The 70,680-nt window shown below is 41.9% G+C and overlaps 4 protein-coding genes across 9 annotated transcripts in view; all 4 read left to right on the top strand.

Moving 5' to 3' along the window:
• Positions 1-684: 684 nt before the first annotated feature.
• On the top strand, positions 685-1,905 carry foxg1c (forkhead box G1c; the record flags this gene model as incomplete). The annotated part of the gene is made up of 1 exon (XM_083984315.1): positions 685-1,905. One exon carries the CDS (start codon positions 685-687, stop codon positions 1,903-1,905), a length of 1,221 nt encoding a protein of 406 aa, XP_083840441.1.
• A 4,193-nt stretch (positions 1,906-6,098) lies between these two features.
• Positions 6,099-8,507, top strand: snrpd2 (small nuclear ribonucleoprotein D2 polypeptide). Its single transcript, XM_083984778.1, has 3 exons — positions 6,099-6,214; positions 7,333-7,512; positions 8,068-8,507. Coding segments are annotated over exons 1-3 (357 nt in total). The 5' UTR covers positions 6,099-6,212; the 3' UTR covers positions 8,243-8,507.
• Positions 8,508-13,058: 4,551 nt separating this feature from the next.
• vaspb (vasodilator stimulated phosphoprotein b) lies at positions 13,059-43,268 on the top strand. Of its 5 annotated transcripts, none has more exons than XM_083985382.1 (14): positions 13,059-13,161; positions 32,905-33,076; positions 35,581-35,761; positions 36,379-36,445; positions 37,799-37,911; positions 38,218-38,489; positions 39,058-39,191; positions 39,431-39,482; positions 39,633-39,660; positions 39,778-39,817; positions 40,039-40,095; positions 40,764-40,836; positions 41,418-41,475; positions 41,572-43,268. In XM_083985382.1, the coding sequence occupies exons 2-14, from the start codon at positions 32,939-32,941 to the stop codon at positions 41,604-41,606; spliced, it is 1,248 nt and encodes a 415-aa protein (XP_083841508.1). In that variant the 5' UTR covers positions 13,059-13,161; positions 32,905-32,938; the 3' UTR covers positions 41,607-43,268. The 5 variants fall into 5 exon arrangements, with proteins under 5 accessions (XP_083841508.1, XP_083841507.1, XP_083841511.1 ...); XM_083985381.1 differs by lacking the exon at positions 13,059-13,161 and adding an exon at positions 15,232-15,783; XM_083985383.1 differs by lacking the exon at positions 13,059-13,161 and adding an exon at positions 32,743-32,781.
• A 626-nt stretch (positions 43,269-43,894) lies between these two features.
• Positions 43,895-70,680, top strand: part of LOC310996015 (clathrin heavy chain 1-like) — a 29,001-nt gene continuing 2,215 nt past the window's right edge. The window contains exons 1-31 of one of the 2 annotated variants that reach the window (XM_083985269.1): positions 43,895-44,228; positions 46,446-46,653; positions 50,274-50,542; positions 50,809-50,970; positions 51,147-51,260; positions 51,615-51,788; positions 53,310-53,507; positions 53,918-54,118; positions 54,768-54,920; positions 55,124-55,246; positions 55,575-55,712; positions 59,121-59,285; positions 59,403-59,583; positions 59,679-59,842; positions 59,970-60,095; positions 60,348-60,490; positions 60,576-60,810; positions 60,958-61,080; positions 62,243-62,388; positions 63,118-63,301; positions 63,492-63,684; positions 63,771-63,928; positions 64,032-64,196; positions 64,292-64,399; positions 64,689-64,856; positions 64,954-65,103; positions 65,193-65,324; positions 65,566-65,676; positions 65,885-66,055; positions 66,227-66,448; positions 67,663-67,683. In XM_083985269.1, coding sequence (XP_083841395.1) covers positions 44,187-44,228; positions 46,446-46,653; positions 50,274-50,542; positions 50,809-50,970; positions 51,147-51,260; positions 51,615-51,788; positions 53,310-53,507; positions 53,918-54,118; positions 54,768-54,920; positions 55,124-55,246; positions 55,575-55,712; positions 59,121-59,285; positions 59,403-59,583; positions 59,679-59,842; positions 59,970-60,095; positions 60,348-60,490; positions 60,576-60,810; positions 60,958-61,080; positions 62,243-62,388; positions 63,118-63,301; positions 63,492-63,684; positions 63,771-63,928; positions 64,032-64,196; positions 64,292-64,399; positions 64,689-64,856; positions 64,954-65,103; positions 65,193-65,324; positions 65,566-65,676; positions 65,885-66,055; positions 66,227-66,448; positions 67,663-67,683 — 4,848 coding nt within the window. In that variant the 5' untranslated portion in view covers positions 43,895-44,186. The remainder of the gene's footprint in view (positions 44,229-46,445; positions 46,654-50,273; positions 50,543-50,808; positions 50,971-51,146; positions 51,261-51,614; positions 51,789-53,309; positions 53,508-53,917; positions 54,119-54,767; positions 54,921-55,123; positions 55,247-55,574; positions 55,713-59,120; positions 59,286-59,402; positions 59,584-59,678; positions 59,843-59,969; positions 60,096-60,347; positions 60,491-60,575; positions 60,811-60,957; positions 61,081-62,242; positions 62,389-63,117; positions 63,302-63,491; positions 63,685-63,770; positions 63,929-64,031; positions 64,197-64,291; positions 64,400-64,688; positions 64,857-64,953; positions 65,104-65,192; positions 65,325-65,565; positions 65,677-65,884; positions 66,056-66,226; positions 66,449-67,662; positions 67,684-70,680) is intronic. The other variant, XM_083985270.1, reaches the window with a different exon arrangement.

Consider the following 70,680-nt stretch of genomic DNA (forward strand, 5'->3'; position numbering starts at 1 on the left):
CCTGTTACCGACAGGATCACTGAGGCTCCACCTATTTCTTTCGTTTGATCGGACGCCTACTTTGACAGATTATAGTGTCAGCAAAGCAGCGCAGAGAGAAACAGAGATGAGGCCAGCCCAGAGGGCAAGGCGCGTGCGAGAGGGTAGAGTTTCATGAGTCACGGAAGTGTTATAATTGAACCTGAGAGTTCACAGATCAGTCACACAGATTGACAGCGCACTCAGGCTTTGAGCGTCTCCTGCAGATTATTGAGTTTACTTGGCTTTTTTTTTTTAATTATTATTATTATAACCTTTTTTTAATTAAATACTCTAGCAATACCATGTGCTTATTGTTTTGATTTTGTCATGAAAGAAATCTCAAATATATATATTGAGGTAAATTAGTTATTATTTCAGCCAATAAATAGAACAAATACAAATTACTCTGCATAGTATTTCATTTTTAGATCATTTTAGATCGCATTACGAAGTAATCCACTACTTTTTGCAGGCCAAGTAATGAGCCCTTGGCTGCTGTGATCATGCGCATTTGTTGTCACGCTGTCTCGCCGGCGTGCGTCTTTGGCTCCTCACCACTTTGAATCAGCGCATCTTTGCTGTGGGTTCAGTGAGCGGCTCTGCTCTGAACACAGAACAACTTTGAGGATCTTAGGGATTTCAGGAGCGGCTTTGACTTCTGAGATGGATGATATGAAAAGTTCGGAGCGATTTTTCCACAAGTCCTCGTTCAGCATCAGCAGCCTGTTGTGGAGACGAGAGGGGGTGGTGAGTGACCAGGAGTCTCCCTCTCCGTCCATGAAACTGTGCTCTGCGCATCCGGAGAAATCCAACGACGAGGAAAAGTTTGACAACGAGAAGAAGTGCGAGAAACCAAAACAGCGCGCTAAGGTGGAGAGTAAATCAGTCAATGGCAGTGGCAAACGAGAAGGAAATAAAGGAGATTCCAAGGAAAGCGGGGGAGCAGAGGAAAGCGTTAAACCTGAAAAGCCTCCTTTCAGTTACAACGCGCTCATTATGATGGCGATCCGCCAGAGCCCGGAGCGACGGCTCACACTCAACGGCATCTACGAGTTCATCATGGACAACTTCCCATACTACCGACAGAACAGACAGGGATGGCAAAATTCAATCAGGCACAACCTGAGTCTGAACAAGTGTTTCGTTAAAGTGCCGCGCCACTATGATGACCCGGGCAAAGGCAACTACTGGATGCTGGACCCCTGCAGTGAGGACGTCTTCATAGGTGGCACATCTGGGAAACTCCGGCGCAGGGCCGTGTCTGGCTCCAGGGCCAAACTCGCACTGAAAAGAGGAGGAGGTCGGCTGATGCCCACCGGCGCTGCAGCCAGTGTGACCTTGGCCGCAGCGGGTTCCTTCTACTGGCCGGTGCCGCCGTTTCTGCCCCTGCAGACGCCAGTGCGCACCCACCTCGGCGCGGGGACTTACCTGGGAGCTCATCCGCGCTTCTCCAACCACACCACATCGGTTGTTTCCCAGCGGTCCCGGCTGGGTGCAGCAAGCGGCGCAGATGCCGACCGGTTCGTTCAGACGCACCAGGAGATGTCTTACATCGGAGTCAGCTGCGCGCAATCCCGCCGCCATCAGATTGGCACTGCCTGCACCGCTTTCTCCACAGCCATCCCTGCCTGCACGCTGCCGCTGTCGGATCCCTGCTCCTTTAACATGATCTCTGGACAAGCCAGCTACTTTTACTCGCACCAAATACCATGTGCCGCAACTTTTAGTCCATGCCAAGAGGAGCGCGCAATGACCGACGCGTCTCCGGGACCATTTCTATCCAAGAGCGGCCACTCAGACATCGGGGGATGCTGTAATGACTTTCCAAATTATTGTCCTCAAATTAGTTCAAGCCCTTCTTCGTCTTGGAATATAGAAAAATAGATCAAATAGGCTACCCAGTGTCTTCTGAGATGTAAAGTATAACTGTAGACTGTAGAAAGATGGAAAATAAAGGACCAGAGCATCACAAAAACAATTTGCAGATTCTGCTTATGAAAAACTTGGTTAGTGGGAAAGAAAATTATAATATTTGACCAATAAATTCTGTTAATATAACTAAATTGGAAAGAGCGATTTTTTTTCACGTGACCTGTAGTCCAAGCGTATTTTTTAATCAGAAGGTGTTGCGCAATTTGTGTTAAATAAACAAACGTGAGATCTCAAAAAAAATTGTGCTCAAAGCTCCTAATGCGCGTATTTCTGTGCAGAAACGTGGATTTGCTGTTTTGGATGTTTGTTTTTTAACCTGGCTCAAATTATAGACTAATATAATTAATGACCACTTGTAGCTCATAAAAACAAACAAACAAACAAACAATGCTATATCAACGTTCTCATTCATTTTTTCCAAATATTTGCATTCACTTCTCAGTATAAAAACGGAAGGTCTGCGCGCAAGTCACTGTTTCAGGCCTAACCCTCAAATGAAATGATCTTCTGCAAATTGCCGAATATGGGATTGAAAATGTTAAATTAAATAACAAAGAAGAAACAAAAAGACATGGTCACTCAGTCTGAGGCGATTCATTTGAGCCAGCATGTAATAACCAAAAACATTAGGTCTAGGAGATAAAAACATGTTGATGTCTGAGCGCAATTCCATGCGTCTAGTATTCAAATGAGTGAATGAAATTATTTTACTGATACATTTTTTTTACACAATTTAAAACGTTTTAGAAAGGGCTGCAGTCTGAGGAGAAATACAAAGTTGAACAACAGTCAAACTTCTCATTTGCTGCACTTGTCTTTGAATTGAATTCGTTGTTGTTGCGACAAAAACTCCAGTCCTATATTAATTGGCCTACATGTAATTAAACGATAAATAATGCATTTTTAATTGTGTTTTCTTTTCACCTCATTAAAACTATAGCTGTTGTTGATTGTTCTTATTTGGCTGTGTTATTATATTATCAAATGTTTCACTCTGTGTATGAGCCCACACACGAACAGACTAAGTTGATTAGCAAAAAATAAAACAGTGGAGTAGAGGCCTGTTTATGGACCTACTTTTTTTCTCCTCCAAAAACAGTTCAAAAGTGCAGCTGAAAGCCTGTTGAGGAAACATCATGTTGAAACAGAGCGCAGATCGTGATGTAACCTCCACAGGTAGACATGATATTTCCAGCCACGCTGATCTTATTGATCTGTCTTGTGTTTCACCCGCCGCTGACATGCCTGTTAAACTCTCCCTCACCTCACCTCTCCCCGTCCCTCCCTCCCTCCCCTAGACATAGAAATTAATAAAAGGAAAATAGATGTGCTGTTTGAGGATACAGATTAGAGGAAGATCTCTGGACGGCTGCCTCCGTTAAACAAAAGACTCTTTATATCACAAAGACCCCAGCCCGTCACCTCTCCAAGCCCAGTCACATCCATAGCCGTCTGTGGTTAAAGCAGACGACGGCTGGATCAAGTAACTTCACTGTTGGCAAACTGACGCTCCAGATAGATGCTATGATAATAATATTTTCATTACTGGCAAGAGTAGCCTACTCCTGAACGCAGCACGGAGAGCAGGGAGGGTGGAGTTTTGATCCAACAGGTCTGGGTTTTATTCCCTGAGGCAGGAGGAGAAAGAAGATATGGGTTTTTAATTAATAAGCCCCATGCAGTGCTATAAATCAGCCCTGTTAACTTACATATGGTTTCACCATGCAAGCTTTGGTGCTGGTATTGTTGCAGACCATGTCCTGAAAGTTGTGAAAGTAATAGTAGCCTTTGATAATAATAAGAGGGTTTCCTCATATGGCCACCAAAACCAATAGTGAAATAATTAACCAAGAAACTAAAGCATGGAGGACAGAAAAGTGAAAGATTTTTTTCAGAGATGCAGGGTTTTTTTTCTAATTGTTTTTCTTCTTACACTTAAGCTGTTTTTAAAGAGTATTCTTTAAAGTCAACAGGAGACTTGTAAGAAAGTGTTAATATTGCTACAGGAAGAGCTTGGCTCTTTCAGCCCTGATCCCCACCTAAATTATTATTTTTTTTACAGTCAATAAAGACCACCATTCTTTAAGCCCTAATTGTAAAAAAAAATAATAATAATAATAATAATTGCATGTGAGATGTAATTTTCCTCATTATCAATTATTTCACACTGAGCATATTGGCCTTCTGATTTAACAGGATTCATGTCTGCTTAATTCGGCTGCTGCAAATCTAAACATCGCTGTTTCCAGTCCACTGCAGCTCCACTACATGTACATTAAAGCCTCGCTGGGTTCATTTTACATCCCCACTGCTCCACAGTTTAAGATGCTAGTCTTTTGGCTGAGGTAGGTGTGCTTCATAAAGATATAGAACTGCTCTGGAAATCAATCCCCCCCACACTCACCCCTCTCAACAGCACACAGGCTGCCATTATCTGCAGCAAGTGGCTTCCACAGGTAGATCTGCCACCCCTTTGAATTAAGGTGGGTGGGTTGTACACCCCTAGGCGTCTGTCTGTCTCTTGCTAGAAAGCCAATCTCTCAATGTCTCGTTGCTGCTGTGCAGATAATGTAGCCTACATCGCCTTCGCTCTCCCTCTCACACACTCTTGTGGTGTTTAAGAGCAAAACAAAGACTCACCTGTTTTGGGGTTTGTGGTATCCGTTTGGCTGCTCCCCCTGCCATCGCTTTCCCTGTGACAATTTCTGCAACAGATATGTGGTTAATGCACGATCACTGGGCTCTTTTGGAATACCTGCTGCTCATTCATGAAATGATCCAATCAACAATGATGTGGCACTAGAATTATGCATAAAATAATGCAGATACAGGTCAGGAGGCAGGGATTTCTGCTGAGATACACAGCAGGTAAAGTCAGAAACTGAACCACACCTGCCTTGTGTCAATATAACTCAGGTGGCTGCTGTTGGTGTAACAATGTTATTTTGGCACATCATGAGCTTCTACCAGCTAATCATTTGACTACCTCCGCATATTTTAGTGTTGCTACAATGTGCTTTTTTATGGCCACAGTTTAGCATCCACTAATTAATACATTTACTAAAATTGGACACCATGTAGCAAAGCAAACATTGTCTCAAACCGGTTTTGTGAATGTGACAATGAGTTCATTGTTTTGATATGGGATGCTGAGTCACTACATCCGAATCAGGTAGAACGACTTTAGGGATGTAGGACAAATGACAGGCAGCATGAATGTGCAGTTGACATAAGGTGATGATATTACAGTATGTCAACATGGACCAGAATCTGGGTGCACGCTCACCCTGGTATCCCACCTGTTATAGTGTACATTAAAAACAAGGCTGAGACATTACTCAATCCAGCCAGGGCTTTTCTGCATGTCATCCCCTCTCTCTGCCCTGCAGGTCTGTCGTTCTCTGTCTAATAAACAATATGAGAGAATATTTTATTTTTGCTCAGTGAAGAAAAGAAGAAGACTTACAACAGCATAACAACACTCTCACAAGTAAGATTCCTGCATTCAAACTTGAGTCAATTAAATTTGATACTTTTTTAAAAATTATTTTTCAACTGAGTCTGTTGGTGCCATGGTTGGTGCCTTTACAATGTGCTGGATTAAGTTAGTTTTGAGATCTTACTACTGTGAACTATCTGATACATGTTCTAGGTAAATATCCTAAAAGATGCATGAGTGAAATGAATGTTGTTGTTGTTTTTGTTTTGTCTTTACTGAAACATATTACAAACATATTCTGCTGTAATCTGCATAATCACCAACATTTGATTTAGGCTACTGTATTTTTATTTATTTTTTTACACTGACCATAACATATTAGTTAGCCTACATTTATTTTGTGATTTAATTACATCACATGTAGCCTAACTAATTACTCTCCAATACTGATCGTATCTGATAGCCTATATTAACTTGTTATCATATTTGAAAGTGAGCAATTTATCCACTGCCAGCATTTAGCACCAGAAGCCTGTAATATAACATGTATCTTCAATATACGTTACCTGAATGGATACAAAGAGGCGCATGTGATTGATTGTAAAAGTAGCCCATTACAGTGCCTCTGTGTTTTGATCACTGGTTTTGCTGAAGTTTGAGGAGACCCGTGATGACCCGGATGTTATTCCGTCACACAGAAGCGCGTAGTAGTTGACCCGGAAGTAGCTTGGCTCACGCGTGAATCGTTGAAGAAACGGAGACAGTCGGTGGAGACGAGCGGGACACGGTCTGAAAAAACAGTTTTTATCCATCAGCAGCCATGTAAGTATCAACGATGATCACCCAGACTTAGAGGGAATGGACATTTCTATTATTAGAGCCTGAACGCAAAGTCGCAGCAGCATGTAGCCACAGTGCTAACCTGGTTAGCATGCTGCAGAGTCACAAATGCTAGTGAGGCCGGTTAGCCGTCAATAAACCCATTGTGTGTTGTTTCAATCATTGTGTGTATTTTCAAACTAAAGTATAACGTGGGTGCACTTGAAACAATATATATGAAGCCTAAAATGTGCTTGCGAATTTAGTGAGATGCAAAGGTAAATAGTAAGGAGACAGAAGTCATTCATTGCTACATGCTAGTTCGTCATATGCTAACATCAAGTTTAGAAGTGGCTCCTTTTCTTTCTCCGCTTGTGATTAGTTTTGTTTTAATTAGACTATAACAGTGAAAAAGTAGATATAATGATGAGGTCTCCGTTCATAGTGCCTAAGTTTAAGCTTACGAGTACACTGAAAGAGTAATGCACTTTAATTTACTCCAATAAACGTGCTCTTTGTGTGTTTTGGCTAAGGGTTTGAATCATGTGTTGATAAATTACATGTGTTTTCTCTTTTTCATTTCCTGTCGAACCGTTTTTCTTTCTGATAAACACAGATCGAATCGCTTATTGCTGTGTTTTATACCCACAATAAACCAATACACTAACACGATAGTTATTTGATGTGTCTGTGGTAAGCCCTCAAGTTATTTTGCTCCATATGTGAAAAAGAAAACAGAAAAACTAGGTAGATAATGACTTTAAATATACTGTCGCCCTGGAATATTAATATAACTTATTATATTATATTATAATATAAGTAATTGCCAGCTATTTTCATAAGTAACTTTTTATGCAAAAATAAAAGGTATGTGCAGTCTGTCACATAATAAGATGTTCTGCTTTTCTCTGTGTTGTCACATGTAATTTAATTCTTTGGGATGTTGAATTGTTATTTGAACTATAGGTTGAATACTTGAAGATATCATTTTAGACCCTGATTTCTGACATAGATGATTAATGAAAGAGCATTAAAAATCTAACAAATAATTGGAAGGTCAAAGTTTTTATTCTTATTATGTATAGTCGCCACTTAAATTGTTACTGTGTGTCGTTCATCAGGAGTTTGTTAACAAAGCCCAAGTCTGAGATGACTCCCGAGGAGCTGCAGAAGCGGGAGGAGGAGGAGTTCAACACTGGGCCCCTGTCTGTGCTCACCCAGTCGGTCAAAAACAATACACAGGTCCTCATAAACTGTCGCAACAACAAGAAGCTGCTTGGCAGAGTCAAGGCTTTTGACAGGTACGAAGCCCAGTCACTGATTTATACATACAACAGGATTGATTGCACAGTATCAATTTAATGTTTTTGTGTAAACTTAGTGCAAATACTGCCTTTAAACACCTGTCATTATTAATTCTTCAACATTAAAGCGCTGCATATGTAATAAGTATGACTATTTCAGGTGGCCCTGCTCCATCTGTCTTTCTTTTTTGTGTCATTGTCGTGTGAGCTACTGGACTAATTTGAATTTCCCTCCTAGGGATGAATAAAGTATTCTCTACTCTACTTCTCTACTCTATTTGAGTAGATTATTGTTATATTACTTGTTTTTCATGACATTTTCAGACATGTGCTTCATGAACAAAGTAGTGCTTCTCCCTCAAGTGAAAATGTGATCATTCTTTAAGATATCAAAAGAGGGAAATTTGATCCCTTAATGGCCTCAAAAGGGTATTAAGAGTATTAAATTAATCCTCTTACAAATTGAATAATGACGGGGAAAAGATCCAAAGAATCCTGTTATATGTCCGTTTACCAAGCCTGACCTTTTCCTTCTGTCATTGCCGTTTGCAGGCACTGCAACATGGTCCTGGAGAATGTGAAGGAGATGTGGACAGAAGTTCCCAAGAGCGGTAAGGGGAAAAAGAAGTCTAAGCCCGTGAATAAGGACCGCTACATTTCTAAGATGTTCCTGAGGGGCGACTCTGTCATCGTCGTGCTGAGAAATCCTCTGATCACTGGAAAATGAACTGTTCGCGATGCGCCGAGCTGAAGCAGTCACTCAGGCTTTTTTTTTTCACCTGAAAGATTTGAAGGCAGTGGACTGTGTGAGCTTTGTTTTTGAGTTTTGTTGTTGGATAACTGTACTCCCAGTTGAAACTGAAATCTAGTGTCAACAAAATGGATGTTTCGTCTATTTTGAGAATCGGTAAGGCACAACAGTGCCTGGTTTTGTTTTGTCTACAAAAGTCTTCTGTCTTTTTTCAATTTGATAATAAAAATGATGAATAGTTTCAATAGCTGTGCAGGTATTTACTTGCTTTTAGCATCTACATTTCTTCATCCACATAACAGTTATCTCTTGCCAAACTCATTCGGTATCCATCACATGTATCGTAGAAAGCTTTGACACAAAATGTCTCTTTTCCTGGGTACTCTTGTCAGCCCCCCCCTCTCCTCCCACTGTCACCCTTTCACTCTCCCCTGACGGCATCTAAGGTGTCGGGCTTGATTTCAGCCAGCAGCGCTCAATATGCGACAAACTGCCGTTTAAAGGCCCACTGCATTATTGATGAGACCAGATGCGCTGACTGTCACTTCACACCCTCCTCTCGCGCTCCATTTCAGGCTGTTCCTCTGCCGCTCGGCCCCTCCTGACCACTTTGTTAATTGTCTTAATAGCTCAACAGCTCATCTCGCCTTTCGTCTCTCTAACAGTTGGCACCTAACCTCCGCTCTTTGGTGCTCAGATTTAGTGTACGGGCTTTGGATTGTGTGAGTAAATAAAAAGCTTGTTTGTGAATTGAACAATTTTTGGAAAGCTGGACAGCATCGATTTCTGATAAAGTGTCTACATCTTCTCCAGGCCTTTATGTTCAAAATACAACTCCCTGAAGTGAGGAAGGGCATTTTACATTCACTCTAAATCTAATTTATCATTATGAAATAGATCAAAATGTCCTTCCTTTCCCTTCTACCATCTTGACATCTCACATTTCATACCTGTCATTACACAACACGTTCGTACTCTCACTGTTAATCCAAGTTCGCCTGAGGCTGGCACCTGTGGAGTGTCTGTGTGGGCAACAAGGCCTCACTGATTTACCACTCTCAGGTGAAGCCTGCTGGGTCAGAGGGAGGAGAATTAGTCTGAGCACTGAATTTGAAATGCAGTGAACTTTTATTACCTCTCTGACTCATGTAATATTACCCTTTGCACTCCTGCTTTAGGCAAATCATGACTTTTACTAAAAGTTTGAGCAAGATCATGTTGCAGGGGCCGGAAGTTTTTGCATCGGCAGCTGAAGACAGAAGACAGAAAACGGGGCTAGTGAGTCATCTCCTCACTTCTTTCATAGTTTAAATACTGAAATAATTAAATTCTTATTGTAGATATTCTGTTTTAAAGGAAGAGAAAACTGTATAGTGTAGAAAACTATACGTTACAGTTTACAAGGTAATTTATTGCATCATCATTTATATTTGGCACATACATAATCTGGTGTTGCCATCTACTCTCCTCAAGTTGAATATCTTCAGGTGATATGTAATTACATAAAACATACTTGGTAATAGTAATGACATCCTATCAAGGAGGATTCTAAGGATTTTGATGTAATTGAAACCCAAAAGAATTGAAGCAGAATGAAACAGATTTCCAGCCATAATCAGATAAAATACTGATACAAATGGTGCAGAATGAAATGTCCATGACAAATCAAAATCTCCAACTTTTTTTTGTTTTGTTTTGATGCAACAAGGAAATACAGTATGTGTCTTTAGAGGTGTGTCTGTTTTGGGACTACCACAAGACTTCAGATTGAAAGATCGATAGAGTCTCTCACGGAAATTGGAAATTCACGGGAGCGGTAAGCACCCTTGTGCCAAAAAAATGTGGTTGTTGTTTTGATGATGATGGCGGAAAGTAAAATTCCCCAAAGGTCATCAAGTGGGTTGCAATCTGGGTGACTGTGAAGGCCATACTTCATTTTCATGCAGTTAAACCATTCATCGACCCCTTCATGTGGAAATACTGTAGGTGTATCTTACATGTTATCTGTCTGTATGTTATGCCTGCACGTTTTTGATGACTTTGCAACCTCATTATGCTAAATTACAAAGAAAAATCGAAAATCAGCATTATAGCTCATGGCTGGCAGTGCAGCAACAGAATCTTAGCTCAGTTTCTGTTATCCCATCAGGCCAAGTGAGGAGCTGTTTGTACCTGCTGGCCTCCTCTGGACCCACAAATAGATGTGCTTGTTTTATTGGAATAGCTTTGATTTATGTCAGCAACACTAAGCATTAGTAGCCTATTGACATGATCAGTGCAGCATCCTTCAGGACGAAGTGCTGTCAAATAGCAGATGGGTCTGTTTGAAGATATCTGCGATAGGTACAAACAACTATGGGGAGTTCGTTTGTTGGGTATCATTGTGCACTTTTCTCATGTTACTTCACTCATCTGAAGACGCTTCAAGAATCCCTCTCCCTCCAGATTTTAGGTGGAGGGAGGGGCGGGTGAGTGATCCATGAGCAGGAAGGCAGATGTTTTATTCAGTAGGTAAGCGATAAGAGGGGGGAAGTGTGATTATGATAGCGATCGGTCATGCATCGATACCCAACCGTCCAGGCAACGCGACACCCTGCAGCGCATCGATCGGGGCCAGGTAACCGGAGCCGCCGCCGCAGTTTGTTTTCAAGCAGAGCCGCGGTCCGGGTGTCAGAGCCGGGCCAAGGCCAGGTGGAGGAGGGAGAGGGGATCGGCTCCATAAACATACAAACACCGCCTTCATTCATCTCCATGACTTTAAGTGTGAATGGCAGCAACTGCGATGAGATGTTCAGTGGCAGCCAAAACAACAGGGATCGGGTGTATCGAGCTGCTGCGTTTGACCCGGGCTTATTTACAAACAATCACTGCTGTAGTGGGAAAGAAAGTGGGTTAAACTACTTCTGGCTCTGCTGATATTTAAAATGAAACTTTATCTTACATTTTAATGGGCTACTAACCGTGGAGATAGTGACATCAAACAGTATGGCTATGTAGCTTAATTTGGTAGCCTATATTTTTCATGAGTGCAGCAAACCCCATCAAATTCAGAAATTGGTGACTGGTCATTTAAAACCATTGCAGCTTTTGATTAAAAAAAACAACAACCAAAAAGTAACATTAGGCCTATATTTCAAAAATTGTCACCATTAAAGATATAGCCTATTGGCCTATTTCATTATCATTACACTTCAAATGTTGAGTTTGACAGTTCACTGTTACCATGCACAGGAAATACAATCTCAATCATCTCAAATCAACGTCCTCAAATTCCTGTGAAACATATTACACTTTTTTAATCAGCAAGAGTTTGTTGTCATGGCTCCTCCGTGTGAATGTAGCCTAATGTTCATTTATTCTCATGCATACTGAATACTTTTCATCCATGTTGTCAGTGGAGGGTAAGGAGTATGTTACTCCATCCCTTTATGTGATTTTGTTTTATGTTAGATGTTTAAAGAAATTACAAGAATAAGGCTTCACAATCTGTAACATGCATGCGTGTGTGCCACAGAAGAATGTAAAATACCTGTGAGGTTATGTAAGCAACCAAATTTTCTAATTGTCTTTAACTGCATGAGGCCCAGGCCTATATGTATAGCCTATAGTTTGATTTTCAGTTATAATATGTACATTGTGGATAACAAATTTTCTTCCTGACGAAAGGTGGCAAAATAACCTTCTGTTTTCTGACCCTATTTTGCAAAAGAAAAAAATACACACCATAAGAAGATATAAGCACATCGCAGCCTGTCCTTAGAGAAAGTTCTCCCATGTACAGCAGAGTGAAGGGATTGGTGAGAAACCTGCTTGTAATAAGTTAAGGTTATATTGCCATCTAGTGGTTGATAAAAGTAATAGTTCCCAATAGAAATTATGTTAAAGCCGGGCTGAGCTGTGAAGACAGCATGTCTTGAGAAGGTCTTGAAAGTGATATTTGCTATAATATGCAAGTCATTAGTTGGACTTCATTTTGATCTCCGTCATGGATATCTGACAAGTGCAAGCTTGACCTCTCGCATCATAGGTAGCACAATGCTCTGTTACAGAGAGGAAATCACAAGTTTGAAGTGCTTAATTCAGAAAAGTGCACTATTTTGTTCTGTATTGTCCACTGTGAGGAGAGAAACCTGGTGTCTTTGTCAGCGTCTCCCAGTTTGCCTTGTGAGGAGGAGCTCAAGGCCCACGTACACTCAGGACATGTCACTTGGACTCTCTATAAAATCCTACTGCTGCCCTTTGCCTAGCTGGCCTCCAGCCCAGACCTCTTGGTGAACAGTTGTGTCTCGCTCCCATTTGCAAATTTTACCCTCCTCCACAAACATTCCTTCACTGTAAAAAAAAGAATAGATAGATGGAGTGAGAGTTTAAATACATTACACAATGCATTTTATGTCCCAATTCTACCTGGAGCTGCATACAAACTAAATCACAGTTTCAGGATCCATACTAACATTTTTCTTCCTAGGTTAAGCTTGGTTGTATTATTCTCTGTCTCCATCTGCTATTCAAACAACAATGCAGGCCAAGGCTTTCAGACACTGCCTCAGGACTGTGTACTTCCACAAGTCCTGGGCTCTCTGATATAAGATGTAGTAGATGTGCAGTCTGTTTACATAATAGCCTCTTTCTACACACACACACACAGACATGGAGAGATGAGTAGAAGTGTAATTCAGCCTGGCTGACCAAGCACATCCACTATATCAATCTTGCCGCTCTGTGCTCCTTCAGCTGCTTGTCCCCCCCTCTGCCATTTTTCAGAACACTTGCCACAGCCACACTCCTCCAAGTCTCACGAGGCCTCCTCCATGCTGTCCAGCAGGTCTTCTGTCAGCCTGCCAGCTGTGGACGGTGTCGACCAACTGACGTCAAGCTGTGGAAATAAAGCTGTGGTAGGAGGAGCGCAGGAGAAACCTAAAATTACTGCATGACTCTATCCAGTGTGTTTATGGGCTACTTTCTGGGAACAGGGCCTTTTTGAGAAGCGGCCAACACAAATCACACCAACGCCTCAGGAGCTGGTGTTAATAATGTGAAAAACTGCAGCGGCAGGGAAGAAATTGGGGTTTACTTGACAGTTTAAGTGGACAGTAGAGTTAACAGGGGGACACGTGGCTATAAAAAAAAATACCAGACCAACAGTTGCTCAGAGCAGTCAGCTTGTATATCTTGAGAGTGTGTGTGGTGAGACTAAAGGCATATTGGCTTTCTGGATGTTTACACATGCCATGCAGACGTAATGCATTCCTTTCTCATCCTCTCTTCCACTTCTGTCCCCATTAGGAAGAGCGAGTGCTTTTAGTGTGTACACTGCCTCATTGTTGAAAAGTGGGCCATGTGAGGCATCTAACTCCTTTTTCCATTCACTGTTAACAGAATTAGAAACTATTATCTCAGCATTTCACACAACTTATTTAAAGGATTCCTACAGTTCAGCGCCGTTGAGTCCTGTCCTATTATCTATCTTCTGAATAAAAGCTCTGCTTGTTTATTTCTCTATTTAGCTTTTTTATTCCAGGAACGGTGCTCATTTACTGCTACAGAAAGTCTATCCATAGAGTGACCACAAAAGCCACAGTAGCTAATAGAAGCCTGAAGTTTTGAACCCCAGCAGCAGCCAGCAGGGCGAGGTGGAGGGCTTGGCTAGGCCTCTGGTTGGATGAGATGCTACCTTCAGGTGCTATTGGAATATGGGATATTTCTGTGATACCCCAATTTGTCCAAATGTGTGTGGGGATTGTGCACATGGCAGTCATGTTATTGATATCAAGTGTGTGTGTGTGTGTGTGTGTGTGTGTGTGTGTGTGTGTGTGTGTGTGTGTGTGTGTGTGTTAGCCCTGTGGTTACAGAACTTGGGTCCAAGCTAGCTATTCTGATGCCTTGATGTATTAAACATATGGGCGAGGTAGGCAACCAGAGCATGTTTAGCTGTTCCTAGTATCGTGAGCAAAACTGGGCACTGGTTCAGATGGTTCAGCTGACCATTTTGGCACATGTAGAGTAACACATTAACAAATGTATTTGCATACATCCCAGTCAAGGAAGAGGTCTGAGGTTGTGGCTCATGAAATTGAGTTGGGTTTAAAAGAGTTTAAGCAGATAAAGTTCCCAAAATCCTCATAACCACATTACCAAGCATTGAAATCCCCCAAATTACAACAAGAGGAGGAGCTTATTCATGAGTGAGTGAGTGAGTGAGTAATTAATTTATGATTTAGTAAGCTATGCTTAGGCTACTGTTATTATTATTATTATTATTATTATTATTATTATTATTATTAAGAGGTCATAGGCTACAACTCCAGATCAGCAATAATCTAAGAGTGACACTCACCCCTTTGAGTAGGCTATAGGCTATTTTGTTGTCAACAGTGGCAAAAGAAGTAAAAATACAACAAAAAGTTTTTCTAGTCTTGCATTTATAACTCTACTTCAGCAGAAGTACAGAAGCATTATGAATATATACTGAATGTAGCAAAAATAAAAACAAAGCATCAGACAGCAGTGATTTGATTGTTGTTGGTGATACATTAATGTACGAGAGAGGAGTTGTGTTGCAGATGGTGGAGGTAAAACTTGTTTCTACAATTTTATATACATTTGGATTATTTATTATAAATCAATGCAATACATATCATAATCCATATTCAGTAATGAGTGGCTACAGATAATGTTTCATTAAAAAAGTAGGTATTGAAGTGCAGTCGCCTATATTCAAGTAGGCCTACTTATAAACATAGTGCTATAGTTAATCTTACAATTAAACATAATGTTTGCTACTTTCAGTTCCTCTAAAAATAAATCACAACAAAAGTCACTGAAAATCAAAAATGCTCGCATCGTTGAGTTGGAGGGTTTCCCTTTTTCCGAGGCGGACCTTAACGCATCGCAGGATTGTAGCCTACTTGGAAGCTGGCGGGTTGGGCCAGACTCCAATGAATTTGCACAAACCTACCGACAGACCGACCGACCAACCGAGGGAGGGAGCGGAGGAAAAAAAAAAAAAGTCCGACGCAGGCATACGGGGGGGTTTAATCTCCAGAAAGAGAGCGATAAACCGGCTGAAAGTGTGACAAGAGAAGAAGTGCTGTTATTTCGCCTGTTTTTTCCCCCGCTGGAGCTCCGCTTCTCCTCGGCTTCTCTTTTTTCGCTCGTAGATACAAATGTGGGATAGTGATTGGAGTTGACAAGCCCGCTCCACTACTGTATCTACTCTCTGCCCCCTCCTCCTCCTCCTCCTTTCCTCCTCCTCCTCCTCTCCCGCTCCACACAACCAGGAAATCGTCGAGGTGTGCTTCTTTATCCCGCTGGTGGTGGCTACCCCGTTTGCGGGTGTAGATGCGCTTTCTTTTGTAGCCGATATTCCTCGTTATTTTTTTTATTTTTATTTTTATCCTTAAATTAAACTTCACCGGTTTGACTTTTTTTTTTTTTTTTATAAAGCCGGGCTTCAGCTCTGAAGTCAGCCAAACTTGCCTACGAGGAGAGGATCTCCACTCTGGCCGAACAATGAGGTGGGTAAAGCGGCACAAATCCCTTCACCTTCATTGTGTTTTCCAGACTACATTTTGGTGTTTTCGGCTACTAGTTTCACAAAGGCGACTGGTAAATGCTGACCCTGAAACACCTCTCTGGGGCCTGCCGTGTACTTTATTTGCCCCCCCTAACTCACATGTTCCCAACACATAAAAACGCGTTTCTCGTCCAGAAACAACTCGTCTGTGGCTTTTGTGGTGGTGGTTTGAACCACAGGGACGCGCATGATGGGATTTTGTGGCATGTTTTTGTTATTATTAGCTATTTTTTGTTGTAATTAGTGACCTTTGCAAGTGATTAACTTCATGGTCGTGTGTGTTTTATAAAAATGTACTGGTGTGTGACGAGAGAGCCTAGTCCTACCTGTTCAAGTGTGGCTGGCTTCAGGAAAACATTCACAAGTAGGCTAGGGGTAGTTCAGCAGGTCAGATGACAACAACATACTTTTGTATCTGTTTCAAACACTCCATGTTGAATCCTTTGTTTTGCTCCACTTCACTGTTGTTGTGCATGGATCCAAACTGCCACCACCATTGTGCAAAAAAAAAAAAAAATTAACCATGATATCTAAACTACTGTGTTTATAACTAAGGTTTGAAGTGAGGGTATCGTGCATGGTGTCCCACTCAAATGCACTCATCCACTTTGCTGCGCCCCAAAATGCATGTGCTGTTTATATCATGTCATGCACACCAGAAACAACACGTTCAGCTCATCCCCTCGACTACTATTTTTCTCCCTCTGGGAGTGTAGAGGTTTTTTACACACAGAGAACAAAAATTGTTGCGTGGAAATTTCATGTCCACGAATTCCACATCCTGTCACAGCCTGTGCAGTTGGCAATTACATGCTTTGAAGCCACCGCTGCTGGCTGGGCTTTCTCCAGGCTGATTCTTTCCCCCCTCCCGCCTCACTCCTTCACATTTAAACAGAGCAGCAAAGCACTTGTGTCAAGGATCAACTTTGTAATTCTTAAAGCTGGGCAAGTGTGAGTTTCATTGTGGACCATGAGGTGCAGTGAAGTGCGGTGGTGCAGGGCCGATAACCTGTGTGACTAGTTCTTTATCTCTTGCTCACTGCGCTGCTCCTAAAGGTAATAATATATCTCGACTCAGTCTCAGGCACATGGGTTGGTCCGAGCTTTGTATTTGTTTTGCACATTCTTCTGCACTGTATCTTTGATTGGAGGAGGAAGCAGAGGCACTTGAAGCACCTGAAATCCTGCCACAGTCACAGCTGTGCATGAAACATACCCTGATAATGAGGCCATTAGTTAGGCTAATGCAGAAATTAGCAAAGACTATTGTGTTAATAGACTTTACACAATAGACAGGCAATGATAAAAAGTAAACAGCATTTGTTTTTCTTGTTGTTATAGGCCTACTCCATGGTATACCTGAGGTGTTGTCAGACACATACACGCAGATCACAGACAGACAGCATACTGTTCTGCTTTTATGGTGCATAATAAAATTATTACACATCATAGAAATAGATAAGCAGACTGCTTTATTGTCAAATTGCTCAGCTACACTCAAAAAACATTTCCCCTTCCATAAATAAACCACAGCCGCAATTGGACAGCACCAAAAACAAACATTGAAGTTGAGAGCATTTATGTCTCCATTTAGATTTCACCTGGCCTCTGTTTCCTATAGCAGTGGCTGGGTAGCATCTGGCTCGGCCATTGGAGTCCTTAACTCTAAATGGATATTGCTCCTGCTGGGCCCTCCATTGTGGCCCAAACAGTTCATGTCACCTTGTATAATAGGTGAAGACTGGAATGCAGCACCAACTCATGTTCATTGTCATTTCTCTCTGTGGAATGTAAATGTTGACACAGAAGTGCAGTCAGTTGGTCAAAAGTTCAGCAGTTTGACCCAGTTGAGAAAATGGTTCAGTAATGCACAGCAGCTTTAGTCGGTAGAAAGTAGAAACCATAGTGCTGGAATCTCCACTGACCACTCTGCTGCGTGGCGTGCTGCTCATCTGTTGGTTGGTATCCTCAAAGTGAATCCATCTGCATGATGATTCACTGCTGTTGTGAGAGAGAGAGGTGACTCCCATCTCCCGATGTGACTCACTGACTGGGTCTCTGTGATTAAAGGACCTGTCATATCTGACACCAGCAGTATGGCTGCCCTGGAGGGGATTGGGGGTGGGGGGGTCAAGTATTAAAGCACATGATGGGAGCATACACATGCAGACAGGTGTAATGCATCTGCTTAACACGCTGTTTGCAGTCTAAGGAGTTCCCTGTGCTCAGTTTAGAAGCTCTACATGCCTGGAGGCGACGCCAAACTTGGCTCCTCCACTGTTCTCCTCACACTCCTCCTGCATGAAGCTTATTATTGATCAGCCTTAAAAGCAAGGAAATAGCCTCCCCCTCAGTCTCCTTTGTGTCTCGGCTCCAGCTTTTTTTCTTTTTTTTTCTGCCTCGGCAGTAACTGGAGAGGAATGCAGCTCGAACAGTGATCTTTAGCAGTTTTGCTGTCATATCTTCCTCTAATGTTCTACTTCTTGACCTCATGTCCCAACAGGCCAGTAGCCGTCATTTAAGGAATTTAGCAATATTATATTGCGTCTGTCCATGTAAGGATAACAGGATGAATCTCACTGGTGTTGCGTTAGCTACATATTCATGCCGTGTTGTTGTGTAATGTTAAAAACACTTTGCGCCTGGTGCGTTGATGCTGATTTTACATGTCTCCACTTGTTCTTTTAATCTCTTGCACAATTATTTTGTTTCCCTTTAAAGTCTGATGTCAGTGGCAGTAGTTTTTAAGCTTGTGTGCAATCTCTACTCCTCCCTAAAATCAATTTGAAAATTGAAATTGTTTATCAAAAGTAATGCTTACGTCCTTTAGAATCGGTACCATTCATTCAGCTTGAGCTCTGTAAAACTGCATTGTTCTTAGCCAGACTGACATACTGTTGTTGTTGTACCAAAATAATCTGTAGACATCCTGCGCACATTTTATGGTGAACATTAGCAGCCATTTCTAATTTATTTTTCAACCAAACTCCTGGTAATATCCACAATTAAGCCTGCGTCCCAGAAGCAATAACAATTTGGGGCGTTTGCAGGGGGGGCGCTGTGCTTGTGGGAACTCTTATCTATAATGGATTAAGAGTAATGGCTTTATTTCATGCATCATAAAGAGTTGCATGTTGATGTGCCCTTCAGGAGACTCCTCAGCGCGTCGTCCTGCAGTTGGTGTGACGGTGTATCCAAATGATCACAAAGCCTGTGTGCTCCCATCACTTTGCACACTCCATTATTAAAATGGTTCTGCCTTGTGAGTTTGTCCCTCACAACACCCAATCACTGCTACCCCCTCCCCTGAAACAATTATACCCCTCTTGGTCCTCCCACTTCTCATACTCATAAATAGGCCATTATGCCAGCCTGCCTCTTGGATTAGACGCTTTGCTACAGGAGTTGCTCAACATACAAAACCTTCCATTGTCTACTTGGTGACAAATTCAGTTTCCTTGGTGGTGGCCGATGTTTTTTTTTTTCATAAATTGTGCCTTTAGGCTGTTATGTTCTCTCTGTATGGTATTGTTTGTTTCTGTGATCACTTATTTTTAACGTAACCTTTGCCCTAACAAGCACAGTAGACCCGTATCGCCAATACTAAGCAGCTGTTCGCTCCGTGATCTTGGTGTTTTGAAACTCGTGTTTAAACTTTTGTCACAGCAAGTGAAGTGGGAAAAACTGTGTAAATTGCTTGCACTGAATAATGTGGATACAGTTCTCTGTCATGCAATCTCATCAATATGTACAGTGTGATATAGAGCAAATAAACAAGTCATCCATTAAGCTTATGTCAACTCTCAATCTCTCACCATCCGGTTGCCTACATGAGAGGATTTCAGTTTTATATCTTTGTAAATGGAACATATTCCATTTGACTTGTTTAGGCAAAAGAAGCAAACTAGGAAAAGATCGTGGGCGTTTTTTACTTTCAGTACCTCACAAAATAAACAACAATGGTTTATTTTAAATAAGTAGTTTGAAAATAAAAACAATCCCGAGCTATTGTGTTATAAATTTTCCAGACACAGAAATTCCAGCCTTCCCACAGATGAAATTAACAGATGGTGCGCCGAGCTTGCATATGGTTAATTCAGTAAATGGTGCATTGGCAAACCATTATTCTACATCGGTTGTGAGTACATTTTCAATATTGCTCTAAGCAGTTAGGATTAGGATAAGCAGTGCTCACTGACTGGTCTAATGCAACCAGAGATATCAAACAAATCATCTTGTTGGGTAGATTTTGTCTTTCCACGTAACCTTGCTGTTAAGTAATGATGTAAGTTGTGGCTGGAAAAGCTGGAAAACAGGAAGTAAATATTTCTGTTGTCCACATAAACATAGAAATTGCCTGTTGTTTGGCTGTCTCTCATCCTCCATGGCACTGAGATTACAATTCATAGAGCTTAGTTACAGGCAGAATATATTGATCTGACACTCCGACTCAATTGTTTCACTTCATTCATTCAAGCAGACAGTGTCCTCATTTTTACTCATTTTCATGCTGGGGTTGGGGCGGTTTAGTCTAAAGCTGCAACACTGATAAATTCTGATTCTCTCATTATTATTATTATTTCGATGAATAGATCCTTTTTTTCACAGTTGGCGTTTGAAAAATACAAGTAATATGAATGCATGTACTTGGGCTGAGAGAGGATACAAATGACATTTTTCATGTCTTTGTGACATTTTGTAGACCAAACAATTAATTGAATTGAAGAAAATAATCTGAACAATGAGAAGCAAGTGGCGTATCTGTCCAGCTGACAGCAGGAAGAGGCTGTAGTGGTTGTAGGACGAGTTACAGTTAACATTTTTAGATTTAAGAGTAGGCTATTTTATCTGTTGGTAGACGTAGACCGATATCTTGACCTCTCCAAACTTGTTGCCAATTTTCTGATGCTATTTTCGATGGATGCAACAAGGTACATAGGAAAAAAGATCATGGACGATGATATTGCTGATCACCATTCTTCATCCCATCTATAATATAAACCTGCCTGATTGGATAATTGTTTTCTCTAACCAGTGGAAATAAACTCAGTGGAGTCAACTAGACATGTAAATTTGCTGAAAAATAAATGTATGTCCCTTTTTTAAGTTTCTGTAGTCAACGTTTTGACTTCTCTTCCGGGAAAGATCAAACCACCATCAGTGTGAAATCAAGCAGAGCTTTAGAGTGGATGAAACAAAGTTAAAAGCACATCTGCAAACCCTGTGGTCTTTTCAGCAGTAGCCAGACAAGAGTGACATCATCCCCGGATGATGGAGAGCCGGGGTCTAACATCGTAGTGAAACCAAAGCTCGCTGCATGGAGAAATGCAATAGTGATATATTGTATGGTCAGCACTACTAATGGCTACAAAGATACATTGGGTTCATAAAGGGGTCCACAGCTTAATGGAGTGTAATGGATGCCAGTTAGTATAAAAACTGCTTTATGCTGTCAGCCATCTTAACGATTCCTTGTACTCAGGTCCACGGATCTTAACTCCACTTATGGTGATGATACACAAAAGCTGCATGAGATAAAACAGTATTGATAACCAGTAACTGCTGTACTGGTCTGTTGTACAACAGTGTCCTTACACTATCATTAGGCACCACTTACACTGTGGGCAGTAATGAAGGGTATTAGTGTTTGACCAGATGTGAGCTAAAGGTTTATTATTATACAGAAAGATGAAGGCTTGATAGAAGAACCTGCTTCTGTTGAAGACCAAGCCATTTTCTGCATAACTTTTTTTTTCTGTATTAATAGCAATACACACAGTTTTGTTACAGAAACCGTTTTTGCTTTCCTGGAACCTCTATGAACCTCACATCATTTCCAGCAGTTTGCTTTGTCTGAATGCTATAAGTTCAGTTTAGGAGCTTGATTTAGAAGCCCACTGAGTTGTCTGTAGAGGACTTTCTTCTTGTTCTTCAGTCAGAGGTGAATACTGACCTTGTGCAGGTCTTTATAATAACACTGGTGCTTCATTAGTGTAGCCGTGAGATACCCAGGTCGGCTTCTAAGCTTTCAAACACCTTTTGGAGTCTGTAGTTGCCATTGTTCAACATGAGAACAAGAGCTGTACCAATGAAAGTCAAAGGCGCTATTGAGAAAGAAAAGCACAAATAAAACCAATGGATCAGGAAAACTTTAACATTACCAAACTGAACTGTGTGGAAGAAAGAGTTTAATGTTATGCTGATTAATGAGAAAGGGAGTGGTAGGCCAAGGAAGACCTCCACTGCTGAGGGCACTTTACCCTTCAAAGAAAAATCCTTCAATGTCTGTCCAACAGATCGCTGCAAGTTGTGAACTGTTAAACAGGACGGCAGATTGTGAAAAAGTACCTGAAGGAGCCAGCAGAGTTCTGGAAATCTGTCGTACTAATGGCAAAAGCAAAATATAGAAACAAAAAGGAACCACACACTATTGAAGCTTATCACTTCATCTGTGAAAAAGGTGTTAAGGCTTGAGCATGAATGGCCTGAAAAAGTACAGGCACATTAATTTTCATTGAGCACAATTAATTCTTTCAACATAACGATCCCAAACAAACTGCTAAGACAGCACAGGAGTTTTTCAAAGTTAAGACAGAAAGCTGGAGTGTCCATCCCAGTCACCTGATCGTCCTGAAATGAAATGAGTGTCTGTGCATAAATGTGTTGTAATTTCAATACGATGAAACAGAGATGTATTCAAATACCCTTGAATTAAAGTCTGGAATATGCACTTTTATCATTTCTCAATTGCTTGATTTTGAAATTAGCATTAGCTATAATCTCTGTATGCAGAACATCAGTCACATTGGCTTGTTTGTAACGAGTGGAAGTGTTACATGTTAACCTGCATTGTCCCTATCAAATAAACTGATGGCGCGTTTCCACTAGTGCGCTTCGGCTCGGCGTGGCGCGCTATTTGCATGTTTCCACTAGCACGCAGTACCTGCAACCAGGTACACTTTTGGTATCACCTCAGCCCTGGTTCCAAGCGAGCCGACTGCCTTCCACTGATTGAACTATTTCACAAGATTCTGAAATGACGTCATACAGGGTAAATCTACGTCCGGTCTGGTCAGCTGCGGCTAGAGCGATTGACAGAGTGGCGACACTTGTCATTCAAACAAACTAATACGACCGCCACAGAAGATTTCATCAGTGAGACTAACATTAATCTCCTAAAAAAAGTTTAACCAGTCAGCGGTAAACCTCTAAAAACCTGTGGATAAAGTTACTTGGAAGTAGCCTACGAGCTATGCTACTAGCCCCCGGTCGCTTCTCCCTTTGCAGTTCTCCCAAAACAAGCACATTTCCCAACAGGCAATATCTGGATAAACTGACAACAGGCTGCGGATTTAACGGCGACTTTTTCCACATTAAAGAATATTAAAACTTTTAGCAGCTTTACTGCTATCACTGTCAGTTGCTGCTGAACGGCGATAGCGATGCTAATTTGTTAGCCCGTCTATGAGGTTACGTTAGCATTAAGCTAGCGGACGTTATGCTTAGTTAGCATTAAGCTAACGGACTTTATGCTTAGTAGTGGACTGGCTGTGTGTGGTTTGAAGGTTGTTTCAAATAATGTGGGTTTGAGTGAACATCTTTGATGATTAAATACATATTGCCGCTTAATGTATGGCATTATTACAGTAGGCTAATGCTTAGCCGCTAATCTTCCATTTGGACAGTGACAAAAAACCTTGAAGCAAGAAGATTTTGTTGGAGAACTGACATTGATATACAGTAATTCAGTAACGGTTGTAAACCCACTTCTTTCTCAGGTCTTTCTTTCGGAAACTCATGGAAATGCAAGTACGGCTGTTTTTGTCTAGAATTTGTACACTGAGGTACGCAGCAGAAGCTTTTATATGGATTCAGCCATTGCGCTTCCGCGACCGGAAGTAGTTTTACCCTGTAACGGAAACCGGAAGTACCTAAACCCGGAAGTCGTGAAATAGGCCTATTGGCCGATGAGTGTCGTCACTGGAAGCGTCATAACCACGCGACGACCGACAACAGAAATGTTCCTGCTGAAGCCTGTTATTACGTGACTTTATTAAGTTTTAATATTTTTTCATGCGAGAAAGTAACCGTTTAGATGTGCGGTTAGTTTATCCAAACGACGGCTGTTTAGAAGTTTGCCCCGATGTGAAGCTCCAGGTCTGAGCAGCGACCGCGACATCATAGAGGCAGCAGCCCGGCTCCTGACGTGCTCCGCCGGCCAGCCTACGGTCGTCACCCCGGGGAGTAAACGACCGCTAATTAACTTACCCGATGGCTTTTAGAGGTTTACCACCGGCTGGACAAACTCTTTTTAGGGGATAAATGTTGGTCTCATTGATGAAATCTAACAATTGTGGCTGTAGCAGAAGTTTGTTTGAATAAAAAGCCATGGTTAGACAGAAGAGCAGCACTGCCTTGGGGTCTGTACGCACAGAAAACACCACATTTACATCAATAAATAAATGTTTTACAATGAACCAGGCCGATTTCAGAGCTGGCAAGACTCTCCGGTACGGCATATTGAACGGTTAAATGCCGTTAACAGGACGAGAGCAGAAAAAGGCGGTTTAAAGCTGGCTACAGCGAGGATAGGTTCACTTCCTGTTTACAAAGTAAAAGCACCAATTCTATCGTAATGGCTTTCCTTATGATAAAAGGCAACGGGTATTTTATTTTGTGAAAATAACCGGAAGTGCGTTGCTCACTACGGCTATCTTTAGTAACGCCGACTTCGTCGGAACAAAATTGTAAACAGCTGGTATTTTGTCAGATTTTCAACACGTTGGGGATCTAAACGACTACTTTCCCGCCTGAAAATGATTCAAATGTTGCTAAAGTTATATATTTACAGAGTTTAGAGCATTGCTCGGCGTTGTGTAAATGACGTCACGGCGGTTTCGCGCAGCCGTGTTATGACGACCCCGCCCACGTCGAGGAGGCACTCGTGATACTCAGTTGTAATGGAAACACAACCAAACCGAGCAGAGCCGCATCGAGCCGAGCCGTGCTAGTGGAAATGCGCCATAAATTAAATTGAATAACATTTTTGTTGGACAGAGCGACATAACAAGGAAACATGTCTTTGTCCCAAACCTTATGGAGGGCAAAGTGCAGTAAGATCAGGATTTTCAGCAGTAGATATAAGGATGCTTTCAAACATAGTGCCGTTTATATATCATTAATATGTCAGCTTCATAAGAACTTTTTAGTAAACACACAGAAACCTAAATAAATTCAACACTGGCTGTGCCCACTCCTTTGCCATAAACCAGCAGCAGTTCTCCTCGGTACCCCGGCTGTGTCAAGTGTCCTCTCGTCTCTTCATGTAATCCCAGACCGACTCCATGATGTTGTGATCAGAGCTCTGCGGGGGTCACGCCATCTGTTGCGGCACTCCTTGTTCTTCTTGTCGCTGAAGATAATTCTTTATGACTCCTACTGTATGTTTGGGCTTGTTGTCATGGCGCTGAATGAATGCTGGACCAATCAGATGCCTCCCTGATGGTACCATGTGATGAATAAGAATCAAAACTTCAGGGCTGCAACTAAAGATTAGCTATAGGCTATTCATTTTTGAGCAATCTGACAAATGTTTTCTCAGTTTTTTATTGTTTAATTGTTCCACCTATAAATCTGCATACAAATTGGTTATTTTGTTCAATCAGCAGTGCAGACCCCTAAATATATATACTATAGTGTTAGTACTGTCGAATATGGCAAAGAAAAGAAACAAATCTTGCATTTGAGAAGTAGAACCAGACAATGTTTTGCATAGTTGCTGTACCCCAAACCTTTTCACAGTATTTCAGTTCAGGTTCAGTTTTCAGAAGTATCAGGCCTCGGGGGGCAAAGCTTTCACATGTGAGAAGAAAAAGTGAATTGTGGTCTTTATTGCGCTCTCTTTATTACACGGTGTTTTCTGTCATAAACTTGGTGTCCTGCTGATGATTGCTGGATGATTAGCTTTGTTGTCGTGCATCATACTGTAGGCGGCTTTTGGAAAGAGGCAGCACACAGCGCAGAGTGGATGGAATGCAAGCTGGCCGAAAATTGGCAGGGCCAGGAGGAGGATTATCTAAGTGGCCACTATCTGCAAAGCGGGCTAATGTAAGGTCAAAGTCTGCACACCACACACTCCTCCGTCTCGATATCAATGAGAAGCAGGAAATGTGATTAAGGTGTTGCCTTCTCTTTCTTCCTTCTCTCAACTCTGTCTTTACCCCACAACAATGGGCTCTGGTGAGTTGAGTGAAGGTGTCCTTTCTTTCTTCAGTGCGAAGGCAAAGAGAGTTGCATGTCAGGGCAGCTGAGAGTCTCTCTCCAGAGAAGCACGTCTGCCTCCTCCTTAGCCCGAGCTGAGGAGGATGTGCTCCAACCTGTAAAAGGAATTGAGCTCAGTGAGGAGGACAGAGGTGAGATGGTTCCAAATATGGGCATTAAGTGTGCCAGTCGTGTCCCCCTCCTCCACACACACACACACACACACACACACGTATCCAGCGCTGCCTCAGAAGCAGGAAGGAATTCATTTCAACCCTTGAAGTGGTCAACAAAATGAAAGTTCGTCCTTTCAACTTTTCCCACAATCCTCTATAAACGCTGCCAGGCAGAGCTGAGTCAGTGCTGGAAGAACGCTGAGGGGTTTTCTCGGTAGAGCTGCGTACGCCTGACGGTGTTCAGACAAAAAAACAAAAATTGAGTCAAGGAGTTATAGCCTGGGTGCCTGTGTCTGTGTGGCTGTCTGACACGGGAAGGCAGAAAGCTGTAGCCTACAGCGAGTGTGAGTGTCAAATTGTGAGCTTGGAGCAGCATGCTGGGACCTGTGTGAGGAGAAACAGGCATGAGGAAGAGGACAAAGAAAGAGGGAGTGAAGTTAGCAGAAAGGAGGTCTACTCTCCCAGCCCTCTCCCTTCTTTCAGGTTTTATTAAACCTTTATCAAAGTGACAGTTGGATTGTTGCTTTTCAAAAAGTGTTTTCTCTATAAAGTTAATCCTGTATGTATTTGACTTCATCCTCTGAAAGGCTATTGCGAGTAACGCTAGTTCTGCTTTTATTTCCTGTTGTAGGTCAGTTACACTTGTAAAATGTTAAATATTTCAATAAAGGAAAAACTTCTCTGTTTGCATCATATAGGATCATTTCCAAGGGGAATCCCCAGAAATATTTAGATCAGTGTCCTTGTTTTTGTTCTCCTTCCACTTGGTAATCCATGAGACGTTTATTCCACAGTCTGGATGTCGAGCTACATATTAACATTTATGGGGCAGCAGCGGTCTCTCACAACAGCACCGGCCCATCGCAGTTTGAAAGCTTATCTAGCACCTACTGATGCAGTCAGTGATAGTCGTTGAATAGCGACATGGGAAACTGTTTTCATGGGATGAATGTGGTTTAGAGGCTGATTCCAGTGTCATGTGGGCCCAGCTGAACATCACTGACAGCCGTACATATGGCCCCGAGGGTGGTTTGAGGACAGCGTGCTGTCAGATGACCGGGCCCACCGTCAACAGCCTATTGTGTGGGCTCCCCATGCCCGAGTCAGCATCAGAGGTCAAGTACTTTGCCACCATCATGACCCGAGTTCAGTGTTTGTTATGAGGCAGCAGTATACTGACAAGCGGTTTTTACACTTCCCTTTTTCCCCCTCATCTCAAACAATATTTTAGTCTTCTGCAAAGAAGAAATGACTGAAAACAAAACTGGGATTTTATTGCATTGTACACAGAGGAGTAGCATTCACATACTGGCACATGCTGAGTTTTCCCCAAGTTATCTCTTACAAGTGCAGCGACTTCCCCTTTTCCCCTTCTGTCTGTGTTTGTGTGTCTGACTTTCGAAGCTTAGTCATATGTCAAATATTCAGGTGCTCTGGTTGGAAACGGGAAGTTTCAGACTTAACTTATGAATGAGTTATTATCACTAAATCCTCTTATTCAGTGTTATGAGCCTCAGGTTTCATTTATTTAAACTGAGATGGAAAAAAAAACATGCTAATAGAGTAAATAGACTGAAGTAGTAAATATTGTTCAGTTGACTATAACATCCAAAACACATATGAACACACAGTAGAACATGTATGAACATTTTTCTCTATACACATCATGGAGGGGTAGTTAAATTGGTGCTTTTATCTCAGTATTAATAAGTGTTGTATATAAAATGTGGTCTGTTTTTAACAAGGAGAATGAGGAAGTTGTTTGGTTTTACACTATTCAGTGACTCAGCCTCACCTGCTGTCTGGTTCTGATGTCATGTTTTAACGTCAGAAGTAATAAATCACAGTTTGCGTACATTAAGCTTTACTAATCTTATCATGACACCAGTTTCTCGCCTTATTTTTCAGATGTTCTGATGCTATATTGTTTGTAATGCTCTGTCTGCAGTAGACTGTCAGACGTCTCAGCGTGAGCTACTGCTGTAGGTTTCAGTGTTTTTTTGCTGCGTGATGATTACCACACAGAAAGACACTTATCCCTGAAGGCAAGAATAACTCAAAAAGCCTGAACATCATTAAAAAATGATAGTTGGCTGGAGTTGTGAGGACAAAAAAGAAGAAGAAAAGAAGCCTTTTCATATAGCGGTGTTATGAGCTCCAGGAGGAGAAGGAAGCCTGGCGAATAAGGAGATACTACATCAAGCCGGAGACAAATGGCATTACTCTACTTAGTGTCTAGACATCGCTGTGTAACTTCAGTCTGTCTCGTCTCAGCAACATGACTAACGTCTGTATTTCACGTGTGTCATTGTGTGTAAAGCTATGTCATGATGTGAAGCATTATAAGGAACATGGGATTTACCTGTGTTGTTATTATTAGGCTGTGCAAAAGGTCTGCCTTTCATTTTGGCTCTAAATACAGTATATTATGTCAGACGGACCTGTACAGGATATGTCACCAAGAGGCCTCTCAGTCTCCACACATGACTTAGACTTGGTTAAATTGTTTGATTTGGATAGAAGGCAAGTGGAGCAAGCAGTCAAGAGTGGCAGATGAGTGTGGTGGGAGGGTCAGGTAAGAGGAGGAGGAGGAGGAGGAGGAAGAGACAGAGCCACTGGGCTTGACTGTACTTGCCAGCACATTTGGGGAAAAGCTCTCAGAGCACAGCCTTATACAGACATTTCCAAGAGAGCATGTGCCCCGGCCCGTGCACTGCGGTTTCCTGTTAACCCCTCGCTGGCCGAAGAACCACAGAGCAATGAGGAACTCAGTCAGGCTGGAAGAATGGCGAGCGAAGACGGACCGAGTTGAGTTTTCGAGTAGAGTGCGCGTTTCTGAGTATACAACAAGGCATTTGCATATCAACCTGCCGGTCATTTTCATGTGCTGAAGTGTTGTAGTCCTTTTGCCCAAGGTGTTTTTAAAGGTTGGTGACTCAAATCCCTCCCAGAGCATCAGCCAGTGACCTATTTGTGCCTAATAGAAAACCTCTTAAGTCAACCGGTCACTTAGTTAGCTTAGAGTCAATGTCCTCTCTCTAGAGGACTGGTGGTCTTTGTCCGAGGGAGGAGAGGAACAGATTGTTTATGGTCGCGCCTGCCATCGTTTATTCCAGCACTAACACACAGTGCAGTCAAACCTAACCACAAGTCCTCTGCTGCTGGGGTGGGGGGGTTATACCCAGTGGGGCCAGGTCAACACATGGACACACGTGTTGGCAGGTCGACAGGTGTGTGGACGTGTGCGTGGCCTTTTCCTTTGTGCGCGTGTGTCGCACGCTTTTAGAGTTTCAGTGTCCGTAGTTCTATCAATAATGCAGACGCTCAATCTCACTCCTGAGCCCTCGCTTTCTCTGCCATTAAATATGCATCCGTTTCCCAGTCCTGGGTCTCTGTCACCTCCCACTTCCCATAAGCCCTCTCTCTGCCTCACACATCAAGAGCATGCTTGATGCAGATGAGGTCAGCGAGTGCTGGAGCACCATCCAGTCATAGGCTTGCACCTGCTACAAGGGACCGATTGGCCGGCTGCTCAAGGTTTTAAGCCCACAATTAAGGCTCCGACCTTGTCCAGTGCACCTTATCTGTCTTGTAAAAATCTTTCCCGTATCCTTTTGTCAACATGTTCCCCCTGTTGAGCTATTGTTAACGTTTGCTGAAGCTCAAATACTGAACCCAAATATCCAAAGTAATGCACAGTCAATAGAGATTTGTACACCCACAGAGATTTTGGCAGACAGTGTCAAACTGAGAATTAAAAGTTGTAATTTAGCAGATTTTCAACAGGACAATGACAGCAATAATGACTGTCATTATCCAGGATAGTCAATAATTTGCAAACGTATCCGCACAAATGAAGCAGATGTTTTGTGTCTCAGCTCTGGATGTACAGGGAAATATGGATGTTGGTACATGTGCTTTTTTTTTCTGTTTTGATTTGAAGATTAATTTTTATATTGATCTTGTATCGGCAGACAATATAGACATTTTGAGAACTTGACTGATGTTTACATGTGATTTACACACAATATATCAACCAAAGGGCCTAACATGCAAAAAGATTTTTAGTGAAGACCCCGTAAATTACTTTTTTTTCTTAATGAGTTGGCATTTACAGATATAATACATCTGCAATAAGCTCCTGTCCCCATGTCAGTCTGACCAATTCATCAGTCTGCATTTATTTAGCATGGACTAAGCCACCTTTTTACAACATAAATACACCATGACAGACTTCAGATTATGAAAATTAAAGAAAAACATCTTCTCTAATGTCAACCATACCCACAAATTTGTTGAATCTAACAGTTACATAATGCATGCATTAGTACTGTAACCTTTATGATATAACAAAGTGCAAGATATAAATAAACATCAAGATTAAATCTCTTTATTTGTAGGTTTAGGCAAAAAAGCAGAGGGGAGAAAGTTACCCTTAAAATCTGGACTAACATTGACTATTGGCACAATTATGATACGGTGCGTGCCAAAAAAACACAATCACAGGAAGATGATTGAAGTTTATGTAATACATGTTTCTGTCACTGTGTTGTGAAGTTGTAAACCACCCTTTGCCTGTTATACAGACAGATTACAGTTCAAGCTAAAAGTCGCTCCCTGTTTGTAACGGGAATCGTAAACATGTCTGCGTTCATCAAAACATACACCTTTCCTATTATTAGTCTCTTGGTCATTTGGCCTCATCGTCAGCAGCGAAGCAAATATCTCATTTTCAGTTAAAACACCCGGTTTAAATGTTATCATCTTGTAGGAAAACATAGGGTGTGTGTGTGTGTGTGTGTGTGTGTGTGTGTGTTTGTGTGAGCGCATTGATTGTTCAGGCTGGGGCAGTCCTTATTAGGCAGCACTGGCAGCAGGAAGTAGGTTGTGGCTTTGGTGCTGTGTCACAGGAAGGAGCAGATTGTATCATGGGCAGGACAGATGGAGGGAGAGGTGGAGGGGATGGATTAGGGGACTATAGGGAGAGCCTGGGGGGGCAAATAAGGAGGGGTGGTGGTGGTGGTAGTTAAAAAAATTGGAATTGACAACCCACCCCAGCCACCTTTTGTTACTCTGTCCTCCTCCGCCGTTTGTACATACTATTAACTGTATTTATGAGGCGCAGGGTTTTCCACTGTTGTTTTCTTATATGTGAAACACACAGAATCAGAATGGGTCAAATATAGTGTAGGCTGGAGAAATAAATGAGCTACATTTGTGTTTCTTTTCTACAAGGACAGATTTCTTTATCTTCAGGCCTCGGTGTCTCATATTCAAACATGCACAGACTCTGCAGCTACCAGCACCACTAACTAAACTCGCATGCACGCAGACATTCCTGAGCGCGTTGTAAGAATGTGTTGTAACCTGTGTGGATTCTGCCCGCATGCGACTATAAATAAAATGTGTTGTCACGGATCTCGGAGCACATGTGGCTGTTTTTTCTCTCTCTTCATACAAAGCGAGCTGATGTTGGAGGGTTGATGCGGAGCAGGTGGAAGATTCCAGAGCTTTTTGCCTCGCTGGCGGAGTTTGGCACAACTTCCTGTCTTTGTCAGGCTCCATTGTTGTCTCGCCTCCCCATCTTGTTTTGGGATCATCTAATCTTTTTCTCACTTCGCTGCTTTCTTTCTCCGTGTCTCTCTCTTCCCACCTCTTGTATATGTGTCAAAACATGATGTTTCTCTTTGTGGCTCTTATCCTCCTCTTTGTAGAGATGGGAAGACACTTGACTGAATTACTGTGCTGATAAATCTCCAGGAAGTTTGGAGTACTTCTCTGTCACTAACAGCTTGACAGAAATGTCAGCATTAGCAACACTAAGCGTGTAGTATTCAATACTGTATGTCAGCATCCTGTATTGTGACAATGTCTGTTAGACGGGACGAAGCTGGACTTGTCTCAGAGATCTGGCTCTCATCTCTAAAATGGTTTGTTTATAATGGACTGTTTTTGATCTTTGTCCATCCGGTGTCTCCAGTTCCTCCTCACCTCCCCATGTGTTTGCTTCTTCCCCTCCTGCTGCAATCCACACAGCCCGCCATTATTTTATCATTTAAAAAAGCAGGTTTTGCGTTATCTTATTAAATTGTGCATAAATTGCTACTAAAATAACTGATTTATATTGTGGAGTTATAGAAGAAAAGAACATTAATTGAGATGCCTGGTCACAGTTACTGGGCAAAATAGATGAGAAGTATGAGCCTTCGTCGTCAGCAGCATCTTCTAGATATATCCATGAGTATCTATTCATTCTCAGTCATGCTGCCAGGAAAGAAATACCAAAATCCCTGTGGTGACAGCCACAAAGATTGTTTGATCATACATGTGTTGGCTGAGTGTACAGTCGTTACCACAAGCCTGCGTGGTTTTGTTTTTGTGGCTTCACTTTCATCCAGCAGTTGCCAGTAGTCTCTGCTCTGACTGAGATTCACAGTTTATGCATACGTTTTCTCTTAACAGCTGCAAATCGATGTTGATGCACCTTTTTAAAGCCTTTACTAGTAAAAGATGTGAAGTATTCTCTTTTCAAAGAAGACCGAATCACGCCTTGATTACTGAGCTAAAATTCTCATAGCAAAACTAACATACCGTATTCTCTTTCTGTCTTGCCGTCTCTCTTTCAGTGAGTCCAGTATTTGCCAGGCTCGGGCCACTGTGATGATCTACGACGATGGCAATAAAAAGTGGCTGCCGGCGGGCGCTGGACCCCAGGCCTTCAGCAGAGTCCAGATCTATCACAACCCCTCCACCAATGCCTTCAGGATAGTGGGACGCAAGATGCAGACGGACCAGCAGGTAAATGTGCGAGCGTTTGTGCTTTGCCTCTGGAAGTGTGAGTGCATGTGGTCGTCTGTAGCTCATTTATCTGTCTCTGTCATGCGGCCAGTGGGCGACTGTGGACTCCTAAGGCTGTATGAGTAAGCACGTAGGTGTGAGACAGTCTATCTTTGTATGTTCCCATTCATCCACATTATCGCTTGTCTTATTTGATACTACACACACTAGGGTCTGGAGACTGCGTTGACAATATATAGTGCATACACCAGTGGTTCCCAACCTTTCTTGACTCGTGACCCCATTTTGACATGACAAATTTTTGGCAACCCCAAATTTTTGGGGGGCCAGCACAAATATTTTTATATGCTGCATTTTATTTGAATTCAATTTATATTCAAGAAAGTGAAAGTATAGAACACAGTTGTTTAAGATTTGTGTGTGGTGTTTTTAATCATAATTTTAAAAAGAATAATAATTATTTGAAAAATATTTTCATCAGTAATTACTAGATATTTCAGGCGACCCCATTTGAATTTCAGGTGACCCCACGTGGGGGCCCGACCCCAAGGTTGAAAAACATTGGCATACACTGTAACTTTATCAGTGATCCCCAAGAAGTCATCATCATCAATCGTTCTATAATCCTGTTGATTCCTCATGCTCATTCATTTGGTCAATTATTTACTTAGATTCATAAATGACAGACTGAACTCTGTACTGGCAAGACATACAGTCTCCTGACACAGTTATAATAAGCTGGTGGCCTACTGAACATTTTACAACAGGGTTCAGTTTCAGCTGGGCCAAGAACGCAAGTTGGGAGAGCGAGAGAGGTTAAAAGCGTGCAGGATTTATTGTCCCTCCCTCGCTGAAATGTCTCAACATGACAGTTTGCTCGTATGGCTTTGTCAGCACTGGTTGTTACTCCCACTGTTTTTTGTTCTTTGGGTATGAGAGAGGAGAGGACATAAAAAGAATGGGCCCGCAGATGTTGTTGAGGAAGCTGGAAGACAAAACCAGATGTGTACAACTGGCGGTGGTGATTTTAAGTAATTTATCAGGTATTTAGCCAAAACAATTCTGCCTTGTGCTCATTTACCTCAGAGAGAAGAGACGCATTACAGACATTTGTATGTAAGGTTGTGTTTCCATGCTGCTACTGGTACTGATAGTGTGTATTACAGAATACTGTATTGTACTAAAGAAAAGATACATTTTTAAAGAAAAGTGTGTGGGTCCAAATGTATATCTTTTAGTGTCATGAAAATAGGATAAAATAAGATAATATTCTTAGACTTATTGTACAACGGATTGATGCACACGCATACACATCGCAGGTTGGATTGTTGCTGAGCTTCTTTTGTGGACTAGCTTGGATGACTCTTGGCACTAAAGCTGAATTTCTGGTGGAACTTGAAGTGTTTCATTTTGGGGCACAATGTTGCTATTAGAAGAGGAGAACAAAGATGGTTTCCTTGACAGTATCACCAGATAATGACTGGCCAGTCCTCAGCAGATAAAGGTGGGACATGTTCTAAATTAAAACGCTGGGTAAACTTGAGTTTGGGTGGGCCAATTGTTGACTACGCCCCCTCCTCTCCCTGCTGCTTTAGTGTCTCTGTCCTTCTTTAAACATTCACGACTCTAAATGTTCCCCAGAGACAGGTCTTAAAGTGGATGATGTTTCCTGCGAGATAGTTAGCCCGTTCAACCATTTCCTGTGACAATTTAGGGAAGAGTCTGATACCCAATAAGGACTCTATATTTGTGTCTGATGGCGACTTGGTTTAGGATGTTGGTGAATGAGAGCAGCGTGGAGCTGATGAGAGGGAGAAGAGCGGCTGTATTCTCTCTCTTCTTCCATGATCTCCCCTTTTATTCTGATTGTGTGCATGTAGAGTAGCTTTTTGCCGACATTATGCTTCTTTCTTCAATTTCTTTGATGCATCCTGGTGTGACTGGATGATTAAACTGGAACATGTTGCTTTCTTTTACTTAAAGATACCAAAGCTCCTCCTTTTTATCCTGGTCTTAGTGTTGTAATGGAGGGTTTAGGAACATTACTGTCTGCAGTGGCAGCTGAACTTGCTGTCCTCTCTTTCCAGAGCTTGTTAATCGCTCCAATATTCACCCTGACGGGGTCTCCTCTCCTCCTGTCTGCTCTGTGGAATCCAGAGGCTGTTAAACAAATACTGAAATGGTGCGTCAGCACATTCAGGCAACGCTCAAATCCAGAACATTTTTTTTTCTTCCTGGTTCATGGGCTTCACGCCACCTGCTGGGTGGAATACAAACCAGGATAATGTATGCACAAGCAGGGATGTGGGTTTGTTGGGTTTCACTTAATAGTTTTTCCAGCTTCCCAGTGAGCAGTCCGCCTCCCAGAGGATTCCTGGGGGGGGTATTTAACTTCTGGCCTGCAAATCTGGAATTTACCGAGTCATCATTTGTGTGACAAATTGATTTCCTCTACCAAAAGGATCCCCAGTATTTACGTATCGTACGTCTTCTTTCTTCCCCAGGTAGTAATAAATTGTCCAATCGTGAGAGGTCTAAAGTATAATCAGGCCACACCCAATTTCCATCAGTGGCGGGACGCCCGGCAGGTGTGGGGGCTCAACTTTGGCAGCAAGGAGGATGCTGCTCTATTTGCCAACGGCATGGCTCACGCTCTGGAGGTGCTCAACTCTATTGCAGACGCAGGTAAATGTGTTCTCAATCAAATTTCACTTCACTTGATTTTTCATGTCTGCTCACCATGTATTGTGCGTTCATTCGACACATGTCCTGAAATTTTCATCCAGTTCATCCATTCAAGACTAACCCTGATTCACCAAGACCAAGTCCTGTGCTGTGTATGTGCTGGCTCAGGGTATTGGCTTTACACAGCAGTGACACAGGATTGGTACTTTATTCCGTGCAGTTTCAATTAGAATTTTCTCACTCAGTTCATATAGTTCATTATGAGGCAACTGTAGTTTTCTAAGGTAATATAAACCTCTACTCATCCCATACTGATGTAGCTTTGGTACAGTGTGGCAAACCCAGTCCAATGAAAGACTATAACTTGAAGACATTGCAGTCCATGGTTCAAGTTCCTGCGGAGTGACAGTTGTTGCATTTCGTATTCCACGGTCGGTCTCTCTAATGCAGGCAAAAATAAATAAATCTTCTATCCAAATGCTTGGATAGAGAAGATCTGTACAGCAATAAACTGAGAGATTGTTCAAGAGCAGTTAAACCCGTTCACAGCGATGGCTAATCCCATGTTTTGTTAATCTTTTGTATTAAGGATGTTTTTCTGTGTTGTGTTTTGGCAGGCTATGCAACCCTCCCCCGCCCAGTGTCGAATGGTCCATCTCCAGAAGAGGTTGAACAACAACGGAGGTACTTTCAGGCAGCTTCTAAATGCTACCAACCGTTGTTTTTACTTTTTGTTAAATCTAATAAACTCTAAGCCAGCGCCATTGTGGATCCTGTTGTATGGCCAAAAGCTAAGCAATGTCATCGTTTGTTTAACAAGTAGGTTTTCTTTTGATAAAAGTGTTTTTTACCATTTAGACAACTAGGCTGTTCTGTGAAGCCGCGTGAAGTTTACATTCCCAGCCGGAGCAAACGATCCTCTGGGTTTAGTTGCGTAACAATCGATAGCAAGTCAAGCTGTCTTGGCTTTGCAGTAGTCCCGTTGGCACAGTTTTGCACACACGCATATGTAGAGGATTTGATGGCATTAGCCTGACACTGCTAAACCCTCAGTCAGCCCCTGTAGGTTAAAGGTTGAAAAGCCAGCAAAGGTATCCTCTCGCATCAACCCTACCTTCGCCCCATCCAGCTATCTGTTCCATTAGCATTCAGACCTCCCGTGGTGACACCACGCATGCCTGCATAGACCAGGCATTAACCTTTTAATCTCATTTAGACTAAAAGGTAATATGTCACAGTGGGGCAGGCTTTGTGATTGGTCCGAGGGACTGTCCGTCAAGTTCCTAGCTGCCCCAGTGGCTGCTGACATCATGAGGCTGAGGGAGCCATTAAAACCTTTGAAATCTGGCATAGATAATGGTGTTAGGAGATATTTTTGCATGAATGCTTTTATTTCTGATGACAGTACTCATTAGTATTATGTTGTGATTAGAAAAATGAAGAAAAATGAGACCTGACCTGCCCTCCCCATTTCCTCCTAGCTCACTCGCCTAAGCATTAAATCACAGCGACTCTTGACTTTTTCTGTGCCCCGTGTGCTTTTTCAAGTGGGTGCACAAGTACGTTGTATCTGTAATGCTCTGTATACAGCTGTTGTGAGTGGCAGATGTGTTGGGGGAGAGGCAAGGGAGCAGTAGTAAACAGAAGCAGCTTGAATTTAGGCCACCACGTCCAGCTGTGGACTTTTCAGTGGTAGGCTAATCAGAAGCCATGAAATCCAACTCATCCTTTTTTTTTGTATCAAAGTCGGTATATTGAACACAAATCCTGGTTTTATCTCTCCAAACAGGCGCCAAATACTCTTTGTAATAGCAGTTGTTCAAAAACAATTGTTGTGGCATAAATAATCCAATAATCTGCAGGACTTTCACTCATGAAATTGGGGATGGCTACAATCTGCCATCGGCCGTCAATAGCCCCTCAGTCATGATTATTCTGTCTAATCAGCTTAATGTATCCATCCTGTCCAACCACTGGTTTATTTTTGAACACGTTCACACATATTTGCTGCTGACAGATGTGTTTATTTGTGCGCAGGTTGGAGCAGCAGAGGTTGGAACAGCAGGAACGGGAGCGACAGGAGAGAGAAAGACAAGAGCGGGAGCGGCAGGAAAGAGAGAGACTGGAGAGAGAACGACAAGCGGCTTCAGGTCAGGAAACACCTGGGCCGGTCAACAAAACTGTATCTAACAACTTTACAGTCCAGTCCAGCTTTAAATCACATAACATTGTGCAGGGAAACCCAAGTGATTCATAGTGTTATGAAGGAAACACTCTTGGGTAGCACCTTTTTTTCAAGATATTCTGTATCGGTCCAGTTTTTTACCTTTTTGCCTCAACTGTTCAACTGTTGACTTTTGTGTGGGACCTGTTACTTTTTTTTTTTTTTTACCACATGTCAGTGCACCACCAGCGTCACACTTACTAATGGTCTTTATTCCCTATTTATTTTTTAGTCCCAGTTCCTCCTGCTCCACCGATGGCCCCTGGAGGCATCCCTCCTCCACCTGCCCCTCCTCCACCCCCTGGACCCCCACCAGCCTCTAACATCCCGCCACCGCCTGGACCACCTCCTCCCGTCGGACCACCACCTCCCGCCGGACCACCTGCCGCCGGACCTCCGCCAGCCCCGCCCCTGCCCACTGGAGGCGGAGCCCTTGGTGGCGGTGGAGGTGGCGGGGGATTGGCAGCTGCCATTGCAGGAGCCAAACTCCGCAAAGTATCTAAGGTGAATACGTAACGTATATACAGTTTCACAGAACTGGGGAAAAAGGCATTTCGTTTTGCTGCTCCCTCTGCGAGAAACTCTCTGCAAGATGAATTAAAATTGTCAAACCTGATCCCTTTTGATAACTTTGTTAGAATTCTTAAAACTAAGGAACTCGAAAGCATTGAGCTCTGTCACTGTTTTTAAATCAGAAGTTGCACTTCGTTCAATCTATCCCTGATAATTTCATTTTTATTTACTTAACTATTGTTATTTGTATTACTGCTTGTACTTGTAATTTTGCTGCCTCTTGGCCAGGTCGCTTTTGAGAAAGAGAGTCTATATATCAATAAGCTTTACCTGGTTAAAAAAAGGTTAGAAACAAAACAATTTTATAGATAGAGCTCTGAGAGGGGGAGTTTGAAGTGTAAGGTACTGTACAATCACTGCTCTTCTGCTGCTGCGCTGATAAAGTCATTGAATTGTTCTTATTTGCAGAGCTATAATACCTGCAGTTATGAGTCAGTTTCTATTGAGTCACCATGGCTTCAGTGACTGTCTGACTCTCTTTGCTATTTGCTGCCCTCAGCAGGAGGAATCGGGCCCTGCAGCTCCGATAGGCAGAGGTGACCCCAGCCGCAGCAGCAACTCCTCTATTGGAGGAGGGGGAGGCGGAGGCGGAGGCGGTCTGATGGGCGAGATGAGTGCCATCTTGGCAAGAAGGTGGGTAACGGCACAAAGTACCCAGTCACATAAAATATCCAGTGCACGCGTTCTAAAAGTAGAGAATGAGGGTTACTCTATTCCAGCTGTCATATTGAGTTGTTTTGATTTCTATTGATGTCCTGGTTCCTTTGACTAATAATCACATCCTAAATGCATAATATGCTGTGTATAACTCATCAAAAACAGCAGTATACAGTATACAGCAGTATAATTTAAGGTGATCCTTTGTTACACAGGAGGAAAGCTGCAGACACTGGAGAGAAGCCACCTGTGAAGACGCAAGATAATGTACGTCTGATATTTATCAAATTATTTTACAAAGTTGTTAATGAATAATCCGTTTGTGTACGGGAGAATAAAAATACAGATTGTGGATAGTTTAGAAAATAGATACGAGGATGAGTCACTCTTTACAGACGCTCTCTCTTTTCTTCACAGGATGATTCAGAGCCTCAAGGTCAAAGCGGTGAGAAGTGAACATTTTTTTTATCTGTGGCCACCTACGTTCACTCTGATATTCATTTTTACACGATATACAAAATGAATTTCAATAACTGGTGTATTTATGCATCCTCTCCCTCAGACACCATTAGAAGACCTTGGGAAAAATCAACCATGACCAGGTAATCCTGAATTCCTGAGCTGCCACAGTCAGTAAATATGTAACCCCCACCGCTGCCTGGCATCTCATGTTTTAACTCATCTGTAGAGTAGTCTTCTATCAGAGTGTGTGTGTCTGTGTGTGCTTTTGTGAACATGTGTGCCTGTGGACAGGTGTGCTTTTTGTGTGCGACTGTCCTCTATTTCCATTCTAAGAGCAAGAGTGTGTGTGTCTCACTAACAGGAATAACTCCATCGCCAAGAACACGGACTCCACTCCCTCATTGTCCCAAAGTTTCAGGTATACATGCTGCCCCATTCACTCGTCGTGACCTTAGCTCCCCTTGCTCCTCTTTTTCTTTCCAGTCTAGCGCAGCATCACTGCAACCTACGTACCAAGGTAGCATATTTTACAGTTGATAGCACCCTCTAATGGATCAGAGAATGGCATGCACCCGAGGGACTTGCGGGTGAACCCAGCTGAGTGTGCAATCTCTGAAAACGGAACGATAAAATGAAGCTGACAGTGTGAATAACGTTTATTTTTTCATGTCACTCCTGAGTGCTGGGGTTGGTGCTGTCATCTCGTGGTGAACATTAGCTTGTCTTGTCTGTCTATGTATGTACTGTAGTTGAAGGCATGTGTTTGCAACTGTGGTGGTTAAAAGGTGGATAGACACAACTGGTGCATATGTGTCATATACACCAGCTGGATTTATTTTGATTTATTTCAGTGGCATTCATTCATGAATGCTATGAAAGGTGGGTAAATGAGCTTGGAGATGGCGTCCCTCATTACATTTCTGCACCTTTTCTCTTTACTGCTCCTTCAGTCCTCTGCTGGTGAGATGGTGATGAACTTGATTAACGGTTGCCCTGTCAACGCAGTCCCCTGAACCTTCTTGGCTTTTTGTGGATGACAGCAACATGTGTAAATTGTCTGTATTTGTCTGTCTTGTCTCCTTACAGGGCGAAGCCAGCGAGCAACAGTAGTAACGATGCAGGTGGAGCTGATGACTCGGATTTAGAAAAAATGAAACAGGTGAATTTCTCATCAGAGCAAAAGAGCAGAACCTGAATGAGGGCAATTACATGCACACCCACACCAGGGGAAAAATGAAGACCTGTGCAGCGCTATCTCTGTCAGTACAGTTTAGATAAGTAAGCCATGCTTCCAAAATAAGGTCGGGGGAGGGAAGATAACTCATTAACCCGCCATCGCATGTATACATAGATGTACAGAAACCAGGTTGATGCAGTACATGTAAACACATTCTACAATAAATCTGCGAGCAACAATTGAATCGAAGGCAACTGGACTTGTATTTGTCTAGGAAGATGTTTCGCCTCTTCTTCATCAGTTCATAACGCATCGATGCGTTACGACTGATGCGTTACGAACATCTTCCTAGACAAATACAAGTCCAGTTGCCTTCGATTCAATTGTTGCCCAGTGATAACGATGACCTGAATGAATGAGAATATCCACATACATTCTACAATAAAGAGTGTAATCAGGTCTTTATGATAAACATAGCTTTTTAAGTGTATGTAAGCACACTTGAGTGCTGAAAGTACCGTCTCACCATGACTTACATTGTCTGTCGATGAATTTTTCTGCAGGAAATCCTTGAGGAGGTGAGAAAAGAACTACAAAAAGTCAAGGAGGAAATTATTGGAGGTGAGGTTGAGTACTCTTTAAAAAAAAATGTTTTAAATAACTTTGCGTTAATGTGACTTCAGGTTCTAAATGTTTGTCTCTTCTTTTCTTTCACAGCCTTTATTCAGGAGCTGCAAAAGAGAAGCACATAGTTCTGCTGAGTGTCAGGTGTAATGGAGGGATGTGATAGATGGAGGAGGCTGAGGCCCGTTGGGATCTCTCCTCCACTGAGCCCTCCCGTGTAGCCCAGGGATTTCTCTTTTTCACCTACACACTTTTCCTCTTTTCTCTTCTCTCACACAACCACACGTGAGCATACTTGCTTATGTGTACAACATGCATATTCACTTCATGTAAATGGTAACCCAGGGAACCTCCTCACGTCGCCATCCGGCACTTTTGATGATCACTCACTCACTATTACTGCAGCGGTGATCCCATCTCTCCCCTGTTCATTCGTCTCGTCTCGTCCCGTCCCCTCGTGTCCTGTGTGTGCTCAACTCATCGGAACCAATTCAGAGCACATAGCCACAGCCACAGTTGCTGATCCAGTTCATCATTGTGTACACTCATCATAACCCTCTTTTCTGCAGAAGTCCTGCTACTTGTGTCTTCTCCCTTCTGCTATCAGACGCACCATTTACTGATAGAGCAGTCTTCAGTATTCAGGGACAACGTATTAGTCACATTTTTACTGTAAAAGCAAGATGCTGGCATGCTGGGATCCTTTTTTTTTCTTGTTCTCAGTTGACAATTTACTGTTGAAACTCAAACACTGCTATAATAGTTCAGCTTGGACATCCTCTAGCAGTTTATTGCCTCTGATGGTAGTTAGAGGGATGAACTAAACAACAGTAATCGAGGATGGATCAGAAGCCCCACCTCCCTGACTACTGCAGTGTCTCTCCATCAAGTGGACTTTGAGCTCCCGGCAACGGCTAAGAACCAAAACAGCACAACACAAGCCTTCACTGCTGCGAGATAGAGAAGTTAGAGGAAGAGGAGACAAGCAGAGGGAATCTGATGGACAACTTGAGTGCTGTGAAAGAGGAGTGCGTTGTAGTTTTATAATGTGTGAGAAATTTATTCTCTTTGCATTGCACTTGTTCCTGAGGTAGCGTGTCTGCGTGCCACACTGCCTTGACAGACTATTCCCTCTAACTCAAAATGAGATATTATTTGTTGGCCAGTGCAGTGGTCCCACACTGTGCTTCAGCTAGTCATTTTCTTCCATTCTAGCTATGTTTTCTAACTTTGAAACATGAAAAATGGCCATGATGAGGTCAATTAATTTGGCCATGACCAACTGCCTTGAGGATAAATATATAGATATATAGATAAAATATATATATATATATATAAGGAAAATATATATTTGTTTTGAGGGAAAATGTTAGCAAAAATGAAACGGTGTTTCTATTTTAATTGAAGTGACTGGTGAATGGGGATTTTTTTTTTTCCTTTTTTTTTTTTCAATGATTGTTTTCTTATAAAATGTTATTTTGGGTTTACTGTTTCTTTTTTCTAATAGAATCTAGGCTTTTTACACTGAAATATTAAGAAAACAGCTTAGAGACACTGGATTAGAAATGCCTTTATAGTCGAATACAGCTGCTTCTTGAAATGCATCACATCGTCTCGAGTCATCTTTTGTGTCCCGGTATTTCTTTGAATTCTGTATCTTGAGTGAAATTCGATTAACTACATGATGTATGATGCAAATGCCATTGTTTCTTGCACTGAAATCCAAACCAATTTGTTAAGAGGGATTTGAGCTTTGTTTAGAAATGTTGCGATACAGAAAAAACATTAAAAGTGTTCAGCATATTATGGTCATTGCGGAATTTTACCTTCCACTGATTTCAGTCCTTACCAAGTTAAATCAGATGTTTTTTGATCACTTTCTTGTTTTTTTTTAGGGGCTCATATTGGACTATCGCTTTAAGTAAATATGCTGTTAGGGCTTTAAAAACAAATGGTAGTGTACTAATTTGTCACAGAACTGACATACATGGGCGAGTTATGAGTTGTTCTATGCATATGGACTGCAGTGAAGAGAGAAACATACATGTGTGTATATGTATATATATATGTGTGTGTGTGTGTATAAATATACTATATATACTGTATATATATGTGTATAAATATATATTTATACACACATACAGTATTATAATATTCCAAATTATAATACAAAATGAAAGTGTGTATACACATATTACATATACGTATATATAGGTAATGCACACTTATTCATTTTGTATTATAATTTGAAATATTAAAAAAGAAAAAAAAAAGGAGAAAAAACAAACTTCAAATTGGACTCAACCATCGTAAACACACGGCCACAGCCAGTGTCCTTCTAGAGCTCCCTGGATGCTTCCGGACTGGAAAAGGCTCTGAGCCGTTTCCGCCGCCATTGCGGATTTTGGACAGAAGATCAGCCGTAGCCACTGCTATCCATCGATGCAGTGCAGAAAGCACACACACGGAAGGGGGGACACATTCTTTACATCTTTGCTGATCCCAGCTTTCGTAAAACACGACTGACAGCATTTTGCACATTACATTTTTCTTATCGTGTTTTTTTTCTCCCGTTTTCACTGACTGGCTCCGACCTACACGTACAGTGAGGAGGTCGTAGCTAGCGCGGTGCTAACTGCCTAGCCAGCTAGCTGCACGGCGGCTAGATTTTCTTTCAGGACTCCGGAGAAGCTCAAGGAAAACCCGCCATGGCGCAAATCCTGCCTATCCGCTTCCAGGAGCACCTGCAGGTATTTATTGCAAGAAAAGTCTGAAATGTTATATAAGAACCACCTGCATTCCTTATTTTGTATATTGTATATTTCTCCGCATAACGGTCGTTTGACAGTGTGCTAAGCTAAGCTAAGCTAAACGTCAATACCCGCAGCAAATGAATGACCTCCCCTCCCCCGTTTAGCCAGCAGCTAACGGCTAGCTTTTCGGGCTAGCAGCAGCTCATTCATTTCACCGATACCGTTAGCCGGGGATAGCTGTCACCACCGACCGGGAGGGGGGAACCGTTAAACGTTAAACGATTTTGCTGACCTTCAGTGCTCAGTTATTGTTATTATTACTATATTATTGGCGAATGTAAAGACTGGGTTAACTAACAGCAGCGTCTTAAGCTGTGGCAATTTGCGTGTCGTGAGGGATGATGTAGGTACCGTACGTCGCATAATCGTAGCTTTGCAAAAACCTGGACCACATAAAAGATTAAGCAGCCATACTGTTATTATCACACCGACCCTGTGGTGATGGTGGTGATGATGATAATGATAACGATGTGTCACCCGTGTTACTAAATCAAGTAGCAGCATCAGCAAACCCGACTGGACCCTGTGCTATTTCACATTTACACAGTAACGTTACGGTGTTGTCACGACAGGCCATTTCTACAGCTGATGGGGTTATTCTGTCGTTTTTTATAACCGATATGTAATCACCTCACCCAGATCTGAAGTAAACCGGGTGTTGGACTCGTCTAGCCAAAAAAATGTATATATTGTTTATTCCCTTCCTCGTTCATTTCATGTGTTTTTAGAGAACACCTGGGACCGGATTACAGTCCATCGGGTTCATGCTCAGCTGGTGCATCAAATCTCACCTTCTTGGACGTATTAGATGTGCTTAGTCTTCTCACTAATTTCTTCATTCAGGATGGGACCCCATAGGGAGCAGTTCTTATGCTATGACCATGCACCTTGGATGACCTTTAGCCAAGAGACAGTATACACTTAATTGAAAATGTATCACATATACCTATCCAAAAGTAGGACACTGCAATAACACAAAAAAAAAAATCTGGTTTTGAGATGTGTTGATTCTGCTTGATCATGTTGAGGTTGTAGTCTGTGTTCTGTTGTATTATGTAACAATTTATATGACTTATATTGGTCATTAAGCCCTCCCTCCTTGATTTAAATTGGATGGACTGAGTAATAGAAACACCATCAGTAGTTTCAAAACAGCACCACAAACTGTAGCCTCCAAAGTGATCATATTGTTGAATGAACATTTTTCTGAAATTGGTTGAACAACACAGAAATGCAACAACCCTCATGGCAGTAGGTTTTTATTTCAGAACTGGTGTAGTAGGTTGCATTCATTGAGGTCATTACGTCTCTGCACTATACACTAAGGCTGATGTTGTACAACCATGATAATCAAAGTGTTTTTATTGATTTTTCATATTTACACAACAACAAAGCTCCCATTCAGAAGAAGACAGTAAGACTCAAACAATACATCACAAATACAAGTCTAAACTCCAGACAAAACAGTGACAAGAGTCACAAGACAGATTATACTAATACCAGACGTCAGACATACCCACCACCACCTATGTGGTCCAGGCAATCTCGGGTTTGGTGTTGTACAACCATAACCCAGTGCACCACATAATTGCTCTGATACATCTCAATGATCACCTTAATAGTGTTGGAAGAACTCACACCGGACCAATGTTACAGATAAATTTGATTTTTAGAAAGACCCTTCATATACCTATAGAGCTAACGAAAGTGCTGTTGAATTGTTTTTTCAGTGGTTTAAAATCAAGACGGGTACATGTTCATTAACGTTTTGTAACTTGTTGTGCCAGGAATAATTGTCAGGAGCTTTTGCATATTTTGGGTGTAAAACACAACCACTGCAGTTTTGAAAATGTCTTAAAGTTATTGGCATCATCCGAGGCCAATATATATATTACGTATATGTATGATTATATTATTTTATTGCTCTTCTGTTTTTCTTTCCTCCATGACTCAAAATGATTCACTCAGTTGCTCAAGTTTTCTTGATTTGTTTTATTGGTAAAATGACAACCCCAAGTTACTGCAGTATACTTTACAAAAGGAACCACAGTGGAAATCAGTGTTGCACCATTTTGTATCATCCTTGACATTTTTCTTAGTAAACAGTTTTGGCCGTGAGCTGCTACTAAAACAAATCATGCATTCATATCTCAGCTCCAGAACCTGGGGATCAACCCAGCCAACATTGGATTCAGTACTCTGACGATGGAGTCCGACAAGTTCATCTGTATAAGGGAGAAAGTAGGTGAGCAGGCCCAGGTCGTCATCATAGATATGGCCGACCCCAACAATCCCATCCGCCGGCCCATCTCTGCAGACAGCGCCATCATGAATCCTGCAAGCAAAGTTATCGCCCTTAAAGGTAAGCTCTACCTAAAATGAATCTCTAGCTGTTAGTGCATAGTTATATGTGCCACTGAGAGGGGAGTGTGTTAGGGTTTGTGTTTTAAAAAGCACATTGACAAAAAAGTAAAGAGTTTTAAGTTTTGGTCAGTTGGACAATTTGTGTAAATTTTGTTTGTGTTGTCAGTCGGTTATGTAGCTGTCACAGTCTGCTTTTCATTTTAATGTTCATATGTAGACCATCCCATTTCTGTTTGTCAAAATTAACCGAGTTACTAAAATGTAGTAAAAACAAATTTAAATGTACAAGACATGGATATTTTTGGAAAGGTAGCTGTAGTCCCAGTGGTAGTTTTAAAATGTCATGCTGTCATGAATGCTTTGTCTATTTTGCTTGTTTTTGCTCTTTTTTCATTTCTTACTGCTTTCTTATGTTTGCAGACGGTGAGTTGAATTTTACATATCATGAGTTGTCAAAGTGTAATCCTGTATGCACTGTCTTGAAGTGTTTGCACAGTACTGATAATGATTTTAAGGAATGCTTGAATTTACCTTGATAGCACAAGCAGGGCATAGCAAAACTAAGAGGGCAGCTAAAACGACTGTATCTTTTTTCTTTTGGTTATATGTTTGTCCCATTTGCTACACTGTACATATATGTTATGTCACAGCTAACCATTTTCTAAAACATACTGTACTTCAGATTTGAATGCTGTTGTGATTTCCTTTAGCTTCAGTACAGTATGAAAATGAGTACAAAAATGCTTCAAGGTGGCTCTTAAGTAATTCATTGCATTGAACAGCCTGCCTACGTGGGTTTTTGCCTCACCAACATTATCATTGTATGGCTGTCATGGCAATCTTAGTGTTCAGAAAAAGTCAAACATAGGTAGTGTGATAAGGACCCGAGGATGTAACAATATTCAACAGTACAGTTCCTATGTCAGTTTTAAACTGTCATTCACAACGCGAGGGCACCCACACAACAGAATGTACATCTCTCCCAGAAAATTGTCTTTGACGAATTAAAAAAAAATCAAAATCATAGAATAAATGGAACATCAGGTAAATATGCAGAAATGTTACGCAGGAGTATGTGCCTTAGAAAATGGTTGGTAGTAATGTATAGTACATAAGTATGTAGTAAAAGGGCTAAAACATGCAGAAAAAATGATACTGTTAAGGGGTTTAAATATTGGTTTAACAATAGGAAAATCAAGCAAGCAGTGCCAAGGCTAGTCCTAAAGGCTGTCCATTATTTAGATCCATTAAAAGTAATAATAATATACAGCAATACCTTTTATTATGATGTTATAATCAAATACATTCTAAATAATTGGATGGAACATGTCAGGCCCATTATCCATACTGGGTTGCAAATGATCCTGTTTCTGTACTACTTTTTAGAAAGTAGTATCTCTTTCGAAACTTGGGCTGACAAATAATAGAATTGCCAGAGTTGTGATATATTTAGGATATCTTGTGATAATTTTGCAACGTGCCATTTAAAAAATTTGCCATATTGGTGCCCCAGTGGTGCCATCAAAGACGGCACGGTATGCAGTGCAGAATGGAACCACGATACAGGGAGAAGAAGTTATTGTTAATATAGTATACATGTTTTTATCACCAACTACAGTTGCATTGCCATGGTTATAAAACAATGACGATCATGGACTAACCTGTGACACTGATTATATAGATCACATTGCACATTGTGATCACACATTGTGCTACTAAATATACAGGGATAATTTTGGCAGGCCAGCCTCAAGGCACCAAGCTAAGTGTGGTGCGTTCAGTTACTTCTGAGTTTAGAAAACACCAGTAGGTTTTTTTCTTGTTGAGCAAATACTGACATTGCTTACAGGTCTTACTGCGTAATGTAGTCATTTTCATACTTTCAGACTTTTATTTTACATCATGTATTGTGAGTGGATCTACTGGCCATTTGCATTATTCCAGAGGATTTGTGGCTTATAAAAAGTTTCAAATAACTGCAGTTTTAAATTAAGTATAAACAGAGAAACATATTAAAGCTCAAAGTCTGCATTACTCTTTTTTTTTTTTACTTTTTTTCCCCAACTGAATTACAGATTTTTTAATTTTTTTATTTAGTTTATTTTAGGTTGACGGCACATTTTTCACACACACATTATAACCAAATCATTTGTTCAAATATGTCACTATACCTCACAATTTTGATTTTCAGCCATTGTCATTCATATGCTGTATAAATTATAAATCTTAGTTAATCACAGGATTAGTTTAGTTGAAGCTTGGTTGGGGCTGATTGAGTCCAAGTCATTTATCTTTGGCCCAAAGAATTGGAGTGGCTTTCCTCCAGTGAGACTGAGCTGGAGGAAAAAAAAAAAGAGAGAGAGAGAATGGGTGTGAGTGCATCTGTCCAGCATCCCTCCCATCATCACATCTGTTTGTGTGCTTCGTGGTCTTCTTTTGCTAATCTGCATTCAGACCCAACCTAAATTCCCACATCCCTCATTTTAGGATTAAATTTCAATGTGAATCACTTAGCACCTATAACAACATGCCTGGAGTTTCATTTCTGTAGTGGGCGGTGTGGGTGGAGGGCTGGACACAGGCCATAAAGGCTCATTTTGACTCGCACTGAGCAACATGTTTTTCTGCTGATCCGATTCCTAATTGATTTAGTTTGGTTAAAAAGATTTGTGGAGAGTTCAACCATTTACCCAAAACAACATGGAAAATCATTGTTGATCCAGTTGAAAGAACATAAAGCATAGCAATTTTTCTAAGTGAGCATCCAGATTTTGAATAGCACTGCATTAAAAAAAAAAGAAAAAAGGCTAGGGACTGCATTCAAGCAGGCGTGTCTTTCTAGATGGCATTGAGGCAATAATATTTGATCCAGGAACACCCGATGACTTATAAGTCCTCAAATTTGAATCAGACCAACACACTCCACTGCATTTTATGTCTGTGAATTTATAATTTTAGTTAACAGTGCAATGATTGCAAGGCCAATAATACTGATTCATCTACTTGGCTGTCCTGCACATATTTAACCAACGCAGCAACTCGTCTTTACATTGCGTCGTGGAAAAAGTTGAACCATGGTCAACTTTTTTTTTGCCTGTGTCCCTCACTGTGTCAGCACAATGGCCTCTTGCAGTAGGCTGCGCTTTTTTAAATTCAGTGCTAAGTCAAGTCCGTCTGACTCTCAAATTAAGAATTGGTTTTACAGATGATAAATAACTCTAAATTGCCAGAAGAGGTTTGCATTTTCAATCTCAACTGATTGTGTTGCACATTAACAGTTGATTGCATCAGACCTATCTGAATGCAGATCTACCACCTCAGTGGTTGCCCTTTTGTTGGTCTTGCCTCTTGTTTTGACACTGGTACTGGCTTTTTGTGTGGTCCTTTTGGTGTTACTCAAACCAAACCCGACTACCAACATTTCTCCAGCAATTGGAATTTGGTGTGCGCAAATGGTATGTTTACTCCCCAACGTTTGCTGTGGGTTGTGTGTGGTAGCTTTAGTCTCATTTTGTTTTTTTGTTTTTTTGTTTTTCTTTTGACCGTTAAAATGTTTTGGGGGTTTTACAGGTATCACCTGCAGCACTGTACGCTAACCTCGGCTCTGAATATTTTCAGCGGCCAAGACACTGCAGATCTTTAACATCGAGATGAAGAGCAAGATGAAGGCTCACACGATGACAGATGACGTGACCTTCTGGAAATGGATCTCGCTCAACACCGTTGCCCTGGTCACAGACAACGCAGTCTACCATTGGAGCATGGAGGGTGACTCACAACCAATTAAAGTCTTTGACCGTCACTCCAGCCTGGCAGGCTGCCAGATCATCAACTATCGCACCGATGCCAAACAGAAGTGGCTGCTGCTCATTGGCATTTCAGCACAGGTAATTAAACTGTGGGTAAAAAGATGCCTCAACTTAATTTAATCTCTGCTGTGTGAGAACAGCAGCAACAGTTGAATAATATCATCTGACCGACCGTACAGTAAACATTATAAACATCTTTTAAAAATGTACTGTCTTTTTTATATTTTATATTTTTGTATAAGGTATTAGGTTTATTTTATGTAAGGAAATGGCACATTTTATCATAGATTTCGACTGTGTCTGTGAAGCAAATGTAATGAAGAACTTTCTTTTCTCCTCCTCAGCAAAACCGTGTTGTTGGAGCCATGCAGCTGTACTCAGTGGACAGGAAGGTGTCCCAGCCCATCGAGGGGCATGCAGCTGGCTTTGCACAGTTCAAGATGGAGGGCAACACCGAAGAGTCGACTCTGTTCTGCTTTGCTGTGAGAGGCCAGGCAGGAGGAAAAGTAAGATTTACTGCACTGCAAAGTCTGTGGCTGACAACTGCAAAAAGATCAGGACAGACCCATTCAAAAAGTGGAAATCAATAGTACTTAGAAAAGGCTTTGAGAAAATGTAGAATCTAGATTAAAAAAAAAAAAACCCTTACTTGAGTTTGTCTCCTTTGTGTTTTGGCTTATAGCTGCATATCATTGAAGTGGGGACTCCGCCGACTGGGAACCAGCCATTTCCAAAAAAAGCTGTGGATGTTTTCTTTCCTCCAGAAGCCCAGAATGACTTCCCCGTCGCCATGCAGGTACTGCTGCTTGCTTGTCTTTTTTCTCTGAACAACAGTGTAACAAATAAGATTCCCTCCTGTATGAAACACTTTTTAAATGTCATCACAGCCTTGAGGATGAGTTGTTTATGAAGACATGAACGGTCTCAGCTTGAGCTTGATTTTGCTATTAAATTTATGTACTGATATAGTCTAAAGAAAGAACATCTTTGAAACAAATTTCATAATTTGATCCCACAAATGAACCTCTGTCATTGACATCTCAAAAAACTAAGCAAGTGAAGCAGTTTTGCCAACCAATTAGGTTCAGTTTCTATCTTAAGGATAGTTTGACAATAATCTGTCCTAACCATTTTATTCTTGTACATCTAGATCAGTTCAAAGCAAGATGTAGTCTTTCTCATCACCAAGTACGGCTACATCCACCTGTACGACCTGGAGACTGGCACTTGTATCTACATGAACAGGATCAGTGGGGAGACCATTTTCGTCACTGCCCCCCATGAACCTACAGCTGGCATCATTGGAGTCAACAGGAAAGGACAGGTATTCTAATCAATCACACTTTGGACCTCCATCTATCTCACAGAGTTGTGTTCACTTCACCAGGATTGGAACCCTTTACAAGTTGTTTTATTTATTGTATTGAATGTTAGCGGGGCTATGTCATGCTATCATTAATGACTGTGGACAAGCGTAGCCACATGAGATGGTTTCATGTTCAAGTAAAGATCATACAGCATCTTTGCATGCATTTTTAGTAAGTATAAGAATTTTTAATGACTGGCCATTATGATATATTGTCAAAATTATTTCTATTGCAAAGAAGACTCTTACATAATCCTGAATTAATTAAGATGTTAAATGTAATACACTAGAATGCCAAATCAGCTGCCTAATAAATCCCAGTGGAACAGTTAGGCTAAAATAAACTGAATGTTTCCCCTCTGGCTTTTTGTAAAGTAACAACAAAGACCCATCAGCCCTGCGATAAACTGGCGACCTGTCCAGGATGTACCCCGCCTCTTGCCCAAAGTCAGCTGAGATAGGCTCCAGCTCACCCGTGACCCTAGTGCAGGATAAGCGGTGTAGAAAATGAATGAATGAATGAATGAATGAATGAACAACAAAGACTTACACGTTGATGAATATTTCATGTGTGTTTGGGGCATTGGTTGTCCCAAAATTATGTTGGTTCTTGCTGGAGGTTTGAAACGGGAGAGAAACGCAACAACATGCATTTTATATATGTTGTAAAATGCAAATGGTTAAAAAAAATTGAATGAGTAACTTCCAAAAAAATCAACATATGACCAGTAGTTTTGATATGAGATGAAACGTTTATGCTGTGATGATCTGCTTTAGCTGACATTTGTCAGTGATTCACTTTGCCTGTGGTATGTCAGGCGTTTTGTGTAACAGAGTGGGTCCTTGGGTGTTTGTTGTGTGACCTTGAGTGAGGAAATCTCTGTGAAAATATCAAGCTGTAGCAGTATCTCCAGTGTCAGGCAGCATGTGACAGTCACAGCAGGAGGACTAAGCTCGGCCAGGCAGACGACACAACCTAATCCTGTTACTGTTCTTGGCTCTCACCTGCAGTTCTCCTGTGTCTATTCACCTACTCACTCAAACTAACACGCAGACGCGCACACACCACCTCATGCAACAACATGGGGTAATCCCTCAGTGTAATTTAGGAATGTGACAAGTACACTTCTTAGGATGTAATTCACTTACATCTATTTTTACATACATAGGCATTTACAGACAACTTGAACTTGGTCTCAAATCCAAGTATTCTAACATTTCACTCTCAATTAAAGGTGCACTGTTTACACAGGCAGGTTGTTGTCACGTGGAGTTGTATATACTTATTTACTGTTGGATGTTTTGGGGTTAAGAAGTATTATTTTTAATTATTTATAACACAAGATATGTCCATTTGCTTTTAATTAATTAATGAACTCAGGAATCAAATTCAAGTGTAACATGGATACTCCCTTGATTCCCTTGAGCAATCCCCTATTGTGTGTACAGATAATAAAGCATGCACATCTGCTTCTCCAGGTGTTGTCAGTGTGCGTGGAGGAGGAAAACATCATTCCCTACATCACTAATGTACTCCAGAATCCAGACCTGGCTCTCCGCATGGCTGTCCGCAACAACCTCGCAGGCGCTGAGGAGCTGTTCGCCCGCAAGTTCAACACCCTCTTCGCAGCAGGGAATTACTCAGAAGCCGCCAAGGTGGCGGCCAACGCACCTAAGGTATTGCCAGTGTGTACTCGAGGGCCGGGTCAAATGGCATGACATTACTCACAGTTCAACTGGTACAAGCCCAAACTGTTGAGACTAATCAGATTTCTGCTGATTAGATCATAGTAAACACGCAGAGGTGTTTGTAAAACAAGTAAAGATAGTTTTGAGTAGCTGTAATTGTTTTTCTTTGACTTGTTTGGTAACTCAGTTAAGACAGACAGTTCTTACTCAGGTAAGACAGTTTGAGCAGTTTCTTAAAGGAATGCTATTGGAAGTTCACTATAATCAGTAATGTCAATTTTCAATTCAATTCAATTCAAAAAACTGTATTTATGTTCACCACATCTCTTCTATTCAATGCCTAAAGGTGACTCTCCACTGTCATGTAAATACTTAATTTGTCCATCTGTCTTTTTCAGGGTATCCTCCGCACTCCAGACACCATCCGCCGTTTCCAGAGTGTTCCAGCTCAGCCGGGCCAGACGTCTCCTCTGCTCCAGTACTTTGGCATCTTGCTGGACCAAGGCCAGCTTAATAAGTTTGAGTCACTGGAGCTGTGCAGGCCTGTCCTCCAGCAGGGCCGCAAGCAGCTGCTAGAGAAATGGCTGAAAGAGGACAAGGTACGGCTCCAGGTGTTGGCTTTCATATTGGACAGGCTTGGTGTTATCCTCAGAGATACTTCAACTCATCATGTTATTAGCATATTCTCAGAAACACATCTGCTCTTTTGAAAATAGCCACCATGGAGCCTGAGCACTCAGCTGACTAACTCTCAGTAGACAGACTAATGAAAATTGTATTCCAAAGCAATAGATCTATTATTTAAGGGGACTTGATACAGATGCCTTGCCTAAACCACAGTGGCATCAAGGTAAAGCGTATTGCCCGTGACTGTTAAAGTCAGTTCATTTTACAAATACCTCAGTACTGCTGGTCTTAGTTAAGTTTATTTTTTTTAGCAGAGAGACATTTGGGATTGTACATTTTAGGAGAATTTTTCTGCACTGATTGGAGTGATATCAAAATGTAAAAGTCAGTGTGGTGTTTAATCCAAAATGACTAATTTGGGACTCAGTCAATCAGTGCTGATGCTCAAGGATTACACCTAAATGCCAGTTTGGTAATTTTGTTTGCTCGTAAAGGTTTCACTGAATCTGTGCCATTTCTCTGATTTACTCATTATCGTTACAGAATTGCTTTGTCTTGAACTTTCATATCTTCTAAAGCTCGACTCATCTTTAATGTCACTGTGTCTGTGTTTGTTTACAGCTGGAGTGCTCTGAGGAGCTTGGAGACTTGGTGAAGTCTGTTGATCCTACTCTTGCCCTCAGTGTTTACCTCAGAGCCAACGTCCCCAATAAGGTTATTCAGTGCTTTGCAGAGACTGGGCAGTTCCAGAAGATTGTCCTTTATGCCAAAAAGGTTTGTGACAATACCCGAATTTGTTATTCCAAGTTTATCTCATACATGATTACTTTGATGCAGGGAAATGAAAGACAGTGGTGGTTGTAATTTGTACTCCAATGTTGCCTTAACATTAGTTTGTGAAATGGTTTTATCTATCTTTAGCTAGAGAACACATCAGAGATCGGGCTATTAGACTTAAAGATCTGTTGTCCCTGTAGGTGGGATACACTCCAGACTGGATATTCCTGCTAAGGAACGTCATGCGGATCAGTCCAGAGCAGGGCCTGCAGTTCTCCCAGATGCTGGTTCAGGATGAAGAGCCACTTGCAGACATTACACAGGTAAAAAAAAAAAACACACACACACACACACATCTACCGTGTGTTTGTGATATCAAATTAGGCACAAGTAGTTTTTTTTTTTATTAATGTGGTAGGTGTTTTTCGCAACACATTTGCACATGATACAGTAGAAGCTTTTGAATGTTTTCCTCAGCTGTTGCGCTTGCTCTCCTTTGGGTCATAAGCTTGTGACCTGAAAATTTCTGGTTCAGAAGCAGAATTATGCTGCTGCTCTACAGACAGTAACCAAACACTGAGTTGACTTAACAATCAGATTTTTTTTAAACAGGTGTTTGACAACTCTGATCATTTCTCTTGTGTTTCCCAGATTGTCGATGTGTTCATGGAGTACAACCTGATCCAGCAGTGCACATCCTTCCTGCTAGATGCCCTGAAAAACAACAGACCCATGGAGGGACCACTGCAGACACGCCTGCTGGAAATGAATTTGGTCCATGCACCACAGGTACACAGGGTTTTTTCTGCATTATAAATTTTGTGGCGGCCGCCTCGCTCAAATTGTCTGCCGCCGCGCTGTAATCTTGATTGAAAAACTCAATGTAGTTCTATGGAAGCTCAGTGGCGCTGTTTTCAACTCGGTTCAACTCGACCGCAGCAGAAGAGGTGCGTTTGATTTCAACTCCGGGCCGGGCCGCAAGATGACGTTGAGGCGCTGCTTGTGTGCCCGCGGGGGCGGGGCTCATTGAGGCTCCGCTCCGAGCGTGAACCAACGCACCTCACCGGCGCAGAGCGTGAAGAGAGAGAGAAGGAGACGGAGGGCTGAAGCGTGTTTAGTGAGTTAGCGAGGCATGTAGCCTAGAGTCTAAAGCATAGACTGTAAAAAGAAGGTCTAAAGCCGGACTCTCCTGTACTACAAAGGTGGCTCTCTTTTCACCCGGCTAGATCACCATGGTAACTTATGCTTAGGTTATGTTCAGAGTTTCAGCGCCGCTGTTTCACTAGCAGCCTATTTAACTTATTTACAGCTGCGTCAGCTTTACTTTGAAAGTCCAGTGGAGCTGGATCAGAACGGAGCGTTTGTACGGAGGGAGAGATCAGTTGATCTGCTGCTGTTGACTTTCTCTCTGAGCGTCTCCTCCTACAGTTGTTCTCCTCACCCGTTGAGCTGAGCGTCAGGAGCTCATTATATATTAGGCTATAGGCTATATTTCACTTTTATATACAGTCACCGCTGAAAGAAGTTGTCCGCTCGCAGCAGGACGGATAATCAATCAATCAATCAATCAATCAATCAATCAATTTGTTTATTTCGGGCATGTCAATTTAAATCATCATCACTTCATCTTAGTTCGAGTAATACAATACACATGGCCGAAAGGGAAAGCGGGAGAAGCAAAAGCTTATCTAGTCCCGCCCCCATCAATCAGATGGATAATCGGTAAAGTTAATAATTTAACTTAATGTGGCCATGAATAAATTAATTCCGATGTTACGATCGCCTGTTATAGGCTATGTCAGTTTTGCCCAAACGCAAATCTTGAATAGGTCTCTGCTGTTTTTACATTTACAGCACCTAAAATGCACTGAAACCTATTTTCATACGCACACCAGCTTCACTTCAATAAAACACACACTGGCATTTCATAATTGCGATCAGTGAAATATATGCATGGATGCAAACAGCGCGCCGAAAAGCGAAACTCGCTTTTTTCATGACCAATTAGGTGACTTGTGTGAATCGTTCAGATCCGAAGAGTTTTTGTTTTTGGGAGGGGGGGGGTCTCAGCGTCTCAGCTGGGGTCAGTAGAATGTTTTTCTAACAGGCTGACAGTGACAATCACGTGAAACTGAGGCGAACTCATTCATGGTTGTCTCTGATTATACTGATAACAGCCGACCTCCAATGTAGACGCGCGACATGCGCGCTCATTAAAGCGGCGCGTATCCGCCTGCATAGGTGCGACGACGACGCCGTTTTTCCCCCCGTGCATGTGGAGCTGTGCGCCGCGGACATGCACGGTTCCCTACGTTGCTGTGTCAGGCAGGTGTTTCCCACGGAGCTCTGCCCCGTTTCAGAGGTGAAGTGGAAAGACGTTGCCTCCGCGATGTAGAATGTGTTCAATTAAAGTGAAACTAACACATTATATAGGCCTAGCTATATGTCCATTACACACTGAATGACACATCCCATGTCTTTATTTATTCAGTTTATTTTAATAGTAATAATTATGACTAACATTCAGTGAAGACCTAAAAATCAGCATCTCCAAAATGGAAATAATGAAAAGGTTTTTTATTTTTTTTAAGCATTTTTAATATAGAAATGTTGACCTTCTGAAAACTATGTCTATCTATATGCACTCAATACTTGGTTGGGGTTGAACTACTGGAAATTGCCTTTCCGTGATATTGTAATGTACTTATTTGTTAATGGTGAGCACCCCCCCCCCCCCCCCCCCCGGGAAATTCCTCTCTTTTTTGGTCCTGACCCGTTTGCATCCCTGTATATGAAAACAATAAAATACAATTTAAAAATTTGAGTTGTTGCTGTAGTTTATTTAGTTTAAATGAATAGCCTAAAGCTTCATATTTAAAAGTAGCGCAATGTAGAGCTGTCAGAAATTAAAAGCAGCCTCATCTCGTCATATTTGCAGCAACACTGTTGCTTCAGGCTGCGATCAAGCTTTTTTGTATCGCTCATACTCTCTCTCCATCAAAACAACCTGCTGCTCTTGGCTGAAATCAGCCCGTTGTCGCTCCATTTAGTGAGGAAGTAGAATAATATGACGCCAAACACCTTAATTGATGTGAACGCGCACAGAGCATGAAGCTGAGAGCTGGACTTAAAGCAGATATCAGTGGAATGTTTTTGTTAATATAAGTCCTAAATAGTCCTATTTTCCGTCAGCAATCACTTACATGAAGTATTTCAGCCTAAACACGAGTCTCTCCGTCACTCTGCTCTGCTGTAACCCGAGGAGAAAATTTTCCTTGTGGGATACAAGTGTTATCCAATGAGGAGAGAGAACGGCATGAAGGGCTGTGTGTGCAGCCAAGGGATGCGCGTGAATGTGGTGACGTAGCACGAGGACCAATTGATGCCTGACAAGGGCGGGGGCTGCTAACTCATGGTGCGTTCAAAGAAACTCGTACTTTGTGTTTTTCCTTCCTGTGAAGTCATACCAGTTCGATCTGGTACGAGTTCACGGGTCGGAAGTTACGAGTGGCCGTTACAGGGAACTTTCACAGACAACAGGATGGTAAAAACACGAGCTACGGGTTGCCTGGAACGCTACCAAGTCGTAGTTGTGACTTGAAGCTGTAACTTACGGTTTCAAAAGCCTGCCTTGAACGCAGCATTAGCCGAAACGGCCGTGAAGCTGATATCTGCTTTAACAAACCAAGTTGATAACCAGCTTCGTAGTACCGTGGTAACTCGGACCGGGACTTAGTTGAGCTGCAGCATGAACACAAAGCCTGGATCTGTTGAGTCTCCTTCGCAGTACAGGAGCTCAGGAATTGTTTTTTTTTTTTTTTCCTCTGCCTTTATTTTGAAAGGACAGCTAGAGAGAGATGGGTACGCGGAGATAAAGTGTGAGGGGGGGGGGGTTGACACGCAGTCCCCCCCCCCGCGGCCACCTCAGCCTGGGTACATAAACATGTGAATTCACCAGATCTAAATATGCTAATTATTTAATTTTGACTGCATCCGGATCATTTATTCATTTGATTTATGGATGAGATTTATTTTTCATACCTTTTCAAACTAACCCGTCTTTCTTTAAATGTCATTGCTTTTCCTGTAAAAAAAACAACAACAAAAAACAACTAATCTCCTGCTCTGATGCAAAGTTTCCTTTAAGCAAAGTTTCAAATGATGCTGAAATGTCTGTCCCTGTGTCATATCTTTCAGGTTGCAGATGCCATCTTGGGCAACCAGATGTTCACCCACTATGACCGCGCTCATGTGGCACAGCTGTGTGAGAAAGCTGGTCTCCTGCAGAGGGCTCTGGAGCATTATACTGACCTGTATGACATTAAGCGAGCTGTGGTGCACACGCACCTTCTCAACCCAGAGGTAAAACAGACAAAGAGACATGAGAAAAAAAACCTTACACTAACAAGAATGGATAAAATATGACTGCAATCCACTTTCCTGCTTTCTTATTACTGATTGTCTCCTATCTCTCTGCAGTGGTTGGTGAATTTCTTTGGCTCCTTGTCAGTGGAAGACTCTCTGGAGTGTCTGAGGGCCATGCTGTCTGCGAACATCCGTCAGAACCTGCAGATCTGTGTGCAGGTGGCCTCCAAGTACCATGAGCAGCTCACCACTCAGTCCCTCACTGAACTTTTTGAGTCGTTCAAGAGCTTCGAGGGTAAATTGATAAAATACAGATTACTCTTTTAGAGCTGTTTTTAAATAGTTGCAGTGAGCTCTTCTGTTGATTATGACCCTGTTTTTGTCTTGCAGGTTTGTTCTACTTCTTGGGCTCCATTGTAAATTTCAGCCAGGATCCAGAGGTCCACTTCAAATACATCCAGGCAGCCTGTAAGACGGGTCAGATCAAAGAGGTGGAAAGAATCTGCAGAGAGAGCAACTGTTACGACCCTGAACGTGTGAAGAACTTCCTTAAGGTCAGAGATGGACCAATGCAGAATAAACATTTCACTATTAAATAGTCTAACTTCGCCTCTAATTTGTCTGAGACTATTATTTGGCATTTATGAGCTAATACAATTTTTTGTCATTTCTGTTTTACAGGAGGCCAAGCTGACTGACCAGCTGCCTTTGATTATTGTGTGTGATCGCTTTGATTTCGTCCATGACCTGGTCCTGTACCTGTACCGCAACAGCCTGCAGAAATACATTGAGATCTATGTGCAGAAGGTACATTACTACTTCCTGTCGTCTTCCACTCAGAACAATAAATAGTATAACTTTTTACATTACATTTTCTGCTGTCAATGGAATCACACACTGACTCGGGAAAAACGTCATCCTGTAATTCATTTCTTCTGACCCCATTCTCCCATCTTAACTTTAATACTGCCTCAATGAAACAGAAATCGGACAACTCAGACATTGCTCTTCACCTGGATGGAAACATTGTAACACTAACTTTTGGATCTTTTATTCCAGGTGAACCCAAGCCGTCTGCCAGTAGTCATCGGGGGGTTACTGGATGTAGACTGTGCTGAAGATGTGATTAAGAACCTGATCATGGTGGTGAGAGGACAGTTCTCCACAGATGAACTGGTGGCTGAAGTGGAGAAACGAAATCGGTTAGGACTCATCACTCATTCATCTATTGGTCTAACTTCACCCTCTCATAGTCAGGAGGAATCCTAATCCTCTGTTGTTTTCCAGACTCAAACTACTCCTGCCATGGTTGGAGGCTCGTATTCATGAAGGTTGTGAGGAGCCTGCTACCCATAATGCTCTGGCCAAGATCTACATCGACAGCAACAACAACCCCGAGCGCTTCCTGAGAGAGAACCCCTACTACGACAGTCGTGTGGTAGGGAAGTACTGTGAGAAGAGAGACCCCCACCTGGCCTGTGTGGCCTATGAAAGAGGACAGTGTGACCAGGAGCTGATTAATGTGAGTCTAACTGCAATCATACTTTCAGAAAAAACTAAAATATGGACATGCATATGGAATATAAAGGTTTAGTAAGTTAGGTTGATCTAATGTGTGCAATTTTGATATGAAAACTATTTGTTTGGGGTTTTTTTTGCCTTTTTGTAGGTGTGCAATGAGAACTCGCTGTTCAAGAGTCTGTCCCGCTATCTTGTACGCCGCAAGAACCCTGAGCTTTGGGCAAGCGTGCTGCTGGAGACCAACAACTACAGAAGACCACTCATCGACCAGGTTTGACCCTTTGTTGTGTTTACATGAATTCACTTGAACCAGGGGCCTACGAAGCAGGTTCAACATATTCGGGGTATCTTTCAGTTATCCGGCTTCACTTAACTGGACAATCGCGATCGCGCTAAGCGGTCACACGACGGTGGTTATTAACTCGGTAAGTCAGCCCAGGGTTTCCCAGAGCGCGTTCACATGAAACGGGGGGAGTTAGCGTCATCTGACCAATCACAGACATGGACAGGTCTGACAGCAGCTGCAGCAGCAGAGCGGAGCGTTTCACTAACGAGGAACAGACCATAATTCTGCAGCAACATGAAGAGATGAAAGAAACACAGTCGCTACAGCAAAGTGCAGAAAGTGCTACAGAGAATTACTGACTGTGACAATGCTTATAGTTCATGGGATTAAAATTAAATAAAATCATTATGGGATGGCTGATGGCTCTGTAGGAATCACATTATATTCCTCTAAACTGGCCTGTTGCTCACATTTAATTTTGTGGTGTGTATTTGATGCAGAGAGTTAGGTGTGTGAATATTGCACATAGGCCTACACTAATGTAAAAAAAACAAAACACTCGGAGCGCTGACAGTGAGAGGATCAGACCCCCGTATTTTTAGTTTTTAGATAAACATCTCTAAGAGAGATGCGTTTTATGCCTATCTATCTATATCGATCCCTGTGTGTGTATGAGTTTTATTGTAAGTTTTCATCGGAGGGACTGACAAACCTCTGTCAGCTGATCGAGCTGATCGAGCTGATCGAGCTGTGTCGAGCTGTGTCGAGCGCTCACTGTCCCACTACGGTGATGTCATTTTCCAAGAAAATGATTGGTCAGGAGGCGGAGTTTTTCTACCCGGTGATCTCAATCTGGAACATAACCTGCTCCGGACCAGGTTAGCCGTTCAGCATAAGTTGCCGTGGAGATGTATCCCGGTAAGAAGTGAACCAACGTCGTAGTACGGAAAACCCAGGGTTAACCCTGAAGTTACCTCGCTAAGCTCAAATCCTGCTTCGTAGTACAGGCCCCTGTTCACTTAAATCATCAATGCAAAAAAAAAGCTGACAGCATTACTGGCTCTGCTTTTATGCTAGTCCTGTCACACCATGTTAGTAGTTGTATCCAGATGTTGTATTTCTAGCATGTTGTCCTTCTCTGCTGCAGGTTGTCCAGACAGCGTTGTCAGAAACCCAGGATCCAGAGGAGGTGTCTGTCACAGTCAAGGCCTTCATGACCGCTGACCTTCCCAATGAGCTCATCGAGCTTCTGGAGAAGATTGTCCTGGATAACTCTGTCTTCAGCGAGCACAGGTGAGATGGCTTTATGTTACATGCAGGCTTCAGGTTTCAATAATAAAATGTTTTATCTCCTCTAGTAGCCTCTTGAATTGTGAATGTTTTCAAAAATGAAAATACACTGCCCGTCCAAAAAAAATCTGTTTTGTTGGACCGCCTTCAGCTTCGATTACAGCAGGCATTTGCTGTGGCATCGTTTCGATAAGCTTCTGCAATGTCACAACATTTATTTCCGTCCAGAGTTGCATTCATTTTTCATAGACTCTCAATGGGGTTAAGGTCTGGACTCTGTGGTCACATTGGACCACATTTCTTCCTTGAAGATGATGCTTCCCCACTCTCCTTCCAGTTTTTAATAATGCGTCGGACAGTTCTTAACTAAATTTTAGTCTCAGCAATCTCCTTGGATGTTTAATTTGCTTGATGCATGCCAATAATTTGACCCTTCTGAAACAGATCAACATCTTTCCACGACCACATGATGTATCTTCCGACATGGTTGTTTAAGAAATGAGACTGCATCAGTTAGGGTTAGATAAGTTGTTGCCAGCTGAAACATAATCATCCATGCAGTAATAAGCCAATGGGAGGCTCTTACCTATTAGCTTAGTTAATTCCAAGTGGTGCCTTTTTATTTGGATGGGCAGTGTGTATATATATATATATATATATATATAATATATGTATTGTTTTTTTAGACCCATAGAAATTCTGAGTCACTGAGAATCTTCCTGCTTATTTCAGAAACCTCCAGAACCTGCTCATCCTGACGGCCATTAAAGCTGACCGGACACGTGTCATGGAGTACATCAACCGTCTGGACAACTACGATGCCCCAGACATCGCTAACATCGCCATCAGCAATGAGCTGTTTGAGGAAGCCTTTGCTATTTTCAGAAAATTTGATGTCAACACCTCAGCTGTGCAGGTCAGTGGATTATCGCTCAAAGTCAAATCACAAACCCAGAAGATTTTTATACTGTTTGTGTGCAGTTTTAAAAATGTTCATGTAATTTACAAACCATACATTGGATTAACACCTTGATTCTAATGAACCAGCAGAGTTATGTTATGTAGCTTCAAGCAGATGACCTGAATGTTGTTGTCGTTGTGTCAAGGTTCTGATCGAGCACATCGGAAACCTGGACAGAGCTTATGAGTTTGCTGAGCGCTGCAACGAGCCACCAGTGTGGAGTCAGTTGGCAAAGGCCCAGCTTCAGAAGGGCCTCGTCAAAGAAGCCATCGACTCTTACATCAAGGCTGATGACCCTTCTGCTTACATGGAAGTGGGACAGGCTGCAGCTCAGAGCGGTAAGATGGACATTATCTGCTGTGTGACTACATTTGGTGCTTAAATCTGAAGGATATCGGAAAACTGATGGGAGTTTATTGTGCAGGAAACTGGGAAGACCTGGTGAAGTTCCTGCAGATGGCCCGCAAGAAGGCGCGCGAGTCTTACGTTGAAACGGAGTTGATCTTTGCCCTGGCCAAGACCAATCGTCTGGCTGAGCTGGAAGAGTTCATCAATGGACCTAATAATGCTCACATTCAGCAAGTAGGTCCCGGGAAGCATACAGACACATGAAGCACACTCACAGTCCAGACTCCAGTTTCCAGTTCCCGCTTTGCTGATTGTGGTTTATTTTTCTGTCGCGCAGGTGGGTGACCGTTGCTACGATGACAAGATGTATGACGCAGCCAAACTGCTTTACAACAATGTGTCCAACTTTGGCCGTCTGGCCTCCACCCTGGTCCACCTGGGGGAGTACCAGGCAGCTGTGGATGGAGCCCGCAAGGCCAACAGCACCCGCACCTGGAAGGAGGTGAGAAATTCTTATACAGGTTCACGTTGAATTAAAGAAAATCCTTTTGAAGACGTAAGATGAGACGCATTTAATTTGATTGTCTGCTCTTCCAGGTGTGTTTTGCATGTGTAGATGGGAAGGAGTTCCGCCTCGCCCAGATGTGCGGTCTGCATATTGTCGTCCATGCCGATGAACTGGAGGAGCTCATCAACTACTATCAGGTACATGGTGTAAACTGGTCCAATGCTGAATTAACATGTCACTCTTGAAATCAATGTGAATTGTACCTGTAAACTTTCAGGAATAAAATGTATAGTGTACAGAACAGTCGGAAGTAAAATGAAACTTTACTTTGAATGGACAAATAGAGTAATATTTTATGAAAGATTTTATTCAAAACAATTCCTTGGTAAAGGAAGACAAAGACCTCTATGTGCAGTGAAATGATGTGCTCTATTATGTATTTAGTTTTAAGGACTGTTAAGATTAAAATGTGTCTGCTTTCTCCAGGACCGTGGTTACTTTGAGGAGCTGATCACTATGCTGGAGGCGGCTCTCGGGCTGGAGCGTGCACACATGGGTATGTTCACCGAGCTGGCCATCCTATACTCCAAATTCAAACCCCAGAAGATGAGGGAGCACCTGGAGCTCTTCTGGTCTCGCGTTAACATTCCAAAGGTAGGCGAGGAAAACAACAGCAACATCTTGAAGCCAAGCCAGTTTATCATCAACTTAATATAACGTGAAACAATGTATGTGTGTGTTTGTGTTTCAGGTTCTCAGGGCTGCAGAGCAGGCTCACCTGTGGGGAGAGCTAGTGTTCCTCTACGACAAGTATGAGGAGTATGACAATGCTATAATCACTATGATGAGCCATCCAGCTGATGCCTGGAAGGAAGGCCAGTTCAAAGACATTGTTACCAAGGTGAAAAGGAAAAGCTGATGCAAAATTAGTGATGCTAGTTTTTACTCTGCCAAAATTCAAGCTCATGTATTGTATTTTTGTCATTTCAGGTGGCTAACGTGGAGCTGTACTACAAAGCCGTCCACTTTTATCTGGAATTCAAACCATTGTTACTGAATGACCTGCTCATCGTTCTGTCTCCAAGACTGGACCACACACGCGCTGTCAACTTCTTCAGCAAGGTTCTGTGCCATTATTGGTTGTTAAAATATAAAAAAATATAATATATTATTTACAAATGATTATAACCTGTCTCCAAAGGAAATGCTCATATGGATCTCTCATGTAAAGTGATCAGGGACTTTACACTTGAAGTAGTTTGTAACAACGAGAAAAGAAATGTAGGCACTGAAAGTGATGAAAATGGACATGAATGTATTTTTTGTAATGTAATTTTTTTTTTTTTTATTATTATTATTTTAGGTGAAACAGCTGCCTCTGGTGAAACCTTACTTGAGGTCTGTCCAGAATCACAACAACAAGTCAGTGAATGAGGCACTGAACAACCTCTTCATCATTGAGGAAGACTATGCGGTAAGATATGATAATATTTCCCAGATTTTATGATAATGGACATAGAGATTCATCTGTTTTGAAAATCCAGTGCAGCACATGAAATAAGCCTGAATTCTTAAGTTTATCTGAACGTTTCCCAACAGGGTTAGAGGTTTTGCTGGGTTGCATTTTTAGCTGTCTTTTATAATCAAATCTCTTTCTCTCTCTCTCTCTCTCTCTCTTCCAGGCACTGCGCACTTCCATCGATGCCTACGACAACTTTGACAACATCTCCCTGGCCCAGGGCCTGGAGAAACACGAGCTTATTGAGTTTAGGAGGATCGCAGCCTACCTTTTCAAGGGCAACAACCGCTGGAAGCAGAGTGTGGAGCTCTGCAAGAAGGACAAGCTCTACAAGGTCCACAGCCACTAAAAACAATAACTTTCAGTAGTCCCTCCAAGTAATATAAATCACAGCGTCACATTTCACTCCAGAAACCCACTTAATACACTGAAATGAAAAACAGCAGATGCCATCACTTTCCATAAGTCAGTTTGTACAACTGTGATTGTGCTCTCCCGTCTACAGGACGCCATGCAGTACGCATCAGAGTCCAAAGACATAGAGCTGGCAGAGGAACTTCTGGCTTGGTTCCTGAACGAGGACAAGAAGGAGTGTTTTGCCACCTGCCTATTCACCTGCTACGACCTGCTGCGGCCTGACGTGGTGCTGGAAACCGCCTGGCGACACAACATCATGGACTTCTCCATGCCATACTTCATCCAGGTCATGAGAGAGTATCTGTCTAAGGTGGGTCGGCCGGAGGTAATCGCTGTGTCCCAGTCTGTCAGGACAAAGACGATGGCTTTGTGAGGTCTCTTAGGCAAGAAAAGCGAATTTAGACATCTGATAGTGAACTGTTCCAAATGATAAGGTCGCAGTCAAAGACGGCAGTTAGAAGGTAGATGGACAAGATAACTTACATGGTCACTGATGTTTCTTTTTCTCTTTTTGTTAGGTGTTAAGACTTGTGACATAGTATTTGCAAACCTGTGTGGTGAGACCCACACTAAAGAAACTAAATATTAAACTGAACCTTTAAACACTTTTCTCTGTAATTGGCATCTAGCCTTCCCACTCATTATCTCATTACAACAAAAACACCAGTTGGTACTTAAAAAAGTGGTTGCAAATACTATTCAACTATAGGCAGTGTCACACAGTTAAGCCCAGACAGTATTATACATGAAGTCCCCCCATCACTGCCTATTCTTTCCTCCGTCCATTGCTCATCTTCCTATGCCTCTGTCAGTCATGTGCCATCACTGGTGTTTTCCTTTTTGTTTGGATTTCCATCCATTCAAGCTACTTTTCCATACAAATGTGCTCCAGAGGAGATTCATAACTGCTGTGTCGCTCGTCATGCCATTTATATCTGTTACATGGCAACAAAAAATATGACGCCGCTATTATTGAGTGAAGCATTTGTTAAAAAAATGTTGCATTTATTTGCCAAACTTGGAATGCCAAGTTGGTGTATTTTTACGACATCAAAATACTTCAGTTTGTCATATAAACTCTTACACAAAAATACATTTTCATGATTGTAGCAAGCCAATCACATGGATACTTGAAACAGGTTAAAAACTAAGAATCATTTTTCTATTTTAGTACATACAGTCAATTGTTTCCCTAAGGCTCTGTGCTGCATAATAACAGTTTTTAATATTTAGTAGCTCTTGTTCAAGTGTTTAAACTTACTCTAGTCGCTATTCAACAGTATTTATACTTTATTTTTTACGCTGTTGTCAGCAATAAGTTGGAATCCACCATGTCAGTGTAATCTCAAGTCTGCATTTGTATCAAAAGTGGCGTTATTACCCGCATCTCTCTCTCAGGATTTTTGTGTTTCTTTAAGTGACAAGTCCTCTGTTTGCTCTTTTCTCTCTGTCAATTTCTATTTTGGGAGACTTCCATTTGTTTTTTTTCCCTCCTTAAGTTGCCTCTCTGAATTTCCTTTCCAGGTTGATGCGATAAAGGAAAAGGTGAAAGTCGAATCCATTTTCTAATCATTCTTTTTGACCCCTCTTCCCCTGTCCTGTAGCCTGTAGTTTGGAGGAGTAAAATTAGCAGAAACTGCATGACCCCTCTCCCCCCCCCATGTCACTGCTGCTTCTGATTGTAAACTCCACATCTCCACTAGACCACCCACCAACCCACAGGATTCCAGAGTGGGGCTCTTCATGCCAGTCCCTAGGGGCTCTGCTAGGTTTGCTGGTGTCAGTGACGGCTTTTGGTTTGACTTGAGACAAAAAAATGATGTGTCAAGTGTTAAAAAGCTGTTTTTCCAATGCATTTAAAATCTTACAGATGTATAACTTTGTGGCATTGTGTCTTAAGCGTAACTGACAGAATTCACCTATTGAGAAGTCATGTGTTAAAGATCATGTGTTGGCATGTGTCTGTCAGGTTTTCAGAATTTTCTCTCTACTTGTCAACTCTGAGCCTTACTAAAGCTGGTCAGCACTAGCTCAAGAACCATGCATTGTTCTTTTCTACTTTTAAATGTGTTGGATTAAAGCTCAGACTCAGACTGGCAGCTGCAGGCTTTGGAAACACCACCTAAAATTAGGTTACAGCTAATCTTTCTTTTTAAGTCTCCCTTAAACCTGTAATATCCTTTTTGGCCACTTGGGGGCAGCAGAAAACGTAACATTAAACATAACCTGACACGTTACCACTTTTTAAGATGATATGAGAGGACCTAGAGTTTAAAACAGCCCCCTGCTGTGGCCGACAGTGACAAACTGAGAGCAATGAGAGTGAATCAAAACATTTAAGCTGCAACCAGAAGGCAAAGACGACAAGTTTAAAAATGTTATAAAACTCCACAGAAGTGAGGGAAACTGCACTGGATGATAATTCAAGGCACTGCTGTGTCTTCTTCGACCTGTTTACATGAGGTGTGCCCAATCACAGTCTTTATCCTCAAACGCACTGAGCCATCCACTTAAACCAGCATGCCCAGCAGCAGCTCTCCATGGGCGTGTGTGAAGAGTGCCACTCTGGATGACTACCTCACCTACCTGCTGTGGTCAGGTCCTTTTCTCACAGACTTGTAGAAGAACTCTAATGATAAACTGTCTGGTAACACTGCTCAGCTGCAGTCTGCTGCTGACCACCATCCTTAGTTGGTTAAGTATCATCCAATTCAATACTTTTATTGTCACTGTACAAGTTACAGGTGCAACAAAATCAAACGATACTTATCTGTCCAATGAGAATAAAGGTATTGAATCATTTTTGAGAAGCGCATGTTAGACCCTGTAGGCACTGTAAAGGGAGTTTCAAGGCATATGGCGTTGATACTTTGTGAATATATCTTTACATCAGGAAGGAGTGGGAGCATGTTTCTGTATTCGGACAATGGTGCAATAGCATAGACTGCAGCTAAGTGTAAAACCTAATTTCAGCAATAAATGCACCAATGAGGCATAATTTTGAATGAAGCATTCCTTCAGAGACCTTTCTATTTTTTTTCCTTGTCTGTCTGTACGACTGAATTTTTCTTAATGCCATAAAACACAGTAGCATTTAGTAGACAGTAGCATTACAAGAGCATGGGCTTTTCTTTTTCTTTTTAAAGCATATGTCGTTGATAGTGTAAAGTGTGGTCTCTTCACTTGACAAACAATTTCAGTGTGTAAGAGCAATTAATCTGTAGTCTGGGTTTGTTCTTTGGGGGAAAAATACACAACATGTAGAACGACAAGCATGCCTTTCCCCTCCCTTGGTAGCATCAGCAGCACTCAGGCCAGGCTAGGAGACATCGTTTTTTGGCTGTGCCTGCTTCTGGAAACCTTGAACTGGCTGAACAAAACCATCCCCTCCACCCTCTTTGACACTCCCTCCACTATGGCTCTCTGCTTCTCTTTCTCTCTTCCTTTCTGTCTGTCTGTCTGTTCTTCCTTTCTTTCTCATGCACTCTTCAAGAAGAAAATGACTAAACTGCCGCTTCAGCATGTCTCTCAACCCTTCTCTTCTCAAACCAAACAACAGCCTGTCTTTTATTGAAAACAGCCTGCTTAACCAGACTGACTGACTGTACTAGGAAACTAGACAGTATGTAGAGAATTGAACCTAAAACCACCGTAAGAGAAAAGCTATCCTGCTGCATCACTTAGCTTTGTCCTTCACTGATTTCACCAGTATTTTAGGCTGCAAACTGTCGGAGCTGAGGGTAATATCTGAAGCTTCTCGCTGGCTGCTTAATTCTCTCAATTGTTTGTAGCTTTGTCTTTCGTCCTCTCCCCCCGTCACTATCTGCCTCTGAGCTGCTGAGCCTAAAGTTAAACATCTAAGAAAATACAGGACGTTTTAGCTAGTTAATTCTTCTGTTAATTGGTGCACTGAACATACTCCACAAAGTTTTGGTGTCTGGTTTGAAAAAGAAAACTCAAATATTTAGTCCTACCTGCAATTATTTTTGATAATTTTATATCCCAGTAAAAGACATGGCCACAAAGTAAGAACATAAGAGAAATGGCAAATCTTTAGATTTTAGACAATTGATTAGAAAGGGAACCCGTGACCGGCATTAATTTCTACAGATTTTATGAATGAATAAATCAAATTTATTTAGAGAGTAGCCCTATTTTCAACATTAATGTGCACTTCCTTGTTTTTCAAATAAATGCACTAATTTCTTATCCCCTCTAAACCCTCAATAGACAACAAAAAGCTTTAGATGATCTTTAGAATGAGCTTTTGTCAGTACACCACCTGACCCATGACGACAGCATACACTCAGGCACATGAAGCATGTTTCAGTTTTACTTTGTATACTGTAAGTCCCCCATGTTAAACACAACTACCACTACTTTTATGACATCACCCTTTCATAATCCAGTCGTCACCTCTGTTAGGTTCACAATATTAAAAATTACTAGCAAAGCTTATGGTCTGCCTCTCCGTTCACCAACTTAAACAACAAGGAGCATTTTGAAACTGTGCAAATAGATGGACGGACTAACGGGTTAACG

The sequence above is a fragment of the Trachurus trachurus genome (assembly GCF_905171665.1).
Source record: "Trachurus trachurus genome assembly, chromosome: 13".
NCBI lineage: Eukaryota > Metazoa > Chordata > Actinopteri > Carangiformes > Carangidae > Trachurus > Trachurus trachurus.

Bases quoted from the DNA above. Each gene is read 5' to 3' on its own strand.
- snrpd2 (XM_083984778.1), top strand. The intron at 7,513-8,067 runs GTACGAAGCCCA...TGCCGTTTGCAG, and splicing joins AGAGTCAAGGCTTTTGACAG to GCACTGCAACATGGTCCTGG.
- vaspb (XM_083985381.1), top strand. The intron at 36,446-37,798 runs GTACTTTCAGGC...ATTTGTGCGCAG, and splicing joins GAGGTTGAACAACAACGGAG to GTTGGAGCAGCAGAGGTTGG. The intron at 37,912-38,217 runs GTCAGGAAACAC...TTTATTTTTTAG, and splicing joins AGAACGACAAGCGGCTTCAG to TCCCAGTTCCTCCTGCTCCA.